We start from the raw sequence: 71,593 nt of genomic DNA on the forward strand, positions 1-71,593 counted from the left end.
GGTGGCGGCCTGTTTCTGAAATTCTTCCACTGAGGGAAGTGCCCACAAGGTGACCAAGGTGGGCAGAAGGTCCTCATAGAGGGAGGAAAGAGGGAACAGGTGGGAGATGTGGTGGGGAGTGTTGACTCTGACTGACATTATAGCCGGGGGCCCAACAGTCCCCCCCACAGTAAACAAGGTTACCATGTGTGACCATGGGTGGCTTTGGGAGAGAAAGGAAGGGGACAGAAACTTGCCACTTGTGAGCAGCTGGAGAAAGAGGACATGAGGGGCAAGGACCACCCCCCCAGGTCTAGCACCCTCTACGACTCTGTTCAGAGCTGGAGGTCCCAGCCCCTTCTCCTTCCCCTAAAGAAGGAAAGAACAGCCAGAGTCTTCTGCGGTGTGAAAGGGCACATTGGGTAGTAGGTCTTGGCAATTTACCCCCAAACAGTGACCCACAGACGAGAAAAAAAGGGCTTCAACCTTGCAGATCTAGGGGGACAGAAGGAACAACAGCCCAGCAGCATTGCAGAGATCTTCCCAATTTGGTCCTGCCTTCTCCAGCGCAGGCGTGGAGATGAGGACTACTGTCCAAGGCATTTATCCAAAAAGGAGCACGGGGAAGCTGGCTGGGGAAGGGGAGGAAGCCTTCCCTGGCTCTGTCACCAGACAGCTTTGTGATCTTGAGCACGTCGAACAAGTCGGGGCCTCTGTTCCCATACCTAGAAAATGAACAGTTACCATTTTCCAAAGTGTGGTAAGCCCATCTCCGGGGCCACACGAGGTGGTGTTAGGTAGGGTGAAAACTTGCTCCTGCGGCCCATGTAATTTTGAAGGCAGTCTGCAAAGCAGAGGAATAGGGTTGGGGGGGCCTCTGGGACCAACCAGAGACCCCGAGAGGGATGCCGCTCACCTTCGGAGCCCAGGGCACCAAGAACCTCACATCACGAATTTGCTTTTTATCATTGTCTTGTGTTGATGCGAAGTGATACTCATTTTTCAGTTGCAGCACTGGTATAAATATCCCTTTCAAAATAAGTAGATGGTGACAAAACTCCAAAACTTGCAAGAAGTTATTATGGAAATAGTGGTTGTGGTTGCTGGTGGCTGGGACGGGGACACGGAGGGTGGGAGCCCCAAGGGTTTTCAAGAGGCTGAGCAACGTAAGGGCTCATTCCTCATAGACTCAAGTCCTATGGAGCCTTCTCAGACATTCCTCCTACGTGGTGTAGGAACTGGCAGGTGTTTGCCAGAGTAAAAGAGAAAATTAAAAAGGAAAAAGAAAGTGAGTAAGAAAAAAAAAAAAAAGTTTGGTGAGGAAAACAACTCCACCAACCAAAATAAACCAGGCCAGTGATTTTTGTACCACACTCTTCATGAGAGCAGAGAGGTGGTGTTTATTCTAAATGAACCCTTTTCTTCAAGTTGCTGCTAATCCACGCTTTTACGTGATCCAGGAAAATCGGTCCTCATGGGCCAATGAACATCTTAGCACGTATGAGTATTTGGAAAAAGAGTCACCTATTACCACAGGGTTTGGATTTAGATGCTGGATACAAATAGAGAGCAAACAAAACTAACAATAACAACAACAAAAAAAAACCCTTGTGGTTTGGATCTAAAAAAAAAAAGTCTCAGAAATGACAACTGTGTGGTAAGTCTGATGTCAAACCGAGTTAGCTGGGAAGGTGTCTGGGATGCTGTGGAACTGTGAGGGTATTTGGAATCTAGGGCTAACAGATGTCTCACTCTGCTTGAAAGATGTCAAGATGCTGTTCCTAAGGGCCTATGAGTTCCCTTGGGACAAAGCCACTGATAGTTTTACAGAAAAAATGCCTAAGCTGACGACCATATATCCAACACAAGGAGTCAAGAAAAGAATTGGGGGGTGGAGGGGGTAGCGAGGAGAAACAGTCAAGCTAAGACATGCAAAAAGGAATGGAGGGAGGGAGGAGGGCGGAAGGAGGAAGGGGATAGGGAGGGAAGGAAGGAAAGAATTCAAAAATAAATACATGAAAGATCCATGATTCAGGGTCTTGAGTCCTATTCAAATCTTTGTTTGATAGGAGGTGCTCTGTGAACCTAGGGGTAAAGGAACATTGATTTTTGTTTGCATTATGTAGGATAACGGCGTGCGGCGGGCAGACAGTCACTTCCAACAGGAGAAAATGAGCAAATCTTTTCAGCTAGCGATGATTTACAGAAGAAAACCCTCCTTGGCAGGGGCAGCAGGCTCAGACCCTCCTTGCTGTCGAGTGTCTGGGAGAGATGGCCCATTCCTAGCTTTGCCCTCATCTGCACTTCACACGAGGAGTCCTGAAGAAGCAGCAGTCCTCCAGCAGCAGGAGGAGGGCTAAGATGTTTCCGGGCCCAGCCTAAAAATATCTCCCTTGACAGCCTGTCACCGTGTCTGAGATTCCACCATTATAAATTCATTCCTCTCTGTTAAGGCATTTTGTTTCCAGCTCTCTCTTAAAATACGGATATCCCAGAGAACACAGCTCGGGCGAGGCACAGGCAGAACACAGACGAGGAGTGAGACCTGGATTTCTGGCTCCGTTCTGCCTGGGAACGCACTGTGTGAGCTTGGGCGAGTCATTTTCACTTTCTGGACCTCAGTGTCTCCACTGATTAAAAAAAAAAAAAGAAAGAAAGAAAGAAAGAAAAAAAAAACACAGGAGTAAAAGGGTAGACGTGGTGGTCAGAGAGCTCGAAGATGTCTGGTTTCAAGAGGGAAAACATTGTGCTCATTTTAGGGTTTGTCCCTGGATGCCCTGTGTCCACTGGAACAGCTCTTCTGGGCCAAAGGGCATGGAGGTCAGGTCAAATAGTGTCTACTTTCTCCCTCTTAAAAAATAAAATAAAATAAAATAAAATAGGGGCACCTCGGTGGCTCAGTGGGTTAAAGTCTCTGCCTTCGGCTCAGGTCATGATCCCAGGGTCCTGGGATCCAGCCCCGCATCGGGCTCTCTGCTCAGCAGGGAGCGTGCTTCCTCCTCTCTCTCTCTGCCTGCCTCTCTGCCTAGTTGTGATCTCTGTCAAATAAATAAATAAAATCTTTAAAAAAAATAAAATAAATAATATAATAAAATCCCTGTGCCTCTCTTATATTTGACATCTCAACGGATGGCATCTCCCAAGTCCCTTAATGCCCAAACCCTTGGGGGCATCCAGAATTCCCCTCGGCCCACCTCCCACATTCAATCTATCAGCAAAGCCTGTTGACTCTACTTTCAAAATATGGCCTAAACCTGATCACTGGGAGCCACCACTACTTCTCTGGAGACCTCCGTGGCCCAAGACAGCATTACCTCCCCTTGGATTCTACCATTAGCCTCCTAACTGGGCCCTGCTCAGATCTTGCCCACCCAGAGCTTCAGCTCTTCATGCCCAGCTCGTCTGGGGATGCCTCGAAGACATAAATTAGATCCTATCATTCCCCCAGACCATCCCTCTCTTCCTTTCTCTCTCTCATCGTTAAACCCAAAGATCTCACCAAGACCAACAAAACCCCCTATAGCCCAAACCTGGGTTTGCCTTGGCCTCATCACCTCCTGGAAAGATCCCCTTGCTGTTGCTCAAATTTGTTCCGACCTCAGGATCTTTGCACTTGCCATCCCTCTGCCCAGAAATCGCCCCTTCCAATATCTTCATGGCCTACTCCCCAACTGCTTTCTGGTATCTCCTCAAGGGCCCCTCCTAAGGGATGCTTCCCAGACTACCCTGGCTAAAGGAGCAAAATCCCTTCCACATCCTCACCCTACTTAATTTTTCTGCCAATACTCATCATCCGGACATTGTGAGAAGCCATCATCACACTCATTTGCTCACTTTCTGTCTCCCCCTCCACAGTATAAGGTCCAGGAAGGCAAGCTTTGTTTTGTTAACTGCTGCAAAATCATACCTGGAATGGCGCATCTGGGATATCTTAGGTGCTCAGGTTAAGCAGAACTGCACTAACCTGGAGGCCAATCTAAGCATTCCATGGGATGGGATCAATGCCAAGGTCTTTCCTGCACTATTTCAGCAGGACAGGATGTCCTGGGGAGTCAAAGGTAGAGCAGACTGTTGAGAGATCAAGGTGGGGCAGTGTGGAGGATACAAGGTCTGCAGGGGAGATGAAGAATCTCAGCAGAATTTACAAGTTCATGGGCTGCAAGTTCTTGATTGAGACCAGAGGAAGCCAAAAGGCCCTTGTGGACAGATTCCAAAAGGCGGACAAAGGGTAGGTTGTGAGTGGGAGGAGTTCTGAACCACCACCACCAGGGAGAACTGATCTGAAATTTATTCTATCCCAAGGCTGGTCCAGACAGCTTCCCAAAGCTGAGCTCTGATCATCAGGTCACTCCCCTGTCTAACTGCCTTCTCAGGCTCCCAGTGTTCCCCCATCAAGCCCCAGGGAGTGCTGCGAAGCTAGAGAAGGTGGGAGGAGGGGGAGTGCTAAGAAACATCAGTCATTCTTGCAGGATCCTCCCCAAAGCCTCAGTCTGCCTCCCTTCCCTTTTAACCCCAGGCCTTGGCTAGTGTCTCTCATGAAGTAGTCTTAAGAGAGTGTGACCCCAGTAACTGTACTGAAGGACAACTGTATGCCACTCACTAGAATCCTCACAAAACCAGGGGTGGTATAAGGCCTCATTTTACAGATGATAGGACTTAGCCACCAAGGCCCAAGCACCCAACCAGTAAGCCATAAGGTCTCTCACCGACAGCCCATGCCTCCATTCCCGCGCAGCCTGGGGGTTCCCTGGTCACACTCTGTCCCAGCTATTACAAGGCTGAGGCTGGAGAGGCTGCCACCTATCTGGGCCTGCACCACGGGAGCCCAGTCTCCCCCTAGGCCTGAGCAGCCCGCCCGCAGGGGGCGATGGTGGCACGGCTGGCTGCAGTCGCCCTGAATGCGGGGTTGGCCAGCAGGAAGCAGCTAAGGTTAACGAAAGCGCCAGGGCCAGGGCCAGGCGCTAGGGGAAACCCTGGCAGCACTAAGCACCCCGCTCCCCGCCCCCCAAGGCGGTACCCCGGCTGTGATGAGCGATGCCGCCAGGCCGCCAGTGCTGACCAGAGCTCTCTAGCCCTTGTTTGATGAGCAGCGGCCAATAAATTCATTAATCATCATTTTATGCCTCATCAAACCCCCTCCAAGCCCCTCCATGGGAGTTACACAAATTAGCCCCTGAAAAGACAGTAATTTCAGTATAGCGAGGTAAGTGCTTTCTGATGGGCTCCGCGCACAGAGCTCTCCTGACAAGCCAATCCATCAGCGCCTTGGGGATGGGGCGCGGCCTTGCCGCCCAGCCTAGCCGGGCCTCACCCGGCCCAGCCCTGGCCAGCCTCCCCTGCGCCAGCCCTCTCAAGTCCTGCCCAGCTTAGCTTCCGGGGGGCTACCTGGAGCGGGTCTCCGACGAGGGCTCCCCTTTCCCGGGCTCCTTTACCCCCAGGCACCGCTGGCTGCTGTGTCTGGCCTCCTGTCCTCACCCACCCCAACGTCGGCCCCAGCCCTTCCGAAAAGAAGAAAAATTTGGCAGTGGGGGGAGTCCCAGGCCCAGCTTGGGGAACGGACTAAGGATGGCGGAGGAGGACGAGCCAGCTTTGAAGTTCTGAACTCCAGACCCGGGGAAGGAAGAGCCAAGCAGACCTTTCTCCTCCTAATGCCTAGATGTCCGGTTCCGTGACCCCTTGAAATTATTGAAGGGCTGTGTATATCGCGTGCGCACGTTATGGGGTGGGCTGGAGGGTAGGTAATCCATGGCGTCCCGACGATTCTGAAAGAAACCCCAGGCTCCAAAAGACAGCCATCTGGGAACAGAGAAGGGGGTCCTTCTGTCTAAAGGGCGGCTCCACGGGACCCTGGTGGCGGGGGTGGAGGTGGGGCGCGCCTAGCCCTTTTCGTGGCCCTGGTTTCTTTCTCTCTGAGACAGCCACCTGGGGTGAAAGACGACGCCTGGGGAGGAAAACAAGAAGGGATTTTCTATCAAATGGACCGGGGCCGGTTGGACTCCAGCATGGGGAGCTGAGTAAGAGACGGGAAGGGAAAGAGCCAGAGAAAATTCTGGCGAGGAGTGGGATATTTGCAAAAGCGAAGACCACGCCGCGCCTTCTCTTTCTGGTCCTGGAGCGCAGAAGGTCCCATGGGCACCCTACCCGGCGGCAAGGGGCCATGCAAAGGAGGTCGAGGAGGAGCCGCCGGCCGAGGGGAACCTACCGACCGGCCAGCGCACTATAACCGTGGAGGGCTGGAGCGCTGAGCGACGCGCGGCTCCTTCATTAGCGTCCCCTCCGCGGCGCTGCATGCCTCAGAAAATAAGTTAGCAAACGGGGAGCCGTTTATCTCTTTTATCTTGGGGCCTGATCCAATTAAATAAGTGCACATTTACATTTGCATCCATCAGGCGAGAGCGCTGAGAGCCCGGGGTTTGCTCGGAGCAAATAAAAGCAGATTTCACTGGGAAAATGTGGCGTCTCGGCGCGCCGGGCTCGTCCCGGCGCCGGAAACGAGCGCAGCGAGGAGGGCCGCTTTGGGGACTGAGAGCTGGGGCCTAGAGCCGACAGGAGGCCAGAGACCCCCCGCAAGGGCCGGCAGGACCGACCTGGGCAGGAGGTGCGGCCAGAGCTGCATCCCCGCCCCAGAGGCGATCCTCCCTTAGGCCACAACCTGGGCCCCCTCTTGTGTCCTGGACCCAAGTCGCATTTAAACGAAAACGAAAAGGAGAGCAACTCTGGCCAGGTCACCGAGGGAGACCCGTGGGGTGGGTCTAGGGACAGTCCTGCAGTTTTGGCCAGTTTGGAAGGAGGGCATATGGCAAGGTCTCAGTCAGGCCCGATTTTCCTAGTCGGTGGCCGAGTGGAAAGGGACGCCAAGATCCAGGCCGAGGACGCGCCTCCGCTTTCCCCCAGTATCTCTGCACCCGGGGAGATCAGTCGACACTATGGGTTAGCTGCTTCTGTGGGAGTAAAAACGGACGCTCAGGTGTGCACCTCTTGGTTTGCTGCGCCAACCTCATCAAAATGCTTTCGAAATAGGAGGGTTTCAAGAATGGGAAGGTAGTTTTGTTTTTCCTTTTTCTATGGATGTGCAACGCATAGGCCAAAAGACAGAAACGGTTTTACGGGGTGCGGTTGCGTGGTAGACCCCGGATAGGCCAGCCCGCAGACTAAAAACAAAACTGTGCGGGTTCCATAACCCTGGCCCGGAAAGGCCAGCAGAAGGTAAGCGCACACCTGAAGCCTAGCGGGAGCCGGGGCGCGCTGCCTGGTCCACGCACCGCGGCGGTCTCCCACCCGCACACTGTTTCAACCGTGGGTGTATTTCCTCAATTGCCTGCCGCCTAGTTTCTGACTAGTTTCTGCCCAAACCGTGGCGGGAATCGGTGGGGTTAAAACTGTTCTAATCGCGAGCCCTGCTCTCCAAATCTCCAATGCTAACTGGGTCCTGGGACCCGAGCCGCGGCGAGTGCGGTAGCTGGGCAATTTCAGTTTGACCCGCTTGGGGTTCAGAGCTAAGACCCCGCTGGGGGTGGGGGACAGAGCCAGGTCTTGCCTTAACTCCTCCTCTCTGCCAACAGCGTGGCGCCAGGGGACCAGTAGGCGGCGCCCTTCCTAAACTGCATCCGCGTTGGGCTCCCTCCTGGGAGCGCAATCACATTCCTTTCACTTTGGGCGCTTTGCGAAGCGCTATTGCTTGCGTCTGCCCGAGCAGGCAGCTAGTCGTGGGGGACAGGTGGGTCATTTCTGAAACTGCACGTACGACCCTCCCCCGCAACCTTCCAGGCTCCAAGGGCTTCGCACCTCTAACAAAACGAGAGGCCCCGAAGGGTTTGCAAACCAGAAGGCCTCGATGCAGGCCCCGCACCCAGGCCGGGGAACAACATTTCGAGCTAAAGCACTCCGAGCCGAGGAGCGGGAAGAGAAGCAGCAATCTGCCCTTTCTGTAGCTTCTCCTCAGTGTCCGCTCATGCGCCCTCGAGGATTGACTGGGCTGTTGGCTCTTCACCCCCAAATCCCATGAACTGATTCGGACCCACACAGAGAAGTAAGGGAAGGGATCCAGTCAGTCCTGGTTTGGCGCTGCCTCAGGGCGGGTGACTGCATAGACCCCACGCAGTGATCCCTCTGCCCCCTGCTGCCTGGGATTCGGCCCTCCTGAGTGCCAAGCTAAAGGCTCCTGGAGGGGTCCAGAACCAGCGCAGTCAAGTGCAGGTGGCAAAGGCCCGCGCTGCCCCCGCACCCGGGTGTCTTAAGCACTGCCTCGCGCAACTCCCGCACCCCAGTCTAAGCCTGCGAACAAACCTCGACTCCACTGCACCCCGGAAGTTTGCCCTCAGCGCCTCCAAGACGCTCTGCCTTTGAGACGGCCCAAGACGCAGCCAAGCGGGCTCGAGGAGGCACTTGGGAGCGTAAAGACGCTTAACTACTTCTAGGATTAAACGCGGGTGACATCTAATTATCCGAACCCCGAACTGCGGGGCAGGCTTCCCCCAAACTGGAAAGTCTCTAGACACCAGAAAAATCACTGGCCAAGAAACCCAGCTCTGCAAAGAGCAATCCCCAAACTTAATTGGAGGCTTGCATTCAAGACGAAGTACGCAGAGAAACCCGTAGACCCTGCAGAGGCCAAGGGCAGGAGGGATGCGGACAGGGGGCAGCGACTCGGGTTCCAGCCTTCCGGCCCCTGGTGGTTTCGCTCCCTGGCCGGGAGGCTCCTCGCACCGCCCCTCGTTGGGGAGAAACGCCGCGAGCTCCCCGGTGCGCGATTCCCGTTCCCAGGGAGCCCCGCGGGCATTCGGCTCCCAGCCCCGAGCCTCGGATCTCAGACTTGGAGGCCCGCGCCGCGCTATTTGCATATTCCCGAGAACACAAGGAGGCCTGTAATTTTCTTTTTTAAAATCGTTGGGCAGGGTTTAGGGCCAGCGCTTCCAAAACCCCGCAGAGCTGATGTGGTCCTTAAACTCTCTCTTAAGAGAAGGGGACTGGCCTATTCTTCTGACTTTTTTAGAAGAGAAGGTGACTCCTGGGGCTGCATATTCAACGGGGGGGGGGGGGGGTGGGGGGGGGGGGGGAGGCGGAGGGGGAAGTGGGCGGTGGGGGGGGGGGGGGGGGGGGGGGGCGGGGGCTCGGGGGGGGGGGGGTGGTAGGGCTAGTCATCTCTGGAATGCAATTGTTTAAAAAAATCATTTATAATTAAAGGGACAAAATAAAATACGATCATCTCATGCATATTTAATCACTCACACTTCCAGCTTTGAAACCATTTTCCCTGCGTGAATTTTCTCACTATTTTAAACTCTTAAATCGACTGCTGTTCGCAAAAACATCTGGACAATGCAGGTTGCAAACTTGTTTAAATTCGAATAAGCGAATGGAGTCCCGTCGCAGGTTTAAAAAAAAAAAAAAGCAAAAGTTAAAACTTCGATGAAAGTTTGGGGTGTGTCTGAAAAAACAAGTAGGGTTAAAGTAATCTTGAGTAGAAATGCAAATATGTGCATTCTGATTTAGGCTAATTAAACTGGTGTTATGTGCAAACACATTCACTCTGCACTCAAGCTTGGGTTTAATAGAGCAAATTAATTCCCCTGGCTGGAGTATGTTTTTGCGGTAAACCCTCCCCTCCCCCGACCACCGAAAATTTCCCACGAAGTAAAACACGTCCTCGGTTCCACCTCTCCGACGCAAAATGGAGACACGAACACCGACACTGTTGGCGGGCCTCCGGCACAGGGCGGTGTCTTTTCCCCATTTGGGATTGAGACTCATCCTGATTTTTCATTTTGAGATGAAACATGCGGGATTAAAACTAGAAAATAAACCCCCTCCAATACTTTTGTTACTACTTAGACTTTCGAATCAGAGACAGGAAAAGTGCTAACGCGACGACAAGCCTGATCGAGTCCACAACAGCCTCATTATCTAGGCAAATGTCTTCGAACTTTTGAAGGCCACTTGTCCAAAAAGGGGAGCGTGCGGGTGCGGGGGCTGGGGGCACCCTCCAGTTCGTTCGGGGCTCCCCTCACTGCCCCCAAGCGACTCTGGCTCTCCATCCCCCACTTCCGCCCACTCTCTCCAATCTCCGACTCTGCAAAGTGCAGGCTTGTATTTCAGGACAAGTGTGACACCTACCTGTGAAAGGGGGGAACCGTCCCCTAGCCAGTCCCGCGGCCCCAGTCTCGCGGCTGCGCGGGGATCTACGGGGCTGCCTACCACCCGCACTGTCGCGGCTGGAACATTTACTAATTTAATCAAATCCAACGAAGAGATCAATGCCCAATTTTAAAGGGGTAGGGAAAACAGTGACTTGGGAAAGCCTTCTCCTTGGCATCCCCTAACGCTCCCCGCCCGCATTAGCCCACAGCACCTTTGAAATAGTAATAAGGGCTAAATCCGGCATAAAATCGAACTCATTAGCAAAGTTCACCAGCTGATTGCTTTGCATAAAACACGACACTGATTGGAAGTAATTAGGTTAAGCGATGGTGCTCGGGTGGTGCGTGTCTCTAGCAGGCTTTACCATCTCTTCTCCCTTCTGGGCACACACTTGGGTCTCTCTGCTCCTTCCTCCAGGGTCCAATCTCCCCCAAGCAGCCTGCATCAGGGATCCAAATCTGCATTCCCAGCAGGGCCAGGGTCCCCGGGGCCTGCCGCCTAATTATGGCTTCCCCCTGGCACACTGAGGTTCTGTGGAACCTTTCATTCCCACTTCGGAAAAAAAAAAAAAAAGAAAAAAAGAAAAAAAGAAAAAGAAAAAAGAAAGAAAGAAAGAAAGAAAGAAAGAAAGAAAGAAAGAAAAAAAAGAAAGAAAGAAAGTTGCAGTTTCCACCTTTTGTCCAAGGGGATGGACAGTTTATTGAGGCTTCTAAAAAGTAATGAGTGGCTCTGATTATGTTAAAATCTCTTTTAATTAAATATTTTGCATTTTACAAAGGCGGCTGCAGTTTCTTTTACTTTTTAAATCTAAGAGTATAACCTGTTTCCTTTCTGTAATAATACTTTAGCTCATACCCAGAAAAATCAATAGGTGTAAAAAATTAAATTAAACTTGTATTTTTAAACTATGAAACAGTTTCGGGGGAAACACAAATGTATATATTTATATTACAAAAAAAACATTAAATGCCTGTACAGGTGTCTTAATTTCATAATTTACTTCAAAGATATTGAATTATCAATTTAAATACAAAAATGCTACATTAAATATACAGAATAAGATTTAATACAAATCCTTTTTTAAATTTTTTTTCTTTTCGGTTGGTTAAGACATTTTTGTGTGGGGAGATGTTTACATGGGTATGTCATCCATCTCCATGAACTATAAACTTTTTAATAGGAGGGGTAGTTTTGTTTTTCTCTCTTGTTGATGGAAAAATAACTGCCAAGGCCATGTTTTTTTAATAAATTAGGAAAGTCCGGGACCGACGCAGCCCGCGTTAAATGTCGGACATACCTTTCTTCAATTCATAGGGAGAGTCTTTGCACAGGTCTAGCTGAGACTGGCTCCGCAACATTTTCGGGTCTTTAGCCAAAGCGTCCGCTCGGTTCAACACGGTCTGGTTTAATCCATTGAAATGCGAGCCCGGACCGGTTGTGGGGCCTGGCCCTGGCCCTGGGTGGCCGTGAAGGTGTCCGAAGGAGCCATAGTTCGTATAGCCGGGATAGAAGGGCGCCGTGTAGTAGAGAGGCCGGGACAGCACCGTCCCGCCGGGAAAGGGGCACTGCGCCGAGGGCGAGCGCGATGGCGCCGGGGCCGGCGATGCGCGGCTGCCTCCTAAGGCTTGCCCCGCTACCGGCCCGGGGCACGGTGGGCATGGAGAGCCTTCGCTCCCGCTGCCCCCGTCCTTGACTTTGTCCGAGGATGTGGCGATCTCTGCCAGAGACCACAGTTTGGGCTTGGCGAGCACCGCCTGTGGCGGCGGCGGTGGCGGAGAGTGTATGACCGAGGGCCCGCCGGGACCGGGGGGCAGCTCTCCCGCGGCTGGATGCGGGCCCGGAGCCGGAGCGCCGGAGGGGTAGTGAGGGGCCGGGTCCTCGGCCAACCGCGTTGCCGCTGGCCCCGCCGGGGAAGGCCCGCCGGCGCGGGGGGGCCCGGGCAGCGCGTCCAGACGGCCCTCGGATGGCGGCTCCTTAAAATCCGAGTCGCTGAGGCTGCCCTCCGTCTCCTTGCCGGCGGGGGTGGGCGGCCCCTGCAGCCGTTCGCAGCCCGAAGCCGCCTTCTGCTCCGCTCCTCCTGCGGGTGAAACCCCAGGCCGTTAGGGACGCGGAGGCCGCGCGGTGGGGCCCAGGTCCCCGCCGGCAAAGGCAGTGACCCTAGCCCCCAACCTCCAGGCCCCCCCTTTTCCTTCTTACTCCCGCTCCAACACACCCTTTCCCGCGTCCACCAACCTGCTTCAGGGCCCTCGGAGTCGCCCTTGTCCTCTGGCTTCTGGGGCTCATCCTCGTCGTTTTTCTCCAGATCAATGTTCTCCTCCTCCTCCTCGTCCTCGCTGCGGTTCCGCGGCGTCCACGTCATCTTGTTCTCCTTCTTGAGGCGCCGGCGCGCGTTGGCGAACCAGGTGGACACCTGGGTGAGGGTCATCTTGGTGATGATGGCCAGCATGATCTTCTCGCCCTTGGTGGGGTAGGGGTTCTTGCGGTGCTCGTTGAGCCAGGCCTTGAGCGTGGCGGTGGCGTCTCGTGTGGCATTCTTCCGGTACGCGGGGTCCCCGTAGGGGTACGAGCCCAGGGGCGCCGCGTAGGGGTGGTACCCTAGGGAACCTGCCATCCCTGGCGTATGATCGTAGGGAGAGCCCTGCAAGGAACAGGCAAAGAGAGGGTGAGAGCGGGCCGTGGTCCCCAGGACCACCTAGACGACCGAAGCACGTTTTCCCTGCGCCCAGGGGTCCTCGAGCTGCGAGGCCCAAACTCCGACTTCCCCTGGGGTAGGGCTGGCGGGCTCAGACCCAGGGGCAACTCTTCCTCCTCCTCCTCCTCCTCCCCCGTAGGGAGAGGGGGGGGCACCAACTCCTGACTCCCATCTTTTGGGGACGCTTGAAGCCGTCCTGGCCTCAGCGGCACCCAGTAGGCCGGCGTCTGCCGGGGCAAGTCCGTCCCCCACGCGCAGATCGGGCCACCTTGGCCAGGCCCTCCACCCACATGGAGGCCTGGGCAGCGGCGGCGACTCGGCACTTCGTGCCCGGATGGCTGCACGTTAGGCGCAAGGGGAGAGAGCAAGGGAAGTCAAGGCATTCCCCCCCCCCCATAGAGAAAGGCAAAGGAAAAGCTAAGCCTTGCCCGGGCACTCTCACCCCCCCAAAAATGTTACCCCAAACCGAAGCCACGGCGTTTTTCCAGAAAGTACACCCGGCCGAAAAATCCCGGATGCACCGCAGCTCGGCCGACTTTTCAGAAATCTAATACCTCCAAATCGGATTGCGAAGATAGGATTACGGATTTGCAACATTTTGGAGGACTAATTAAAGGCGAGGCCAAACACATTTACATTGACTTAGCGCGCTTCTGCTCTGATTTCTGGTCCGTTTCTTTTGAACTACTTTTCCAAAATGGCAAAACCAATAAAGTAAAATAAAATAAAATCTGCAGGGCGGCCTGGAGCTCATGTTTGAGCCAGACGCTGCTCTTTAATTGCAGCGACCTCTCCCCCAAAAAACCCTCTCCGCCCGCTCAGCGACCCAAGCAGGACTCGGCTCTGCTCTCCGAGCAATTCCTGAGCCCGAGGCCCGGGAGAAGCCGAGCGAGACAGTCGCCCAAGTTTGCAGGGGCCGCGAAGCTTGGCGGGGGCGGTCGCGGTGGCGCCAGGGCCCGTGTCCTCCGCAGCCCCCGCCCGCCCCGCGCGGCCCCAGCTGCCCTTGCCCGCCGCGGCACCCGCTCACTCACCACGTACGAAGAGAAGGCGGCGGCGGCGGCAGCCGCGGGGTCGGCACCGTACTGGAGGTGCGAGTTGTAGCCCGGCGAGGGCGCGGTGAAGGCGGTGGAGCCGGCGTAGGGCGAGAATGCCGAGCCCGACGACGAGCGGCCGAGCTCATCCGTGCGGGGCCCCGAGATGACGCTGGTGCTGTACGCCGGGCACGAGTAGAGCGCCAGAGAGGCGGACGGCTGGTACAAGTAGCCCTGCGGGTAGGACATGGCCACACACGGGCATGGGGCGCGCCGCGCCGCGGCCGCCAACGAGCCGGGCGGCGCCCTGCTAGGGCGAGCGGGCGGGCACCTGGCCTCCGGCTGCCCCCGGCTGCCGCTTCTCGGGCCCCGGCTCCCGGGCTCCGGCCCGCGGCGCCTCCTCGCTGGCTTCCCGCGCGCCTCCGGCTGCGACTGCCGAGCCCTCTCCTCTGCGCGCCTTGCTCGCCCCGGCTGGGTTTCTCCCCCCTCCCTTGCAGCTTTCTCTTTTTCCCCCTCGCTCTTTGCACTGGGGGGCTCTGCTTTTGGCTTCGCAAAGGTCCTGCCAAGATGCTAAGTTGGAAATTGAGGATTCTGACGCCTTGTGCGCGCCTGAAGCTCCTCCTTCCCGGGGTGTAGTCGGTGGGAGGACTGGCAGGATCCTCTGGGCGGCCGCAGCCAACCCGGCCGCCAGGCGCGCCTCGCCCTCTCCCTCTTCCTCCCCGGCTCCCTCTCCCGCTCGCTGGCGCTCCCCTCGCCCCTCCCTCGCGCCCGCCTCTCCTCCGCGGCCCTCCTCTCCACCCTCCTCTTTTTCTCCCCCCACCCCCCCCTCTCTCCCGGGTCTCTCTCCCTCTCTCTCTTTCTCAGACTCTCGAGCGCCGGCCCCAGGATGACAATCACATCCCAGGCGCGCCTATCTCTTCCAACTTTCCTTCCCTGCTAAGTCGGGGTAGAGTGGCGGTTCCGACACAAGGCAGGCCCTGGTGGCGGGTCCGGTCGCTCCGAAGCACAAAGGCAGCGAGGCGGCGGGCTGGGCGCGGGCGAACGTTCTGCTCTGTGCTTGCCACAGTAAACAGCGGAGTTAGCGGATTTCTTGTTCCGCAAGAGGCTGGGCTCCCAAGCGGACCGTCACCTACCCGCCCCTGGCTTCTCCCCCAAGCCACGGAGCCGGAGAGCGAGTTGGAGACCTGGAATGAAGGTCCCTAGAAGAGACGGAGGGATGCCCTCGTACGGGGCGCGGGGAGGCCGAGATGACTGTCCCTCTCCGCCAGCAGCAGCAGGTGGGCGAGAGACAGGCCTTGGACATCTGCACGTCTCCGGCCTCCTTCCACCAACTCCCCGCCAAACGGCAAGGAAGGGGGAGGGCCGGGATTACGGGGAGAGCCTTTCTCTAGAGGAGAGGTAATGGGCAAGAGCTGCCACATGAAGAAGCAGCTGTACCAGAGTAGGTCCACGGACCCCACTACACCCCCTCTGGCCCCCACCATGCCTCGCCGCCTCTTCCTCGGGCTTTCCATCCGCAGCTCCCTCTACCAGGCCGGTGGTGGTGGAGGGTGCGGGTCCCCTTCCCCTTAGCGCGCACTTTAGCACCCGCCCACGCTCCATTGCAAACACTCAGCTTTGCCCAACCCAACCACTGTTTGTTCAGCGAGGCGCTGGCAAGGCAAACACACACAACTGAGTCACAGGCAGATCCCTTGCCCACGACGGCCACACAGTTAGAATACAAAACAGACCCCCTGCCTGTCTCTCCATCCCGCGCAGCCACAAGCCAGACGCACTCGAACTCTGGGACAGACAGGGGCGCTGGTGAACCAAAACAGGGCTGGCACAGTGTTGGGCACTCCACTGGAGCTCGGTATATCACGGACTTCGTGACCTTTCATAAAACTGCGGCACACGCAGGCCGAAAGACAACTACACAGTTCCCCGCAAAGACTTTGACAAGCAAGATACACTTTATTTACAGAGCTCCAGGCCCCTCACACTGACCCACTGAAGTAAACTCGGACGCGCTCCGGTGCAGGACTTCACGCAGGCGCGCTAACTCCTCCCCCAGCGTCAGCTTCGCCCCCCCCCCCCACGCCCCGCCCCTCAAGCAGACATTCGGCAATGTCTCTGTCAGCCCCGCCCTGTCCCTCCTTGCCTCCATCTCTAATTGGACGCTGGCCTCCACTGGCCCCGCCCCTCAGCGACGTGAGCCCACTTCCCTCCGAGTCACGGCGCCGAGGGGGTGGGACAGGGCGGGGCGACGGCGCGCTATTGTCATGGAGACGAGAAGCTGGCCGCCACGGAGGCGGGCACTGCCCGGCCCAGGTGGCTGCCAGCGGGCCGGGACTGAGGCGAGGCCGGGCGCCCGGGACGGCCGGAGCGGGAGGGAGCGCCTAGCTGGCCGGTGATGGCTTTTCGGGCGGCCAAGGGGAGCTCGGTGTAGTCCGAGTGGTCGCGGGGAGCTACCCCCTCCTCGTTCCCTTTGCTCCCGCCTCTCGCGGCCCTTGTGCTCCTCAGCGCCCGCCCCCGGCTCCGCCCGCCGCCGCCGCCGCAGTCGCCGCCGCCGCCGCCGCCGCCGCCGCCCCTGCCGCCGCCGCCGCCCCTGCCGCCGCGGCAGCCCCTCGCGCTAACGGTCGGTAGCTGCCCGCGCGCGCCGCCCGCCGGGGGCTCGCGCCAGCCACGAGGGAGCGTCCGCGGTCCGCGCGCCCGCGCGGCGGAGGAGAGGTGGGTCCCGGGTACCCTGTCCCGCCGCGTTCCCGCCGGGTCGCGCCCGGGCTCACTGCCCCTAGCGCCGCGTCCGAGTCCCTTCGTGGACCGGATGGCCGCGGCGGTGCCCCGGGAGCCGCAGGGTGGGCGTGGGCCGCGTGAGTGTTGGGCAGGCCTTTCCTGATGTCAAGGTGCCCGGGCGGGCGCGCGTGGGCGTGTCCCCTCCATCCACGCGCGGCCGCAGCACCCTCTCGGCTCTCGTCCAGGATGCTGTTTTCTGACATGGAGCCATGGAGGTTTGTGCCACCGAGAATCTGAGTCTGTCACACAGACATCCTCATTACATCATCCTGCCACTCTGGGCCGCTAGGCTATCCCCCCTTGCCCTCCCCTTTCCTTTTACTGTCTTCTTTTTGGTGTCAAGGTCTGGAGAGAATCCCGAAAGATATTGAAGCATTTCGAATTTATAGTTCTGTTGCCGTGGTTGTCACCTCCGCTCGACGTCAAATTTAAGACTCATTTCTTAAGGATGTCTCTATTTTCTGCTTTATTTGCACATTGATGGCTCTGCTGCTCGGCTGGCCACGGCCGCCTGGCGTCTCAGACTTGTGTTAATATGTGAAATGGAAGAACTGATCATTAGCAGGCAGATGGGATTCAAATAGCATCTGGCGGGGTTTCTCAGTGTTCCTTTGAAAGTTTTTACGTTTTGGCTGGTAAACACGAGGTTTTTACCTTTTGATCTTGGTAGTGGCTACGGTTAAGGTTCCCTCTCCCCTGCCTTCTCCTTTATTCATCAGCTTTCCCGTTTGGGAACCTGCTTACTTTTTAAGCTGTAGTTTCACTGGTCTCTGGTCACTGAAGCTTCCCCCCCCCCCCCCCCCCCCCCCCCGCAGAGGTGGGAACACTCTCCCTCTCCTTCTAAGTTACCAAGATGACTCCTTTGGGAGGGGGAGAGTCTTGCATTTATATCCTTCTGAACATTTTAACTTACACTGGGGATAGGCATGCCCTGATTGCTTTTAATGTAGGACCTTTAGAAAATTGTAATTTTAAGAGTTCCTAAAGGTTTATTGGTTTGTCATGTCTGCACGGATCCAGTTATGCATAACTCTTAAAATTTCAAGCTTTAAAATAAGATCCACAATTGCATTGCCAAGACATGGCTGCAAAGCTTGCTGTTCGAGTTTTGGCCGAACAGTTGTCATTGTGTAAATCAAGTGCAAAAGAGGTTATTCCTGTTTATTTAGTGTAATAACTGTTTACAGTTAAAACTTTAAAGACTCATAAAAGTAGGTCTGCTGTATTTTAAAGATCTCATCATTCTTGTGGGTGAGACACAACACCGGCGCTAGGAAAGGCAACAGATTGCTTCTGTCATATCGCTTTGCTGTTTTGGAGTGTACTTAAAGGATTATGATTGATAAGGCTGTCTTGCCAGAGAATGTTGACACAGGTGTGCATCGTTATCTTAATTAAGATCCTGAGAAAATGTTGTCTATAAAATGGTGACATAAGAAGGGCGGCATATTTTTGTACAGTTTTGCTTTTGGAGAATTTAATTGCACTTGAAACCCGTCTTTGAGCTTCCAGATTTTGCGAGCAGTCTGGCAACAGAAGTTTTAGAGAGAAATGGTAGTTTAATGTTAAGTGCTCTGGCATGTAGTAATACTACTTGTGGCTTTTTGGCCATGCCTTTGTCAGCTTTCTTTGTGCTCTTTGTGGAGTCATGGTTACTAATTTAGAAAGAAAAGCATAAATGGGACAGTCTGTTATTAAGCAAACATTTATTAATGTTGAGAATAATTCTGTAGAGGAAGTCTCGCTTAATGTGCAGAAGCAGGAATATAATAAAAAATGTAAATATATGAGAAATTCATGCCACTTTATATTTTGGAAAACAGTCTCCTAGAATGTTTTAATGCTCGAAAGTAGTTTCTCTATTCACATCATCAAGTATTTAGCTTAGTTGTTTATGGAATGCCTTGTTTTTATTTCCAGAAATAGAAGAAAACTGTTTTATTTCTTCCAAAGTATTGTCTATAAATTCAAATTATGAGCAAGTGAAGGTAGTGCCTTTAGCCTCTTATTAGTTTAAGGATCTGAATCATAACCTGGGCGACCACTAAAATAATATCACAGTCCTTTACTTCAAATTTCTGAATGCAAAAACAATAGCAAGAGGGATGCTGCTGATTATATTACCCTTGGCTCACCCAGCACCTAATACCCTTTAACATAAGTATTGCATTAAGATTTCCCCCTCTCTTTGTAGCTCATGATTTCCTGGAAGCTGGCTGTCCATCAGTGGTGTATATAAGATGTGTGAGTGTTTTTCTTTAATATTATAAGTCACTGTAGAAAGAGGAAATGAAAGTGGAGGAGGCCATAGGCATATGATCGGAGAAGCCAGGTGTAGAGTCACAGCTCATTCGTGACTCCAAGGATAATTAGCTAGCTAGAATTACATGGTAAACTAAAATCAAAGAAAGACTTATTTAGATTTGTTTGGTGAAACTAAAACAAGAGCATTAATTTTGAGATAATTGCTTTCCTTATCCCTCAAAGCCCCCCCCCCCCATCAACATTTTTGTTCTGGCAGCTAAGATCAGCATCCCTCTGCTGTTACCCATGTGTTGTTTTCAGATTTTATATGCTGTGTTAAAAGAAATGAAATAAGAATGGGAACTAATTACCTATTGTGTGTCTTAATGAATAGCAAGCACCCCATAATTGTTAATATACTTTTACATATAGAAATCTTAGGAAAAATTTAAATGTTCTTCAGTTGATAATGTGCAAGTAAGTGCAATCATGTAGTCCTAAGTGAATTAAATGTGTTCTTTAGAATATGAAAACAGTGCCATATTTTGGAATCATGTTTTAACTCTGAGGTAGCACAGCCTTTTTTGCCTGTTAATAGCTGAATATCTGTGTGTTTTTCCCTTCAATTTCTACATTTTATCGGCTCCTTTAATTTTAACATCTTTTTGGTATATTGTTAGCTGTTTTATAGAGAATAATTGTTCTTAAAAGATGGAACTGATGCGACTCTAAGATGATGTAAAATCCTGGAATTGTTTTTTCCTTCTGCAGTAATGACTGGGCTTTGATCTCACAGCACCACTGTGAAGTGTGATACTTATAACTTATTTCTGCATACATTTGCAGTATTTTTATAGCTAGAGTATACCTAAGCACCGACTTAGCTTGGCAAATTAACTTAGATGCTTCAAAATTGAAAACCAGTATATTCTAATGTAGTTCAAGTTTAAATCTTTATTAGTAAGGATGCACTTAACATTTGTTCAGGAGAAGGAAATATAATTTTCTCCGGCAGTTGTCATTTATGTAATTCATTTTTCTAGTCTTTTCTCAGGCTAATGCTATTCCACACCTCGATACAGCCTTTATTTGTTTATTTGGCATAATATGGAGTGATACCTTGGAGGAAATTAGATTAGATATTCATATCTAATATCCCAAAAGTATTTAACTAGTCTTCTGTGTTTCTTTAAACAGAATCATTTTCTTTTCTTTTCTTTTCTTTTCTTTTCTTTTCTTTTCTTTTCTTTTTTTTTTTTTGTGCAGGTTGTAAGTACGATGCTTCCATAATACATTTGGATGTTTTCAGCTAAGTTCACTTCTGAACTATGGAGTTCCTCCAAAAGTTGGCTGAAATTTGTCCTTGTATATCCCTAAGCTCATCTGCAAGTGAGTGTCTGCGACACAGTGTGTTTGTGTGTGGAGTAAACCCAAAATAGCGTCAGTATTGGTTTTACCAAAGTATTTATATTAGTAATAGGAACTAAGTACAGAATGTAAAGAATGTCACTTGAGGCCTTTGATTATTAAAATTTTACTAAATGCATTAAACAAAAGTTCAGTGAATAGAAAAAATTCTGATTCATGGAAATTTACTTAACAATTAATTTTTAATGATAGCATTGGATGGTGAAATTGTAAACTCAGTGCTTTCCATAAAAGTCAAGACTGAGGTTATATTTTATAGAAATGGAGTTACTACTTAAAGGAAATAATCTGCTTATGCCAAATCACAGGTTTTGATTATTTTCATTACCCAGTTCTTTCAAAAGTTAATTTAATGGGAGAATCAGCTCCAGGCAGGGGTACCAAACTCTTTTAATGATAAAGGGTATACAGGTGTGTGTAAAGCTTGTCATTTCTCATCAGAATAGGAACTTCTGAATATAAGCAGATGAGAAAAAATTATTTTGCGGTGTATTCGTGTTGTCTATTGGGGAGAGCAAGGAACTGGGTTTAGTGATAGAGAATATTTTGAGGTAAAGAAGATGGTTGTATGACCAAAGGAAAAAAGGCTAGCTGAAACAGAAGGTAGCTCTAGTTAGTATAGCCTGCAGTAGAGGAAATGCTTCTCTGTAAACTTTCAAAGGGCTGAAAGTGATTTTTAACATAAAGATGAAATTATATGTAATTGTTTTTAAATAACACACTTGTGTTTCCCTGTCACTGATTGGGTCTTATGGAGACAGGGTTTCCTGTGTGACTTGAAGCTGGTGCCTTACAGCTAGTTAGAAAATATACGACAGAAATCTAAGGAAAATGTGACGCAGTGAGCAGTCTGATTCCTCCCCGCATGCCTTTAAGCTTCATCTTTGTTGTTGTTGTTGTTGTTGTTGTTGTTGTTGTTGTTTTTAACCACGTGTAAAGTTGTTGAATTTAAAAGACAGAGGATTGGGTGCTCCCCCCAAGGAAAAATATAGGAAAAATCTAAACATATGTGCAAATTGGTTTTGTTTTATATCTGTTGTCAACCAAAATTTATTATTAAGGTTTATAATTGATGTATATTAATGATACTCAAATGTATTAAAACTAGTGCTCCTTTTATATAAAATAGGTGGGAGGGTCCCCTATTTAAAAAAATATATGAAGAAAACATGTCCTTTCAACAGTAATGGGTTATGGTTGATTAATTGAGAAGGTTGTACTAAATGTTCTCTAGTGGAAGTAGCTAGAGTGTGCTTTTTGAGAAACGTGTCATTCACGAATAAGATCAATTGAAGTATTGATAATTAAATTGTAATTCCATGAAGGAAGGAAGTGCAGGGGAAGATGAAGCTAACTATTGCTGTTTTTCTTTTTAAGAATCTACAGTTCATAATGGAGCTACTGTACTGGCTATCGGAAGGAGGAGATTCAGAAGATAGGGAGGTAATACTATCTCTTTTAAAAGAATACTTTCCTCTGTAATCCTGAGCCTTTATTACATATAAGAACTTTATCTACCAGCCAGCAATTTCTTTAAATGTGGGGTATGAAACGATCTGACTTTCCCGTGCTGAGTTTTGAGCTGCTTCTCCTAGGGCTGTGGGCTGTGCTGGGAGAGCGGAGAGACCTCATCTAGGCCTACTCAGCACCCTTAAAATAGCTTCTTTCTGAGAAGTAGACCTGTGACAGTGGCCTCCCCGGGCCTAGTAGACGTCATTTTAGTTGGTGGCTCATGTGCATGCATTCAGCATGTTGCTTGCCTGTCCTTGTTCACCTCCCAGTCTTTGTTGTCTTCTCTGGGAGCAGACTCTGCGCGGGGCGATCTCCTGCCAGCCTCAGCCAGACTCTGGGTGGGAACCTCGGTGCTTGACAAGGGGCTCCAGAGCTCTGCCGGGGAGTGAGCTGGGCCCAGCCGGGGCTGCTGCGACGCCGGGCCTCCCACACGTGGGGGTCCTTTTCCTTGTTCACCCCTTGAGCTCCGTTGCCATTTTCCTGGCAGTCCTGGGCCAGGGGTAGTGCTTTCCTTTTCCTCTCGCTCGGGCTGGCTTGCTGCTGCCTCTGCAGCTGTTGCAAGAACTCCCATGGAATGGAGGACTCTGTTTTCCTCTGGACGATGTCTTTGATCATTTACCCGGGTGCTTTTGCATTTTCAAAAATCTAATGTTAGTGTTAAAGAAGGACTCTGAGAGTCTCGAAGGACCAAATTCATGCCCCGTTGGTATCCGTACGAAAAGCTGCTGTCTCCTCATTGCCACATTGAATATACAGGTGAAATTAAAAACACAGTAAAACCCTTTTATGAAGGACCAATGCCTGAGAATGTGTATATAGGCTTAAGTTGTGGAATGGTATTTATAGCTATTTTTTTTTCCTTTTTAAGAAAAATGATATACTTTTCTAGTCACCCAAAATATCTGCGTCCTGAACTATACCTATGGAGGGGTATATTTATGTATTTATGGTGGTATATATTTAATAGGATAATAAAAGGTTTCATGGTGTCCAGTGATACAATTCAGAAATCAGTAAGCAGGGTGGTAGCTAAAAGCAAGTTCTTCCAATTAAAAGGACTAATGTACATTTAAAAAACAAAAACCTGCAGAAAGAAGACTCTTTGATCTTTAAATAAAATGATTTTTTTGGTGAACAGAACAAGAAGGCGAAGTACACCGATCTCAGATTCTCGTATTGATGGCGAGGTAGAGATTGTAAGCCGAGGGAGCAATGTAAATGTAGCCTGGAAAAAATGGTGGTATCGGCGACTACTTAGAAAGCAGTTTACATTCACAAAACAATTCCATATCATGACCTTGACCAACTTTTACACTTCAGATACTTGGGTTATTACTTCAGTTTTTAAAGTATCAGTCTGTAGCCTGGGTGTAGAATGCAAGGGTATTTTTGAATTGACTGGGTCTTGCTGGTCATCTTAAAATAGGCTACAATATTACAAAGTTGAAATGTAATATGTATTAATAGAAGGAAAATATAAAATCTAATATCCGGGCAACTGAGACCTTTAAACCTACTTTAAAAGTATAATCGTGACATCTACGACACTATTTTTTGTCTTTGCTGTATGGGCAGAATTATGGGTATTCTACAATCCAGATGTCTTATTTATTAATTCCAAATTTCATTCTCAATAACGGACATTGAAAATAAAAGATGTATGTAGGAGAGTCAAGTTTTGAGTCAGAGGCTAATTTATTAAGCATTCGTATACATACATAGACCAGCAGCCTTGATTAATGTAGCACTGTGAAAGGGGACAGGTAAAACAGTTTTCAGTTGAAATTTACTAAGGCAGCAGCCATTAAAATTAAATGTTTGTTAACATAATAGCGATGGCGTTTTCTCCTCCTCCTCCTTGTGGTTTTGTCCAACTAGATGTTACAGTGGCAGTTGCACTGACTGTTGAGTGTTTAAATGATGACACCATTATGTGAAGTGATTTTGAAATGAGAGATTTCAGCCAAGAATTACATCTGCTCCCATCTACCTCAAATCATACTCTCTGGCAGTACGGATTATGATTGATTTGTTTGTGACAGATTGCAGGAAACAGTCATTGATTTTTCAATATTTTACCTTAAAATTATTTACAGTTGTAACCATGGGGAGGTATTTCCATGGGCTGTCAGCCCCTGAAAGACTAGGATAATATTCCCTGCTCTCTGACAAGACAAATTACCTGTAATGAGTGCAGTAGCTGAAGGGTATACTTTTATTTTAAAATATGTCAATAACCCCAGTGACTAAACGAATATTGATTTAGCATAATGAAGCCTGAGTAATGTGAAAATGAGCTTTTTCAAGGAGCCTGGTAAAGACTTTCTTTTTAGCTGGTTGTGAGAAGCTTTTCATTCTTTTCAACTAGCTAGTGGAGATAAGGAATTTTATATGCAAACCATCAGGAGTGATAGTGTTGTTTATGATAACAACCAGGGTCCAAATATTTTGCCTTTACTTTTATCGATTCTTTTTTCAGATCTTATTTTGAGTCTTACTTTCAGTTACAGAATTTGGTTTGCTTGATCTTATCTTTAACCGACTGAGGATTTTCACAATTTCAACATATTTTGCATTAGAACCTCCAGTAATGAATATTAAAATATAACTATGTGTACCATCATTTGTAGATGACATAATCATTATCTTAGGACATTTCAAATGGGCTATTGTAGTATTTAATGTGCTGTATTTTATGGTAGAATAATTCCCAGTCCCTGGACATCAGATTACTTTCAGTGGGAATGAAGATTAATTTACTTAGGCATCAGTGCATGTTTTCATTTTCGTCCGACGTCCCTTCCCTTTTTTGAATGTAATTCTCAACTTTTGATAGATTAAGATCCCAATACATAAGGGCCTTCAAATAAGAATAATAGTAGAGAAGTATATAGCTGTATTTTACAATCCATCAAGGAGCCTGAAGACTTTGTGCCTGAATATGTATCTTCATATCTTACTTGGTTAGGAGAAAGCAAGGTAAACATGGCTGGTAGTAGATAGAAGAAAAGTAAGTATTTAAACAAGATGTCAAACTGATACTTCATGGGAATCCAGCGTATTTTATGATAACTAACAGTAATGGCATCTAATTAAAAAAGTAGTAGGTGAAGTTCCTTTAAAAATTCACAATGAGTTCCGATTGAAAGAAATTCAGATGGCTTTTTGTGAGTGCTAGTTCTCTTGTAGGACGGCATTGGAAATGTTGCAATAAAATGAAAAATATAAACCTGTCTTTTAATGGAAAAAGGATAGACTCTAGAACAAAATATTACCATTTTTTTCTTCCTCAGGATTTTGCCTGAGGGTGTGACACAGATGATCTCTGTCACTCGTCTTAGTTGTGTTCTGCAGTAGATTGGATGCTTTATAAAATATTGGTCCCATGGTTTCAAATGCTGTAAGGTTTCATTTCTCCATCACCCCCTCCCCCAGATTCTTTCCCTTTCTCTATAAATGGATCTTTGAAAATAGAACTGTGACGAATACACCATCATCATATATAAAACTGGTAGCCCACAAATTCTTCTTAAAGCATTGATTTGCTTTATAGTTTTTTTGTTGTTGTTAAGTTGATGTAGTATCTGTACAACTTATCCATGGATAAGGCGATATCTGGAGATATGCTTTTCTGAAAAAGAAATGAATATAGGTTCTTTTTCCTCAATAGTTTTTTAAATAAAACTTTTTTTTTCCCAGATAAATCTGGGCTAATGAAAAATCTATATTGTTGTTTAGTTTATTTTGGAGTTAAATAATACATGTATTATACTCAGCATCTCTTGACCCCATCATATAGTTTAAACCTATGTGTTCATTTTTTTTACAGTGCATGGGTACAACTACTTAGGTGAAGCAAGTTTTAATAAATATGTAGTTAAAGGAAAGCTTTTTCTGGGGAAATTATTCTCTTTTGGATACGATGCCCTTCTCCATTTTCTCCCCCCTTGGGGGGAAAAATACTCTGCCCTTGTTCTTCTTTAGGGAAAAATTATTTATATAGAGTGTTTTCAGATCATGCATTCATTGCCTGGGGTTAGTTAAAACATTTATTTTTTGAAAAGGAGAAAATGCCTGCATTTAAAAAAATCTTTCTTGTATTTGTATCTATTAAGATAAACAGTTTACTTTGATACGGTACATACCAATCTACTTAGTTAATTTTTTTTCCAGAATTCATTTTGCTGTGTTTGGTCTGACCTTCTATGATAACTTAATATAGGAACAAATTAGCATATAATTCTATTTTCCATGTGACCTCAACCAGTTGCAGAATCATACCACTACTTTCGGAGGGCAATTCGATAGTGTACATAGACTGTAGCATTAAGTGTTTGCAAATGTTCGGTGCATCCTGGCTAACGTGACGTCAAAAAGGTTTCAAAGTCAGTGGCAAGAGGAAATACTCACCCCATTACTAAGGTATGAAAACACCTCCTAAAGGTAGCGTTTTTAATTAGTGTACATAATTGATTAGTGATTTGTCTTCCTCCAAGCTGAAAGCAGCATGGGGAAATTGAGTGCGGTCAGGAAAGTCTGAGATATTAGGGATTGATGGTGACAATGATCATGACAACTAAATGGATTTTTTTTTTTTCCTTTTAGATTCAGCTGTCGGGGTTTGAAACTTCCTGTGGTCTGTTCAATCTAGACGCAAAGGACCTGGAACAGTGAAGTGCTCAAGAGGTTTAAATTGTTTTGGATACTGCTATTTATAGATAAAAATATTTTTCCAATTCAGATCCTCAGTTGTTTTGCAGAAGAAGGTCATACTCTTCTTGATCATCCATTTTATTTGAAATGATTAGTATTGTAGAGTATTACCAAACACTTTCTGTTTGAATCAAAGTATAGAAAAAATAAAATCATTTCTATATGTTGACTTTTTTCCTAAAATGTCTTTATTGGATCGAATGAATGTTTATACTTGAAAAAGAGGGGTCCCCAAAAAATCCCTCCCTCTGTCATAACGATTCTTCTAGCAGTCCAGCGTCACTGATACAACTATTAACATTTATGGGAGAAGAAGGACTTGAAAGGAATCCAGACATATATTTTACTTCTCTATATTAGTCCCCCTGGAATAGAACATTTCTGCTCACAAAATCTGTTTGCTCAACTCCGTTACAAGAAAATGTTGCCTTACTGGGCAGATCATTTGTTATGTGTTTGAATATTTGATTTATGTAAAGGAGGTGACATCCAGTTCTCTCACAGAGTTTTTTTATTTGTGTAGACCGACTAATAATGGGTTGCCTTGCCATTGGGAAATGCCTTGTTGTGGCCCGTGGCAGCTGTAGGAAAACAGAAGGATGCCTCTGGCCTCTGCAGTGTGAACACTGCTAAGGGGCCTATCCGATCAGAGACAGTCCTCTGTGAGGGAACTGGGGAGATTCACAGATGCTGGTGACACCTGGAGAAATGGCTGTGGGTCCCTATTTTGTTCTTGATCCAGTTTGTACTCTAGCCACTTCTGTAGTTTCTACAAAGCATCAAAGAGGCTGTGATGTATTCTCAAGCTCGGGTCTCAAGATGGCCAAGTAAATTTATTAGACTAGAATATTGCTTCTTCTGAAATTTTTAACTAAACTTTGTATTTCGAGATAAGTAGGTTTCACATGCAGTTGTATTAACTAATGGAGGGACCCCTTGTACTTTTTACCCAGTTTTGCCTAATCGTGACACTTGTAATATGTAGTGTAATAGTATCACAGCCTGGGCGTTAACACTGATACGCTCAAGGTTCAGAACATTCCCTTCACCACAGGGATTCTTCCTGCTACCTTTTCATATCCATACTCGCTTCTCCCCTGCCCTTCTCCTTAATCCCAGCAGCCACTTGCCTGTTCTCCATCTCTATCTAATTTGGTCTTTGCCAGAGTGTTCTATAAGTGGGATTCTATTGTGTGTTACCGTGCGGGGATTGGCTTTTCTCGCTCAGCCTATTTTTTCTGGAGATTCGACTTGCCCTTCTCAGGAATTTATTCTATTTTATCGTTGGGTAGTAGTCCAGGGTATGAAGGTCTGCAGATTGTCTAACCATCACCGGTCAGGACTAAAAGCTTGTTTCCGGTTCCTGACTGTTATGAACAAAACTGCTATAAACATTTGTGTACAGGTTTTTGTGTGAACATAAGTTTTCATTTTTCCTGGGAAAAATGCCCAGGAGTGCAATTGTGGGTCATATGATAATTACACGGAGTCTTTCTTTTTATGACTAGACTTGATTTTGTGTGTGTGGAAGGGGAGACAAGGCGGACATAGACATTTTTGCGGTGTCTTTGCTTTAACTGGATTTGTTTCTGATTTTAAAATATGCAAACTCTCTCGAATAACTTGTAGCCAGCTATCAAAAACAGTTCTCCACAATCTAGGTTTTGTTCTTATTTTTAGAGAAATACTTTTGAAAAAAATTGCTTTTTTTTTTTCCTTTTTTTTTTTTTTGATAAATAATTTGTTTGTAAAGGTAGACATATATGGTAGGGAGGATGGTGCAGAGCTGATGGGTTACTTGGATAAATATAGGGGGAATTTTCTAAGTGTTAGTTGAGACTTGGTATTCGAGGATACACTGTAGTAGCTTCCGAACGGATAGACTCATGCTTTTGTCACTAACCTCTTGCTGGCAGTTTTTATTTGTAGAATTAATTCATTATCTTAACAGTTGGTTTTCAGTAGTGTTGCATTTCATGCTTGGTTAATTCGACCACAGACTTATGTTTGTAAGAAAAAGAAGGAAATAAAAACCAAAAAGCGTCTTTTCCTAGTCCACGAGCCTTAAAAATGCAACGACTTTATATGATGCTTACCAGAAGAAACCACTCTGTTCCCAGCCCTAGTAGAAATCATACTGTTTTACTGTATTTACCTCAACACAATGAGACATGTACAAAACCATGTCTGCTATAGTTGGGGGGAGACCCACTGAAAAGATTTTTCAAGGACCATCTTTACTCTGATTTTCACCATTATATATTTTGACTTTAGAACTCTTACCAAAAACTGAGATCCATTTTGTTTTTAGAAGCATTCGATGTCATTTACTGGTTAAAATGGTCCTGCTAACAAAAGTCAATATTATAAATCTTTAACTTTTTCAAGTGAGGCACTAGGCTCAGGGGACCCCAATCTTTCAGTGCTTCTAAATAGAGTTTCTATCTCTAGCCTGTTATGTTTACGAGCACAGTGATAGAAATGACCTAAGACAATAAAATGGTCCTTGCCCTTAAAAAGGACCTGGATAAAAGATAGCATGTATGTATGCACATGGTATCTTTTCATACCACTAGGTCACTCATCATTAAGCAGCTCCCGAAGCACCCCACGTTCCAGGCACTTTTAGGTGCCGGGAACCGAACAGGAAAGAAGGCAATACAGCCCCCCACCCCCACCTCACCTTCTCTTAGCCTGGTCTTCATAGGGCATAGATTAGGGAGTGAGGACAGGGAAGAAAAAGAAACTGAGAGACCAACATGACTGCTCATGACTAGAAATCCAGAAGCTTCAGAACTCAGGAGAAAGCCCAGGCCAGATGGGACTGGCAGAGCAGGCCTCACGGAAGATGGCAGAGTGGAATTTTGAAGGAGAACATATGTAATATGGAGGATATCAGCAAAGAGACGGAAATAAGCTCGTGTGTGGTTTGTTAAAAGTGGAGTGGAATCTGGTCTGGCTAGAATTTCCTGGGGCATCGAAGGGGTACGACACTTGCCCAAAAATCTTCCTGTTTTAGGAGCTCACCACAAATGAGGCATGCTATTTAAAAGAGTAATACTTGATTTTAAATACATGGGTTTGAGTGAAAAAACAAATGAATACTCTTCCTCCTAAAACTAGGGCTTGGAAGTATGTTGCAGCTTTTAAGCCTCCATCTGTGTGTGTGTGTGTGTGTGTGTGTGTGTAAAACAAAATATTTTATTTTCCTCCCTTTATGTTTGATAAGGAATAAGAGGTTTTATACTATTATGGTGTCTTAAATGCGTAATCTATTAAGACGGTCATACTTCTTAAGATTTTTGTTTATTTTGGGCTTTAAAAAGCTCCAAAATGAAAAGTGCAAGATCACATATAGATAAAACTATATCAAGAGAAGATTTGTAACGCATAGAGAGAGCTGATGGTGTTTACTAAGGAACTATTTTGAGTAAGCTAAGAAAACACAAGCATTGCTGCTCATTTTTTTTTTAAGTGCATGAAGTGGTAAGACTGTTAAGGGCCTTTTCTAAATATGTGCCTAATTTTTCTAAATATGTGCCTAATTTTAGGAAAGTAAAGAAAGTTAATAAACTAGGAAGTTAATATCACCAAGGCCCCTTGAACTTGAGAACTTGGAAGAGACCTAAGGGTCTATTAGAGTTTCTTTACATTTGTAAAAATCATAGATTTGATCAAAGCGATTTTAAAATCAATCACCAAAATTACGGTACTTAGGGTTTTATATGTTGTAATATTGATGCCAATATACCTGACTTCATGGCATCGCCAACACAAATCATGTTTTGTGGAAGGGCTACACTAGGTCGGTGACCTAAAAGTTTTGAGTATATATGAAGGGGAAGCATTGCGGAATCATCTCGTAATATTGTTCAGCAGTTTAAAAAATAAAACAGTGCAATTTTAGTTTTTTAAAATTTTTTTACAAATACTGCAAATCATAGGTTGGTTACCACTAGACTTCCTGACTCTGCCATGATTGCTGTATTCTCTGTATATTCTTTTAAAATACCAGACACTTTATAATTTTGTCTATAATTGTTTATATGTATATTCTCCACAAAATGTTTTTAGAACAACTTATTGCTAAATTACCTTAACCCACTTGCCATCTTTAAACTTTTCTGTATGAACACTGAAGTGTGAGTTGCAAGATACATTGGTAGAGTATTTTAGTTTTTCCAGGAGCCTTCTTATTCAAAATAACTTTCAAACTCAATGTGTAAAAATAGCAGGCCACTTCCTCCTGCAGGCCTTTGAAGCTGGAAAAGACACATTCGCTATATGAAGAAATTGAGTCCCAGCAAGATGAAATGACTAGCTACTAAGTAATAAGGAGGATCTTTAGACTCAAAAGCAAAAAACAAATGCATGGAGATGGCCTGTCCCCAGTTCTGGGAATTCGCTTTAGGGATGCTTGTATCACACCCCTATCCTTGGTGTATCTTATCCTACATATGTCAGAAACAAATGTCTGCTTGCCATCTGTACATGTCATGCGGACATTTGGGCACCAAATAGGGGTCTAAGTACCAAGTTCAAGGGTGTTAATCTCAGAACTGAATTTCAGCCAAGAGAATATTGCATTCGTTCACTACTTTTTACGCCTCCCTGCTGTACCCAAGCGCTGTGATAAATCCAGAGAACCAAATATGAATCCGATATGTTCCCTGAGTTCAGTAAAGTGAGAACAGGGCTCAGGCCTAGAGGAGAAATGGTGAATAGCACAGTGCTTGCTTGTCGAGCGTAGGGCTGAACCTCTACTGCAGAGATGGGTGTCAACAGACCGTTTCACCTTTTCAACCCAGAACAGTAAGAGGGAAAGCCAGATGCTGTGGGACCACAGGGTCACAACTCCTAAAACCAAGCCTTACAGATGGCGGACAAGGTCAAGGAAGGCTTCCCAGAGGAGAGGGGCATTAGGATTGAGCCCTGAAGGAAGAGGGCTCCAGGCAGGGGGAAGCAAAGACCAAAGAGCAGGAGAGCCTGATGCATTTGGGAGTCTGAGAAGTGTGAGCAGAGCAGGAGGAGTGTGGGCAGAGATGGGGAAGTTTGAGGAGAGGCAACAGGGCCAGGCTGCAGAGGGCTTTCATCTGCCTGGCCAGGAGCTTGGACTTCATCTTAGGTCCACCTGATCAGGTGTGCATTTTACAGATACCTCTTTGGTGGTGACGGGGCAGGAAAACACTGGAGACCAGCAAGATCAGGTGGAGAGAGACTAGTTGGCTGATGGTTGCTGGTAAGTGTTCAAGAGGGAGGGAACACTTGTCTGAGCTAGGGGAGAGGCCAGGGAGGAGAGGTGTTGAAGGATTGATGGGAAACACCAAGATGCTAGAAATAAAAGGGCTTGGTGACTGGTTTCACATGAAGGTAAAGGAAAAAATATGACTACGAGGGTGTCCACAGGACTTAAGCAATCAGGTCATGGTGTCAATGTTCTGGGACCAAGATGAGAAGGTCTTATGGGAAGAAAAGACACCATGTGGGCCAAACAGTTGGGTTTGACATGGTAGTAGAATAGCCAAGGAGTTTGGAACACAGCATCTAGTAAGCAGGGAGGGACCAAATCTCTTCTTCCACAGTGATGCAATTTGTGTCTTCTCTTAACGGGAAAATTTCTCCAAAAATGTGTTTTCTCTCCTTACTAAGTGTTCTTTATCATGTGATACAGCTGTGAAAAGCAAGTCTGAGATGGAATGGTTCAATATTACTAGGCAATGTTTGTTTTGAAAAAGATGGGGTTCAAGAGTATGTAAAGGGAGTAAAGTGAGTGTTCCCAGCCATGGCTGTCCCCCAAACGTGAAGTGTACCAAGTTTCAATTGTGCATAAAAATTTTTTTTTAAAGATTTTGTTTATTTATTTGTCAGAGGGAAAGAGAGTCAGAGGCAGACAGAGGGAAAAGCAGGCTCCCTGCTGAGCAAGTAGCCTGATTCGGGACTCGATCCCAGGACCCTGGGACCATGAACCTGAGCTGAAGGCAGACACTTAACCCCCTGAGCCACAGAGACATCCCATGCATAGAAATTTTAAGATAGAGAGAGGCAAAACATTTCCAAGGCACAAGAGCACTGGAGAATATTTTTGTTTTGGGAAATTGATGACTTTGGATTACAGCATAAATTTAAGTGATTAAGTACGTAGTGTTATCTGGATCTTAATACCTCAGACATTCATTCCACAAGTACTTACCAAACACCTACTAGGTACAGGATACTGGACAGCGTTGGTCATCTAGTAAAGACGACAGTGGGCATGGTCCTTCCCTCACAGAGTTTATAGTCTAGCTGGTGGATTGTTAATCGTAAAGGTAGATTTTTATGATATTCCTGCCTGTATCTGCTTGATGTAACTAACATACAACATGAGGAAAACTTGGGACTCTCAAATCCATGATGTTGAACCAGCCTTGCTCACGTGACATAAATCCCATTTATACAGCTATGGTGAATAATCTGCAGCTGTGTTATATAATTCTTTTTATACATTGTTAGATTCAACTTACCAGTATTTTGTTGAGGTTTTTTGCATCTATGTTCATGAGAGATATTGGATTTTAGTTTCTTTTTTTTTTTTTTTATAATTTCTAAACACTTTTTTCTGGTTTGTTTATTTATTTATTTATTTATTTTTGGTACTATGGTGATTCTGACCTCATAGAATGAGTTAGGAAGTTTTCCCTCTTCTTCTGTCTTCCAAAAGAGACTGAAGAGAATTGGTAGAATTTATTTCTTAAATGTTTGATAGAATTCGCCAGTGAACCCATCTGGGCCTCGTGTTTTCTGTTTTGGGGAGATTATTAATTATCGAGATTCAGTTTCTTGAATAGTTAGAGGTAGACCTATTCAGATTGTTTGTTTTTTCTTGGGTAAGTTTTGGCAGATTGTGTCTTTTAAGGTATTGGTGTGCTTCGTCTAGATTGTTAAATTTGTGAGCATGGCATTCATAGTATTCCTTTACTATCCTTTTAGTGTCCATTGGATCTGTACTGATGTCCCCCTTTCACTTATATTAATAATTTGTTTTCTCTCTCCTTTTCTCTTAATTAGCTTGGCTAGAGGATTATCAGTTTCATTAGTCTCTTTCAAAGAAATAGTTTTGGTTTCATTGATTTTTCTCTATTGAGTTCTTGGTTTCTGCTATATAATTGGTTTCTGCTCCAATTTTTATTATTTTTCTTCTGATTATTTTGGATTTAACTTGCTTTTCTCTCTCTAATTTCCTAAGGTGGAAACTCAGATTATTGTTTATAGAACTTTCTTTTTTTCTAATATATGCATTCAAAAGCTATGAATTCTCTAAGTTCTGCTTTCCTTCCATCCCACAGATTTTGCTAAGTTGTGTTTTCATTTTCATTTAGTTCAAAATGTTTTGAAATTTCTCTTGAGATTTCTTCTTTGACCCATGTGTTATTAAATTTTCAAATACTTTGATTCTTTCAGCTATCTTAATTAGTTTCACTAAGTGTAATTCCAGTGTAGTTTGGGACCATATATGGTATGAGTCCTATTCTTTTAAATTTGTTAAGGTGTGTTTTATGGCCCAGAATATGGTCTGCCTTAGTGAATGTTCCATGTGAACTTGAGAAGAGTGTGTATTCTGCTGTCATTGGATGAAATAATCGACAGATGTCTATTATATATCTAGTTTATTGATGGTACTATTGAGTTCAACTATGTCCTGACTGATTTTCTAATTGCTGGGTCTGTTCATTTATGATAGAAGGGTGTTAAAGTCTTCAACTATAATAGTGGATTCATTTATTTCTCCTTGTAGTTCTATCTATGAATATCCATCCATCCATCAGTGAATTCTTAGGTTCTCTCCATGTTTTGGCTATTATAAATAATGCTGCTATGAACATGGGGGTGCAGTTATCTTTTTAAGTTAGTGTCTGGTTTCCTTTGGGTATATTCCCAGCAAGTGTATTGATGGATTATTGGTAGTGTTATTTTTAATTTTTTGAGGAAACTGTACTGTTTTCCGTAATGGCTATACTATGTTGTAATCCCACCAACAGGGCTCAAGGGTTCCTTTTTCCTCACATCCATGCCAGCATGTGTTATCTCTTGTCTTTTTGGTGATAGTCATTCTAACAGGTGTGATGTGATATCTCACTGTGGTTTTCATTTGCATTCCCTAATAGCTAGTGATGGTGAGCATCTTTTCATGTATCTGTTGGGCATTCCTATATCTTCTTTGGAAAAAGGTCTATTCTAGTTTTTGCCCATTTTATAATTGGATTATTTGTTCATTTTGGATTTTGCTTGTCTGTTTTGTTTTGCTATTGAGTTGTATGAAATCTTTATATATTTTATGTATATTAGATATTAACTTCTTATCAGATATATAGACATTTCAAATATATGAAAATACTTTTCCCCATTCCATAGGTCATCTTTTCATTTTGCTGATGGTTTCTTTTGCTGTGCAGAAGCTTTTTAGTTTGATATAGTCCACTTGTTTGTTTTTTATTTTGTTGCTTGTGCTTAGGTGTGATTTTTTAAAAATTTGTTACTAAGACCCAAGTCAAGGAGCTTTTATCCTGTGTTTTCCTCTAGGAATTTCATGGTTTATATTTAAGTTTTTAATCCATTTTGAAGTAATTTTTGTGAGTGGTGAAAGATAGGGGTCAAGTTTCACTCTTTTACATTGAATTTCCAACTTGCCCAGCACCATTTATTGAAGAGACTGCTTTTCTCCAGTAGTTTAATTGCCCATATATGTTTGGGTTTATTTCTGGGCTCTCAGTTCTGTTCCACTGGTCTATTTGTTTTTTAACAAATACCATATTGTTTAATTACTGTGGCTTTATAATATAGCTTGAAATCAGAAAGTGTGATGCCTCCTGCTTTGGTCTTTCTGAGGATTTCTTTTGCTATTCAGGAGATCTTTTGTAGTTTCATATAAATCTTAGGAATGTTTTTTGTATTTCTGCAAAAAATGCCATGAGAGTCTTGGTAGTGATTGCAATTGCATTTAATCTTTTGGTAGTATTGACGTTTTAACAATATTAATTTTTCCAATCCATGAACATAGGATACCTTTGCATTTATTTGTATCTTTTTCAGTTTTTTTCATCATTTTCTTATATTTTCATCAATGTCCTTCGCTAAATTTATTCATCAGTATTTTATTGTATTTGGCACTGTTTAAAATGGGATTGATTTTTTAAATTTCTTTTTCAGAAAATCTGTTGTTAGTTTATGGAAATACTACTGATTTTTGTATATTAATTTTGTATCCTGCAATTTACTGAATTCATTGACACAGATGTTTATTATCAGCTCGTGACAAGACAAATACTAAAGATTAAGAAAAAGACTGGAGACACTTATATAGCAATTTGACATTGCCCTGAAATCCAAGGGCATGATTTTGTATTTTACAAAAATTCCAATCTACAGAAGAGTAGAATTAGAAATAAAATCAAATAAAAACAAACTGTTGGTCCATCACTACAGATAGATGGAAAAGCATGGGACAAAGGAGCAGTTGAGAAAATGGTGATTTGGGGTGGAAACAATAGACTTTTTTGCAAGGTGTCTGTAAAGTGCCCTGAGTGCCCAGGGAAGAAGGTGAAATAACTGGAATACAGAGAGAAGGATGATTAGGGAATTTCAGAGCAGACATGGTGGGAAGGGTAGAGCAGCATATGGGAGAGCAGAGGCACCCCCCCATCTCCCTTCTACCTCCCCCCTGCTCTCAGAGTGATCTTCCTGAGACGGAGATCTGATTCTATCACACCCTTGTTTAAATCCTTCAGGTAGAAGGGCACCTGGGTGGCTCAGTGTGTTAAGCCTCTGCCTTCCGCTCAGGTCATGATCTCAGGGTCCTGGGATCGAGCCCCACATCGGGCTCTCTGCTTGACAGGGAGTCTGCTTCCCCCTCTCTCTCTGCCTACTTGTGATCTCTCTCTGTCAAATTAAAAAAAAAAAAAAAATCCTTCAGGTAGATACCCTCCTGCTTAACACTCCTCTGCCCCTCAGCGCTATTTGCAAGGCTGCTCAGCACCGGATCAGCAGACCCCGTTAGCATCATTGCCCCCCTCCCAGCCAAGCATCCTCCCCACAGAGCGGCTGCTTGCTGGGAACAGACCCTAGCAGGCACTGCTACCTCCTCACTAAATTTAAATAACTCTGAAACCAGCATCGGGAGAGCTCAGGGATAGGGCAGAGCAGGGAAGAAGCTCATTGAGGTTAGCCCACGGGCTGTAGTTTGTCAACCCCTGCTCAACGTTCTAGAGGCCTCGCTGGCTTTACCTTTAGAGTTTCTAAATCCCTGGATCTTCCCCCCCCCCCCCCCCCCCCCCCCCCCCCCCGCAAATAGCGCAAACTGCGTCATCTGCTTCTCCTTGCCTCTCAGTAGCAGAAGCTTGAAATGTCCTTTACCAATAAAGTAAAAGATGCATGACAGGCACTGAACACCGTGGGAGTGTTTGTAAATTTAATCCTTAACCCGGGTCTTCACGAGAGATGGCTGAGATTCCCGCTGTGGAACAGTTTGGGAAGGAAATGTTGCCATCAACCGATTCTGGAACAGCAGCCTCACCCTACCCGGGTTCGGCTGGGTTGTGTAAATGCTGGAGCTAGAGAGTCAAGTTAAACTTTTCCTAAACTGGGGTACCACTGGGACTTCGAGGACATGCATGGCCACGGTCTAGATAGACTGTCTAGAATTTGCAGCTGTGTGGAAAACGGCATGGTTTGCTAATGCCTTTTGAGTTAATAGAGCAGTAGACAGTAGAACAAGGCATACCTTAAGCCAGTAGACGTTGAAGGCAAGCACGCTCGTTTCCATGGTTATATATTCTAGAAAATGCTCAAATCAAAGAGTCATATCACTTAAAATCCAAAACGATGGGGTTACTAAAACTGTGACATAACTAACACCAGACAAGGGGGTGAAGGAAGATACAGCCTTCGTCACCTGCCTCGGCTCCCAAGAGGCCCTGTGGAGGTCACCCTGCCTCCCTATCTCCTCGACGTCACAAATCAGGATGTCTTCTGTCGTTGTGACCAAACAGGACCAGCCTGTAACGATGCTAGAGCCCAGGGAGGGGTGAGGCTGTAACCCTGACTTGGTCCTCATCATCTCCTCATGCTATTTGGAAACTGGCCACAATCCCCTACTCACAAAGCAAACCAGCATTTCCTGCTCTTAGATGCGGTCCTTGTCAGTGCATCCTTTGTAGCTGGCAGTGAAGCAATGTCCTTGAAGATCTCCCACTCTTTCTCTTTCATTGTGTGTTTGATATTTAAACACTCCCAGGAAGCACTGATGATATTCCTGATATTTCCCGCCTTTAATTTATAGGATCTTCAAACCACTTAGAAATTATATTTCTGGGCCACATCAATTTAATGAGCACCTACCAAGTCTCTATCATGTAGAATCAAATCAGAATACTGTAGAATATTATTTTGTTGTCACACAGATGTATAGGCTAGCTTTGTTTTCCTATAGGCTCTTCTCATGAGTGTGACATAGCTATTTAGACTTTACCAGAAGGATATAAGTTAGTGATTTTAATACCTCCTTTCTCACCATTTATCTTTGGACATTTCTTTTTACTGCCGAAGTCCATTTTGAATAAATGTATCCAGTCTGAAGAGGATCAGTTTTAGTTTATTCTGATGTTGTGTGCTTTAATGCTTGAATTATTTACTATGGGTTTGGTTATTGACCTATTTTATTTGTCATTTTATGACATACATATTTTCAGTGGAGACGCTTAGGCGAAGCTATATTTATTTATACCACAGTACATTAACCATAAAACTATCTAACTACAGTAAAACCACGGTAATCTGGAACCCTCTAGGGAGTGAGTTATACAAGATAGCCAAGTTTTAAGAATTAACTTTAACTATTTGTGATGGAAGCCTTTTAAAAATGGATTATGCCTTTCCCTCTTACCTTGGAAACTGAGTCTTATTGAACTTTGATAGTAACTCATGGTCATCGGTGAGAATTGTCCTGTGTAACTCAGCTCTCATTTAAGGAGTTTTGTTTTATTTTATTTTATTTTATTTTATTTTATTTTTTTCAGTTCTCTTTCTCATTTGTTAACATGGTCCTGTTTCTTCTGTTGCTGTCAGCTGTATTTCTTACCCGCCCAACCTATAGTCTTTCCTCTGCCCTTCACATTGTTGTTTTTATGCTTCTGTGCACTTGGGGACCAGCGATGGGCACTCGTTAGAATACAGGCAGCCCCGAGAAAGGACTTTGGGGGGCCCACTAGCGGTTCACATACTATAGTGGTGTATTAACTAGCAAGCTGCTCTTGTCCCTCCAGAAACCCCTGTTCTCTCACATGTCCGTGCTCTGTATATTTTAGCCAACAGGATATTTAATTGAGGGACAGCTGCTCTAACTCCTCCCCTCAACATCTTCTCCGCTTGGCAGGACTCTGCAGAAGTCCCCTACAGGAGAAGGGAGCTCTGGGCCTCATGTCTGTGGCCGAAGGCAGCTAGTTGAACACTCCTTAGAAAAGAAAATCAGGTTTAAAACGGACCTCATTTTAGTTCAGAGTTTATTAAGTGACGACTATATTGTGATAATATCCTGCTAGTTTCCTTTTCTTCTTTATCCTATTGTTTCTTCTTCCTTTTTTATAAAACGACTAAGCTAAAGCCTTAATTCTAAAAGAATCTCTAGTCAAAACTGTGGAGTCCTTAATTATTCTGATTTTTTAAAGTTTTATTGATTTATTTGAGAAAGAGTGAGAGCATGATTGGGGGAGGGGGAGAAGAAGAGAGAGAAGTAGACTCCCCACTCAATCCCAGGATCCCAGGGATCACGACCTGAGCCGAAGGCAGATGCTTAACAGACTAAGCCACCCTGGGGCCCCAATTATTCTAATTTTTTAAATGCACATGATTATGGATGCATTATATACATCTTTAACTTCACGTTCTTTGCACAATAGCAGAATGAAAAATGCATTGTTAAAGGTCCCAATACGTGAATGTTAGACCAGAAGTCTTGGTTTTTAACGTTTCCATGATGCTTTGCCGCTTCTCTAGTGTTTTCATCATGTTTTCTTATTGAGTCGTTGGAACAACACAAGGATTATATTGTCCCACATGTCAGTACCTGGAGATGAGAGGTGTGGGGGCACCTAGTGACCTGCCCAAGGTCATACCACAGTGAGTGCCATCAAAACTGGGCCCAGATCCTCTGCTTCCCCGGCCAGTGAGCTCCCTCCCACGTACCCCCAGCTTCCACATAATTGGTAATAGGTGCAACTTAGTTCCCAAGGTGCATACTGGAGCTACCAGCCTCTCTGAGTAGATCGAGCATGAGATCATCCAAAGCAAGAGGAGGGGAATTCGATGGGTATATGATCCTGAGGGGAAGAAGTCTGTTGTCCTGTTGTCTTCAACCAGCCCTGATCTGCTCCTGCCTTTCTGGGATCTGAAGGACCTGTTGGTCAATAATTTAAGGATCCTGGGACAAAATACAGCTGCTTTGGTTATTATGTGGATAACTGTCCAGTGTTTTAGGGAGCCTCGTATTGTTTTACTTAGTTGTGTTTGGACATAGATTAGTACTGTTAATGAAATCCTTATTTTTCAGAACTAAGTAATAAATGATTTTGGACTCATTTCCTACGCATTCCTTAATACAAACAATATCTTCACCCCTTGTGTCTTTATTTTTTGTGTGTCTTTATTTTTAGATCTTAAAATTTGAGCGCTTCTTTGGGCTGGAAATAAGATAATTGGCAATGCTGGATTTAATCTGTCATTTACAAATTCTGTGGCTTTTTGTTTTAAGAGTTGTTAATGATTAAAAAAAAAAAAGAATTGTTAATGATAAGCCATATTAAGCCTATGGCCAGTAGTTTTGAAGGTCCAATAAGATACTGTCTTTATTGAAATAAACCTTAAGCAGATGTATAGTTTTCTTTTCATTTTTATGTGTAGGTGTGTATTTGCGAGCAGACCGGAAATGCTTCCTGAGGAGTCTCCCCAACCTCCCAAATTCTAAAATACTCTCATTATCTACTTTAGTTCTCAAAAAATCAGAAGTTTAGGTTGATCTATTTATATTAACAGACGGGTACTATCAAGTTAATCCAGTAATAAAGTTCATTTCTCAAAGATGTTACTAAAATCTTCAAAATATTAAATACTTAAACCCTAAAAATTGGTATGGAAATGATTACATGTTCCCTATTATTTTTCCCCTCTCTCCCAGAGTGATTAATTTCACTTTCCGTGTCTTATTCCATGAGCTGTAATGCTTTTGCTGAGGTTCCTAATTCGGTGAAACCTGTTTAGGGGATCATCTCTGTTAGAAAGACAGCTGCCGAAAAGGCATTCACTTTCCGAGCATGGATTTTAGATTATGCCCAATCAAGACTCGGAACTGGCAGAACACCTGTCGGAGACGTTTTTCTACAAGGAGATGGTCTCTTTAATCAGATTTCATTGCACTTCAGAAAAAGGTTCATTTAAAAATATGGGTAAAACAGCATCTGCTTTTATGATTCATCCTCACCGTACTTTTAAAGCTGAGAAACCAATTTAGAACTTATTTATGACATTGTTCTGCAGTAGAAGGAGAAAGTACAACAGCGTGTTGAAAAGGAAGAACTTTCCCAGACGTTTGGTTTGGAATTTTCTCTCGTGACAGAAATGTCAGAATTTATTTTGGGGGCTTTGTGTGTGTGTGATTATAATTAATGACAGGAATTCTTACAGGCAAACTTTTTAAATGGCTAAGCTAAATTGTGAATACCCGGAATGAAATCCGGGGAGCCTTCCTCTGTTGAAATCTGTTGCATTTATCTGTGAACAATGCAAAGCATTATTGATACTGACTGGTGTTTAGAGAAGCTACGCTTGACTTTCAACTCTGCTCTAATTAGAGGCACCGTTAAGTACATAAAATGTAGGTACTTCCTCACATCTGCACACTCTACTGAGTGTAACTATTAGAAGACAAACTTCATTCTGCAGACCGGAGTTTAATGGTATAACTGTGCAGACCAGAATATCAGTTAATTTTCAAAACATTTTATTCTACACCAATTAGCTCAGGTCCTGGAGGGCAAAATGACAAGAGGTTACTCGTTCGCTATGTATTTAATTAATTGAAAAATGCTCAAATTGCTTTTACAGTTGTTATTAAAAAGTAGAATCAGTGTTGCCAGTGCTCAACCATAATTGGAACCCCAGGGAATTAAATATTTAGCATTAGTAATGTAACAGCACTTAGGACACAAATTTCTATTTTCGTAATGAAAGCTATACACTGTGAGTACGAGCGGCTAAGACGACAGCCGTGACAAGTGAACCGGCCTGGGATATTTCAATAAGACACCTCATTGGACAGCAAGTCTTACCACATTACTCGTTTGTAAGAGATCTGCAAGTTTAATTCCCAGTAGAAACCCGTTACCCAAGTATTTAGATTTCTAATTGCATGCAGAATGAACAGTTGGGCAAATGTCTTGCCATAAGTGGCTGAAATGTATAGTACTTTCTAAATAATCCTATATAAGTTCATGCCTTTGTTAATTTAAAAATAGCAGGACTGTCAGGGAATAAAGATCTTGTTTGTTTTAAGTTTAATTACATTTTAAGCGTAAATGCTTTCAATGTTACAATGAGAAAAGTTGGATACTGGGCTCTAATGAGCCGCGCTGGTAGACGGCTGAAGACCCTAAGGGATTCCTTCCGTAAATTAACTGGATAAAAGTACTTGGTTAGGATATAGTTGATGGCTGAGCCGTTCTTAAAACCCAGTTATAGAGCTGTCTCTCCCTCCTGTTTTCATTCTAAACAGGCCCTGTAGAGACTTTAACAGCTGCCTGTTACAACTGTTCAACTTGTCAAAATGTATTATATTACTCCACTAATAAATAGCATTAAAGGGTATTTGACTTCATTTCTCATTTTCAGAGGGGATCAGGTTGATAAACACAACTGGCTTAGGCTGGCCTTATTTTAATTTGTTTATGTCATCTAAGTAATATTGAAGGCCCGTGGTTTGAATTTCGCAAACATTTTCCAGGGGACGTGAAACTCACAAAATATTACAGACATTGGAAACAATTAATGGGGGCTATTTGTTGTAGTCTTTGTCCTTGAAAGATGTAGGACTTTGACATTTTTAGCCCACATTCAAAGTGTTTGCAAAACCATAACTAAACTGACACCCTTTGAAACACAACTAGACCAATTCCTTTGCCACTCATTCCATCTTTTCTTGGGGGGGTGGGGAAGTTGCAGGATGATTCGATCTCCTAATTTTCTCTCACTTGCCATTGTCTCTATATCAGTGTTTTGAGAATGTATCCAAACTGACCATGATTTTCTTCTATTTTATGTTTTGTAATTTTTAGAAAACTACATGCTTATTTTAAAACGAAAAGTTGGGGGGACACCTGGGTGGCTCAGTCGGTTAAGTGTCCAACTCCTGATTTCATGGTCTCAGGATTGGTTCCAGTTGGGCTCCACACTGAGAGGGGAGTCTGTTTCTCTCTTTCTCCCTCTCCCTCTCCCTCTGCCTCTCCCTCTGCTCACGCCCTCTCTCTCTCTCTCAAATGAATAAATCTTTAAAAAAATAAATAAAACAAAAAGAGAAAAGAAAAATGTAAGAGTTTATTGACTAAGTTCTCCCTTTCTCCTTCACCCCTGACCCAAGTTACCTCCGTGGTGGTCACTTTTGCGAACAGTTTGATAACATGTCAAGCATTCATGACAATTTCTGTGCATATATACATGCGCACATGCAGGTATGTATGCATGTGTATATATTATATATAATATATTTAAAGAACAGAATTTGTAGATGTCTGTGACTTGTTTTTTTCCCCACCTAATTTGTCATAGACATCATCCAATACTGGTGCATAGATCTTCCTTTTAATAGCTAATTGCCATTCCAAATTTTGGAGATATGAAATTTATTTATCTACTGCCTATTGATGTCATGTAAAATCATCTCCAGTTTTTTGTTAGGGCAAATAGTGCTGCAAACTTCTGAGTGTGCCTCGGTGTGTGTGTTTATGGTATGCATGTATTTGTGCACATGTTATAATAAAATATTGAACTAATATTTATTTTTTTAAAGATCTTATTTATTTATTTATTTATTTGTCAGAGAGAGAGAGAGAGAGAGAGCGAGCACAAGCAAGCAAAGTGGCAGGCAGAGGCAGAGAGAGAAGCAGTCTCCCCACCGAGCAAGGAGCCCGATGTGGGACTCAATCCCAGGACACTGGAATCATGGCCTGAGCTGAAGGCTAGGACTTAACCGACTGGGCCACCCAGGCGTCCCTGAACTAATATTTAGTGATTACTCTGCACCTGGCATTATTTTAAGCACTTTCCACATATTAACTCATTTCATCTTTATAATAAAGCATTAAGATGTATTATTACCCCCATCCCTCTTCTACATAGAGGAAAACTGAGGACAGAAAGGTTAAGGAACACCAGGGAGAAATCAGCAGAGCCAGGCTTCAAACCCTAGAGTTTTGGCACACCAGAGTCTGAGTTCTTACCCAATACAATGGGCCTGCAGAAATATCTTGTGCTTTTTCCTTGTAGTATGATTTTCCTTATTGGTAATTTGAATGTAGTTTTATGTATTTATTGCCCTTAGTTTTCTTCTTCAGAGAGGTGAACTGTTCACGTCCTTTGCTCATTTTCCTGTAACATTATCGTCCTATCAAATTACAGAAGATCTCTATTGAGAATGGCTACTGACTCCTTGTTAAACTTTTTTAAAAGATTTATTTATTTATTTTAGAGAAAGAGTGAGTGGCAGAAGGAGAGAGAGAGAATCTCAAGTGGACTCCCTGTGGAGCATGGAACCTGACATTGGACTGGATCTCAGGACCCTGAGAGTATATATGACCTGAGACAAAATCAAGGATCAGATGTTTGACCGAGGCACCCAGGCGCCCTTATTCCTTGTTATACTTTATTAAGTTATTTTCTAAGTCCATTGTTGTATATATACTTGGTTTTATTTTAATATTGCCAAATTTTATTATATGAATTGAGGTATGAGAAAGCCTTTCTCTATCTCAAGATTACAAGTGTGGTTTCCTACATTATCTACTACTTTTAATTTTTTTGAAGTTTTGATCTTTAACTCATGTGGGATTTACTTGGGTGTGTGGTGTGAGATAAAGATTAAACCTTTTATTTCTGGTAACAACCACAAGTTCCTTCTGTAAAGCATCTGTTCTTTTTTCTCCATGGTTTCATATATGACCTTTGGCTAATGCTATATTCCACCTACACCTGTCTCCAGATTGCCGGTTCTTTGGAATATTCCATTTGTCTAATCCTGCAACATCATACTTTTTTAAATCATTAGAGTGTAAAAGAAAGCTTAAATCTTTTAAATTTAAAAAAATAATCCTTATCAAGTACTCTTAATCTTAAATTATAAAAGCAATATGGACTTATATTAACCAATGCAAATAGTTTAGAAAGGTATAAAGTCGTGGTAAAGAGAGATGTCTATGTCCTAATTTTCAGAACCTGTGAATATGTTCCATACGTGGCAAGGGGGAATTAAGGTTGCAGGTGAAATTAAAGTCACTCATCAACTGACCTTAAACAGGGAGATTATCCTGCATTATCCAGGAGGACCAGTGTAATCACAAGGGGTTTTAAATGTGTAAGATAGAGGCTGCAAGGTCAGTGTCAGAGTGATGCAATGTGAGACAGATCAACTGATCATTGCCTATTGCTGGCTTTGCAGTTGAGGGAACAGGGCCATGAGCCAAGGATGATGCTATTTCTGCTTTTCTGTGTTGGACTCTGTTTTCTCAGTTCTATGTCCTCTTCTTTTTTGCTTCTCATTTTCATGGAGCACATCCATCCACTGCTTTCTAAAGAAGTCTACATGGAAATAAAATATTTTTGTCTGAAAATGTTTTTACTGTAGGTGTCACACTTTTCCAAAAGCTCTATTTTATACTCTGATGGCTCCTGTTTGGTAACAGCCTGTTCTTGTTTCATAGCTATAGCATCTTCTCTGATTTCTCTGAGGCTATTAATAATCTGATGGATCTTATTTTTTTGCTTTATTTTTAATTTGGTAACTTCTATGATAAATCCTGACAACAAATGTATATGAGTATTATTATCCACAATTTACATTTGACAAATTCTGGGAAAGCCCGAATTTGAACATAGGCCTGTCACAGAAGTGCCATATTGTTTTATCTGACTTCTAATAGATTTGGGGAGCCATTAGGAAGGATTTTTCTTTTTTACTAGCCAGTGGGAGAAGTTTGCAAAATTAACTCATGAATGATATTAGGGTTTTTTGTTTTTTGTTTTTTTAGAGATTTCCTAGACTTCACTTTTATAAGTTACAATTATACTCAATACCTAGGCCTGTAGTTAGTTTCCTAACAGTGGTATAACAAAGTACCACAAACTGAATGGCTTAAAACAGCAGCTATTTATTCACTTATAGTTCTGGAGGCCAGAAGTTCAAAATGAGTCTTATAGGACTAAAGATCTGGTCTTTGGCAGGGCTGGTCTCTTTTGCTAGTTGCAGGAGAGAATCTGTCCCTTGCTCCTTCAGCTTCTGGTTGCTGCTTTTGCTCCTTGGCTTGTGTTAATAATTTTATTTTAAACACTATTTTCTTTCATTCCCTGCATAGTCTCAGTTTCTTCCGGATCCCATTTTTTCTGTTTGCTTGGGTGTTTTTCTTCCATGTTGGAGGATCTCCTCCAATGTCTTGCAATCTGTAGCTATAATATTTAAGATGAAGTTCCTAAAAAGTTGATTGGAAGCCCTGTGTACATTTATGGAGCTTGCTGGTAGATGAGTTTCACTTTGGGATGATCAAGTGAAATCAAGAGTAGGACACTTAATTGACCGCATCCCCTAGGCTCCCTGGGGTGGAGGGGGGCATCCTCTTCTAATTTGTACAATGTATCCATTGACTTTAGGTATGGGAAATGGGTTATTATCATTTCTTTCTACCAGTAAAATACCTGCTGTTGTTTAGAACAATCACTGAGGAATGTCACTATGTCAGACTGGGGCCCGTCACATGAAGGACTTCTGTTGGGGATGTGCTGTTGTGAGAGATGGGAAGTTAGAAGAGTTTCAGTCAAGGGTTTAGGTCAAGCAGTCTAGCACTTGTTAGAGGGGATTTGAAAGATCATGAGTCAATCTAACGGTTACAGATGTAGAAAGTTTCTAGAAAAAAATAGTGAAGCAGAAGGAAATGAAAGGAGATGAGACCCCAGCTCCTAAAATTCTTCCAGCTGAAGACTCTCAGAAGAAGTGGTTTGGGGTGAGAAGTGGGAGAAGGAATGAACGTGTCCTGGGGAAAAGAGGACTAGTTCACAGAAAATCCAATTGGAGTCAAATCCTGGTGAAGTCTCGGTTGGGCTTAAGTTGAACAAGAGAGCTCAGGAAGCAAGGACAGCCCTGAGAAAATGCCTTGTTTCTGGAGTGCTCCTGGTGCTGAGAACACACAGTGTTTTCGGGAATCTACATCCATCTTTGTTGCCTCTGAGCATGGCCTCCTGGATGGTGAAAAGAACACCCGCAATCAAACACATCGTCTTTCCTCCAAGCATCCTCTGCCAGTTCTGTGCTCTCCCAGAGCTTACATCCTTGGGGAAGAGCAGCGGATGCACAAAGGGTCCTAGAGGAATGGGATAGTTTGAGAGAGAGATCAGTCTTAAGCCCCCCTTTAGCTAGATCCTGATCTTTCTGGCCCATGGCTGGCCTGATGGCTATTGCCAGTTGCAAAAATGATTTATGGGCACGTCCTGTCCTGCTAGTTGGTAAATGCCATAGGAGCAGGTGCTGCCCCTTTCAAGAGTACTGTTCTCACGGTGCCGTATATGCAGTGAGCAGGTGCTCCATTTATGCTGACTCGGGGAGAAGACAGGGCAGCCCAAAGCACAGACTCATGAATGGAGACTTGGACATGTACTGGCTGGCTCAGGAAGCAGAATAAACAGTAGTCTAGGGATGACATCATTTCTGGCTTTGGGCTTAACCCACGCCAAGTGAAAAGGACTGCTAGGACTAAGTGTCTGAGTTGTTTAACTGTGATTAGTGTACAACTTAGAATTTCTGCACCTGTTAATAAAGTGAATTCCAAGGAAAGAACCCTCATAGGAAATAGTTGGGGACAAGGCAAGTAAAAAAGTGTGTGAAACCCCACATCCGAGCCCCCACCCCCTTCTCATTTGCTGAACCGAGGCACAGAAAGGTCACCCTGGTGGTCATTTTCCAGTTGTTGTGAACTTCTGAGTCCTCATATCACTTGGGTCTGATCCACCTCAGTGTATTTACAGAGCTGAGAAGCTATAAGTGTTGCTGGCTGCTTGTAAAGGGTGAGGTAATGATCTCCAGGTGGAAGATTCTGGAAAGACCATGGATACCTGGTGAGCCACCCCCCAGGAGTTTTGCTGTTGCTGATGGACTTTTCCTGCTTCTCCCAGTGCCTTTTTCGGCACCTAGGTCTTGTGTTTGCTTTGCCTCAAGCTCTTGTCCTCTTCCTTCAGGGCCTTAGCTCAGCTATCCCCTCCTCAGAAAGCTCTTCCCGGGTCTCTGTTTTCTCGCTCCTGGATAGTCTCCTCCTCTGGAAGCTGAAAGCTGTGTCTTTTATTATTACACTACTCAGATTCTAGCCCCAGTTTCGTACATCTCGGTTGAAAGAATAAGTGAGACTAACCACAGCAGGGCTAGATTTTTCTAGACTGGAGAATGTGTGCAGTTTTCCTTGCGCCTGGCCTGGAGGAAGCTGCCACCAGAAGCACCTCTGTCACCTTGTAATGTTGCCAGATCTGGAACAGCATACCACTTTATGATGGAATGACACTGAGATCCGTGGGGAGAGGAAGAGTCTGTCTGCTTCTCCCACCCCCTTCATTCCTCCCCTCCTCACCCCACATCGGTGTTCCAGCTGTGACAAGTGAATCTCTGTTCTTCTGGGCCGGGGGGGGGGTAGTGTGTAGATCCATGCTCTGGGGTTGGAAGCTGACTCGCAGTGTCAAATGATAAGAACTCGCATTTACAGCACAAACACTGCGTGCCAAGCACCACGAAACACGTGTAACTTGCACGATCTCATTTAATTCCTGCAGGCGGGTAGAGTACCACCATTATTCCGATTTCACAAGTGAAAAAGGGAGGCTTAGAACCCAATTTCGTTGCATCCATGAACTCGAGGACCAGTACTCTGATGTTTTCCATGTCCCCATCGCAGAATCACTGCCTGGAGTCATGACATCTCCAAGGAAGGAAAGTGCGCAGAGGTCATCTATCCGATCCAGCTCCTCTTGGCACAGAAGAGCAATGACATTTCCAGCCACCAATCTTTCCTAGCGTGAACACCAGCGCTGTGTGGCTGATGCCTCACAGGACAGCAGGACTCGAACCTGTGGCTTCCTGAGGCGAAGAGGAGCACAAAAGCCAGCCCCAAATCATCTTCAGCAAATGCACAGATCTGGAATAACTCAAATAAGTATACCACGTAGCCTGAGAAAGACCCTGGAGGGACCTACCCTAGCAAATATTTCCTTTTGACTGCCCACTAATGCAACACACCGAAGATTCCAGCCGCTGGCTTTCTAGAGCCCCCAGGGCCCCTGGGCTTTGTGTTACACGCAGCCTTCCAGCAGCCGGAGATCGCAGACCCATGCGGCGACCAGCTGGGATAAAAGCAGCAGGGCCCTGTTCCAAGAGTGACTGTTCAGAACAAGTTCTGGACTGAAAGCACCTTTCCCCCCAAGTTCATCTACTCCTAGAGTTCCTTAAGCTTGAAAAGCTAGAGGGCAAGGGGAATACCGTTGAAGTAAGTAGGTTTCACAGCCTGGCGATGTTTTCCTAGCTGCCACGTGTGGCCCCGTGCTAAGGAGCTGAACATTTCTGCATGCTGGTAGTCCAAGTCAGCCCTCCCCTCCCACAGAGCTCCTCCTGACTTCACAAAGCATTCCACGGGGCTGCGGTGAAGAGGAAACGGACGACAGGGTTACCACTTACGCTGCCTGAATTCATTTTCCATCCTTGTGCTCTCGAGGCTTCTTAGAACCACAGAGGAGACGGAAGTGCAAAGGGACTTGAGGCGTTGTCTTCAGAGAACATGCTAGAAGCTCCAATATTTGAGTGAGAGACTGTGTTCTCTTAGAAACCACATTTTTAAAAGCATAACTAAATGCGATTTCAACTGGGAAGGGTCATGGGCCAGAAGCGCAAAGTATGCTGAATCAGTTAAGGAAATCCTTGTTACGTATACAAGCTTATCTCTTTGCCTCTCCCAGGAAGGAAGCAGCCACCCAGAGTGTTTGCCACAGGAGGACAATTCCACTGGTGGCGCGCAAAGCCAGACTGCCAAGGCGCTGCTTACGGAATGGTGTAGGAAATGGGCCGTTTGCAAACCCTCTCTGTGCGTAGCTAGTAAGAATGAATGAGTCTGGAATAAGCTGGACACCTCCTGATCTGAGCAGTCTTAATGGTGGCTAGACTGGTGAAGTTTTGATTTATTTTTTTTTCTTCTGCCTGTGAGTTTCTCCGAGCTCCAAGGGAGCAATACAGTCTTCTCCATACTTTTCCCTGTTGGATGTAAACCGGCGCCATGGTATTTTGTCCTACTTTATATTTTGCATGAACACGTGAAGTAGTAGAGTCACTGATTTTTTTTTAAAGATTTTATTTGTTTATTTGACAGACAGAGATCACAAGTAGGCAGAGAGGCAGGCAGAGAGAGAGAGGAGAAAGCAGGCTCCCCGCTGAGCAGAGAGCCCGATGTGGGGCTCGATCCCAGGACCCTGGGATCATGACCTGAGCCGAAGGCAGAGGCTTTAACCCACTGAGCCACCCAGGCACCCTGATATTTTTTTTAAATCTGCTATCTTGGGGCAGAATATCTAGCACAGTATGATTGGTTCCTAGAGGAGCTGCCTTAAGTCCAACCAATCGGAGGTTAGCAGACTTTGTTAGACCTAATGAACAGTGGTTGGCTAATGTTTATTTTAGAATGGAGTCAGGCAAGAACTGTTGGTCATACATCTCGGAGTGTGCGGAACCGTGTTAGATGCTGTGGGCATCATGTATGTAGGAGGGAATGACTTAGGTCGCATACTGGAGCCCTTCTGTTTTCCTACTAAAGTGGTATGTACTGAGTCTTGAATCTCACTGGGTTACCATTCTTTTGGGGAACAGAAGGGTGGGGCCCTCTGCGCAGCCCCTGCTCCTGGAGCTGTTCCACAGCAGTCTGAGCTTGACGTAAGTCAGTCCTTTTGGCCTTCCCCCTTCTAACCATGCGGTGGGGGGAAGGGGGACTGTGGCCGATGTTTCTCTGTGTGAAGCCAATTGGCCCATTTGGGGCTTATACTCAGGTTCTTAGTCTTCTTAGCACCTTTCCTTAGACAACTTGGCACTTGGGATGTCAGTGCTAATTGTGAATCATTAGCAGTGGCTTTCTCTAATGGGGTCACCGAGGGAAGGACTCACTGTTACCGTGTGAGCTTGGTTTTTAGAATAGAAGCAAACAGAGCCTGGGTGTTATGAGGCCAGTAGGTTCTCTCTCCCATTCCAGGGGACAGCTCAGTGGATAGTGCATCCCATGACCTAGCCTGCATCAAGATAATATGCAGGTCTCAGCAGCTAAATAGTCCCTAGAAATTTGGAAGCCACTGTGGCAAGCGTACGAGCTACAACACTATTTTTGGTGATGACCAAAAGGCCACCATGCTGACTTTTTGGGGAAAAACATGTGTCTTCTCTAAAAATGTGTGATTCTCTGGGCTAGTCAGCTCGAATTAGAGCAACCTGACAAGTGATTCAGCTGATGGACTTTGTTAGCTCAAGACTGAATGTTTTCCTTATGTTCTTCAATAACAAAGCTTGAATGTCACAAGACATATATGTTTAAAGAAAAACATTTACTTTTTAGTGCGTTTGGAATTGCTGAGTTATGGTACTCAACTACATGTAATACGCACAGCAGCCTGGATCTGATAGGCCTTAAGCCTGTAAGAGGAATGTCGGGAGGGGCCATTAACCAATCTCCAGATCCAATCAGTAACCATATTCAAGTGGCTCAGCTCACTTACCCTCGCACTCCTCCCCCCAGGTTCAAACAGTGTCCCTCATCCAGTGTGGCCCTCCTCTCTGAGCCCAGATATGTCATCAGAACATTTCTTAAACAAACAAACAAAAACAAAACAAAACAAAAACCACTTATTTGTTTATTTGAGGGGGAAGGAGCAAAAAGAGAGAGAGAACCCTGAAGCGGACTCCCCACTGAGCGAGGGGCCCCACTCAGGACCCCAAGATCATAACCTGAGCCTGAATCAAGAGTCAGCCACCTAACTGACCGAGCCACCCAGACGCCCCACATCAGAACCTTTCTTAACACAAGAGTCCAAGACAGGTGCCTGGAACTGGCCCCTGAGAAGGCATGTATATGCCAGCTCTGATCCAGCTTACATCAAGGAAATTTCAGCGCATTTCTGGTTTTGATCCATACTGGTTTGTGTTTAGATATTCCCATCCTCTTTGCCTCATGACTTTTGTGTATGACTGTCCCCGGTGTCCATTTCCACCCTACAATTACTGCACATGCCCTGGTAACTACCAAGAAGGAAAGGAGCTTTTCAAAGTCACATGCAATTTCACATCACAGTATGAAGCAAGGTAATAGTCACTGACACTTAACTGCACTCACTAGACCTTCTTAGTTTGAAAAGTGAACCATATTCAACCTTTTAATTAAAGTTTCATGAAGCCTATTGATTGGGAAAAAAAGTTTTTTGGATCGTGTTTGAATACCTCAGGGTACATGTTCTTTAAGCCCAAATAAAGGCTGTCTGCCTATGTGTTCGTGCGTCATCACAACTCAACTACTAGCAAAAACCATTTGAGCCCCCATTATTTGCCAGGTACTACGCTAATCATTTTAAGTGTGTTTGGATTCGTTTTCTAGGACTGCCATAACAAAATGCCACAAACCGGGTACTTCCACAATGGAAATTTAGTTTTTCATACTCCTAGAAGCTGGAAGCCCGGGATCAAGGTGTTGGCTGGCTTGGTGTCTGCTTTCTTCTTGGTTTGCAGATGGCCTCCTTCTCCTTGTGTCTTTCCTATGTGTGTGTTCATCCCTGGTGTCTCTGTGGACCCAAATTTCCATTCTTATTAGGACAGCAGTGGGATTGGATTAGGGCCCGCCTAATCATGTTCTCCTTTTTACTTTATCACCTCTTCAAAGCCCAGGTCTCCAAATACGGTCACGTTCTGAGGTCCTGGGGCTTATTGGGGCTTCAAGCCTCCTAATGTTTGTGCTAAGGATGCTGACATCGTCTCCACTTTAGAGTTAAAGAAACAGAGGTTCATAGAAACTGAGCTCTTTGCCTGATGACCTTCATGCAGCAAGACTAGCATACTATTTGCATGTTCCGTATTTCTTATTCTGTTGCATGTATCAGGGATACAATTTTGTTGATGGAGTGAATTTTTTTTTTTGAAGATTTATTTTTATTTATTTGGGAGAGAGAGCATGCATACAAGCAGAGGGAGGGGCAGAGGGAGAGAGAGAATCTTAAGCAGGCTCCATGCCCTGTGTCTTAAGCAGATACAGGGCTCCATCTCACCACGCTGAAATCATGACCTGAGCTGAAACCGTGAGTTGGGCACTTAACCCACTGTGCCACCCAAACACCCCAATGGAGCGAATTTTAAAAGGCCCATTGAAACTTCTAGATTTCTTTCAAAGGAGGTGTATGTAGCAAGGTTGTTAATGGAGCTTCTGCCCCTTATCAGCTGTCACTTCACCTTTCTGGCTCTTGGTTTTCTTCTCTGTAGAAGGGGGTGGTAAATGATAGTACCCTCCTTAGAGAGCTGTCACAAGGAGGACAAGAGATAATGTACGTGAAGTCCCTATAACAGTGTCTGTACATAACAGGCATTAAATATGTTGGTAGCCATTATTACTTAGGTGTTGTTCGTCTGAGGAAGATATATTTTCACAATGGGACAAAGTGATTATTATCACCACATTTGAACATTTGAAAGTGTTATTACATCCCAATTATTTGGCTCTGTATATTATCACGATTTCGAATATCATTTTGAGTATGTCATGTCCTTTCCACCAGCAGCGTGTCAGAGACTGGTGTAATGTGTCAAAAGTGATTGAATTCACTGGCCGTGTGTCATGAATGTGACACAGCACCAAGAAACAGACAGACAGTACCTGCTTGTAACACGTGCTGGGTGTACCAGTGGGTTTTTCTTGGGGTTAGGTGACGTGCCAGACTGTTGGAGCAGCTGAACACTTTTCTGGGGAATCCTAAAAGACTCTAAGAGATGATAATTATTCCCTAAAACAAAAAAAAAGTGTTTAAAAGGCCCCATACTCTATAGTCACTCTGTTAAGCTGAGGTCTAAACTGGGCCAATGGAATGTTGTAGAATAAGGTCTACCAGAGGCCACGTGGAGTGGTGGAAGTTGGCTTATCTTTCTCAACAAAGCTCTTTGTGCTTCTGGTCTTCCATGTTTAAGAACAAATTGAAATCAAATCGAATGAACTAAGGAATACTAGAAATACTTTAGGCTACTGGAGAATCTGTATATTTGATTATTATTTTGTGAGTATCATTTTTTTATTTAGAGAAAATAACTGAAATAAATGGTTTAAGGGACCGATGTGATTGGATGGTGAGCCCTGTGTTTAGGCCTCGTGCTTACAATGACACAGAGAGTGCGGTCAGGAAACTGGAAAACACAAATGTAATAGGATCAGATGACCTAGTTCCAGGGTTGCCTATAAAAGTCCCAATTTTTTATCTCTCCTCCCTTCTCCCAGTAGTAGATTTTAATCACATCATATTTAAAAGTATACCGCCTGCCCCTGAAATTTTATGTACATTGAACATATGTAACCAAAATAAGGTCAACTTTATCAAGCAATTGTTACACACGTGATAGCAAAACAAATTAGAGGGTTAGCAAAAGAGAATTAAAAGAGAAAGATAAACACATCACTATCAAAAGAGTTGAGTTTATTATTTGTGTGAAGTGTTGTTGGAATTTGCTGCTGTTGTTGGCTGCTGATACACACCTAAGAAAGTATTGTGTCCGTCTGTCTGGGTGTCTCACTGGAATGTGACCACATGGGAGTGATGACCACTCATCATTTTCCGGGCAGGAGGCCTTTCCGGGCAGGTTCCCACTGCCTCATGATCCCTGTGTGTCACACCCCAAGGCCATGGTTTCCGCCTCTAGTGAAGAGTCATACTGCTGGGCACGCTAGCTCACCCCATCACAGTGCTTCACTCCCAAGTCATGGTGACCCCACCACGTAACAAGCCTCTCTAATGGTCAAACATAGAGAGTTATTGGCCTTAATGAAAATAACCAACACCATTTCGTGTGTGTCTACTATGTGTCAGGCTCTTCACGTGAATTCTTATTTAATCCTTACAGACATGCTGTAAGGTGGATAGTATCCTCATTTTACAGATGAGGTCACTGAATGTAGCAGAGACGATTCTATGTATTGGGCAAGTCTCTTTTTTTTTTTTTTAAGATTTTTTATTTTATTTTGTCAGAGAGAGAGAGAGAGCACAGGCAGAGTGGCAGGCAGAGGCAGAGGGAGAAGCAGGCTCCCCGCCAAGCAAGGAACCTGATGTGGGACTCGATCCCAGGACCCTGAGATCATGACCTGAGCCGAAGGCAGAGGCTTAACCCACTGAGCCACCCAGGCGCCCCAAGTCTCATTTTTAAAGACTATATTCCCCAACTCCCATGCCTTTAGCCTGGGACCACATGACTAGTTCTGGTATGTGTCACTTCCAGAGGTAACATAAGTGAGTATAGGCATAAGCACGGATGCTCCACACTCTGCCTTCCCATCATGGCAACCTGTGTTGAGCTGGTAATGTCAACAATAATAGAGGCTGGGTTGCAGCGTCAGTACATGGTGGACGGCCACCCTAGTGAACTCACCCAACTCATGGAGGACTTTATGCAAGTGAAATAGACATGTATTATGTTTAACCACTTTTTGTTCTGTTTTTGAGGTTTATTTGTTACTGAAGCATAGCCCAGCCTATCCTGACTAATGCATTGAGTCTCATAGGGAATAACTTACTTGTCATGATTTCGTGGATGCTGATCTAGAACTCCTGCTCAGATCTATGGCTACATAGCACCCTTTATCCTTCTTAACATTATCTCTTTGGTTAGAACAGGGGAAAGAGCTGAATGATGTCTGGAATGAGACATTGAATGCCCCTAGAGTATGTAGACATTATACTCTGGTATAATGGGACATTATACTTGGATTCTGTCTTCTTCCTTCTCACCGCCCTATAAGTGATGATCAGAGGAAATCCAGCCAATAGTCAGTCTGAATGATATTTATTCTTCCAACCCCAGATGGTTTAACTTGAACGACCCATCCCTATCCATCCCTCTTATGACAAGGGAATTTACTAGAGGGCTGAGTGGGGTAAAGAAAGGAGTCAGAGCCCTGGATTAGAGAAATCACATGTAAAGTTCATGTGGGTCTGGGTTATAAAATTTTAATTCCTCTAGAGCCTCTAGATGATTTCAAAAGGAAGGGATGATAAAGATGGCTGTGTTGCCCAGGATGGATTAAACCAGATTTGTAGGTAGTTATTCACAAAGATTTGATGATTTATATTGGACCTTCATTCATGTATTCATTTACTGGGCATTTTTAAGGTCTCCAAGTATTAAAAAAAGAAAGATCAATAAAACCAGTGCCCTTGCCCAGCAGGAGCCAACCATCTTGATGTTAATTCTGACAAGTGAACAATTATAACACAGCATGATAGATATTACACTCTATAGAGACAAGCATGGAGTGCCATGTAATTGCCAAAGCAGGCCCCCTGATTCAGCTGGCCTGGGCCTAGAAGAGGTAGGAAGGTCTTCCCATAGGAGCAGCCCAGCAAGGTCTTGAAGGCCAAATGGTCTTGAAGGCAAAGAACTGTGTATAAAATTACAAAACCAGTGGCATCTTGTCCTTGAGATTCTCTAGGGCAGCTGATCCTTAACCTCAGGACCTCGAACCCACACAGTCCATGGATAGTTCTCAGGTGTTTTATAAATCTCTGAAATAGGACCCAGAATCTTATGTGCAGCTAAATTCTTCTGACTATGCTTTCCCTATATTCTCAAAGTTTTCTATACCCTCCAAAATTGCTCACTATTGCTCCAGAGGACACAACAGTTCTTTGGGAAATCTAGCTATTTCATGGTTGAGAAATCTGCTTGCCTGTGGTAATTTGATGGTGAAGATAAGCTTATGGAGAATAAAATCACTCCAAAGATTTTTCTGCAATATTCTGACATCTGGGACTTCATAAAACAAAATGGTTTATAATCTCAATGCCAAAGTGTTGGTTGCTCGCTCTCTCTCTCTCTCTCTCACACACACACACACACACATACCACACATCATTTTTAAAAATTCAAAAGATAAACATATAATTAAAATGAGAAGTCTTTCTCCCATCCCTCAACCTTACCATAAAGGTAAGTGGTCTTAGCTGCTTCTTATATTTCCAGGATAAAAAATATCGATTATAGACTAATATATACATATTTTTATTTAACCTAAAAATATCAAAGTGTACACTGCTCTGTCCCCTGCTTTTCTGTTCCCTGTCCCTTTGTGACTGGTACATCTCAGAGATCATTCTGTAGCAACATGTGCTGGACTAGATGATTCCCTGGATGGCCGCCAGCAGGTTCTCTTGCTGGGTTTCTCTGTCCCAGGTGCCCGGCCCTCTAGCATGATGCTCCTGGAGATTGCTTCCAGACATCCAATAACGCCAATACTGTTGCTCTGGTCTATCCTCATCCATCTAGTTTAAGGCACTTTCGCCGATATTTTCCTAGATTAAATTCCTTGCAGCAGAGTTGTTGGTTTAGGGTGTAAACACTTTCACAAATTTTGGTAGACAGTACCAAACTACCCTTCAAAACAGCTGAACCAATACATTCGAACACACGATGGACCAAAGTATCTTTGTCTGCTTGCTCCTGATATTACCAAACATTTTGATTTTTGGCAACATGATCGGGAAGAACCATTCTTTCACACTTGCTTTGATTTGTATGTCTTTAATTATGAATAAGATTGAGGACCATTTCATAGGTTTATTCAGTCTGTATTTTTTTACATCTCCATGTAAATTGCCCATGCATACCCTTCCCACTGGGTGTGCATTTTTTCCAACTGAATTATTAAAACCCTTTGTCAGTTAAGGAAATGAGCCCTTATGATGTAGGTCGCAAATAGCTTCCCCAACATATCTTTTAACTTTGGGCTTGTATTTGGAGTGGGGCCATGTTAAGTTTTTTAAATGTATACATATATAAATTTATCAATACCCAGAAAAGCTGTTGAGTGAACCGGGTCTCAGGATCCCTTTAAGTCTAAAGAAAACTATAAATAGCTAGTTACACTAATGACCACACAGCCTAAAGGAACGCACACCCAGAGGTGGGTCTTGGCTGACTTTGGTAGGCAGGTGTAGGGCAGCTCTGCCGTGTAGGGTTTAGCAATTGATTCTTCTCTCCTGTAAGATTTGTCTCTCCTCTATGTTACTCTGGATTCTAGCCACTAAATAGTTGCTACCACAGTCAAGACTTGATGTTTTAGGGGTGCCTGGGTGGCTCAGTCTGTTAAGTGTCTGCCTTTAGCTCAGGTCATGATCCTGGAGTCCCGGGAGGAGAGCTTTCTCACTCTCTCAAATAATAAATAAATAAGATCTTTAAAAACAAACATTAAAAGAAAGATACGATTTTTATTTTATTTTTTTTAATTTTTATTTTTTTTAAAGATTTTATTTATTTATTTGACAGAGATCACAAGTAGGCAGAGAGGCAGGCAGAGAGAGAGAGAGGAGGAAGTAGGCTCCCCGCTGAGCAGAGAGCCCTATGCAGGGCTTAATCCCGGGACCCTGGGATCATGACCTGAGCCAAAGGCAGAGGCTTTAACCCACTGAGCCACCCAGGCACCCCGAAAGATACGATTTTTAAAAATCTCTTTATTGTTGCCAGAGTAGTTATATAGCTCATTGCAGTGACTGGATTTTTAAAATCCAGGCTGTTAATGTCATGCCGATCCCTCAAAAACGTGGCGAGGAGTCCATGAATGTCTGTGGTGGAAGGAAAGTGATTCACAGAGGGCTGAACCTCTCTCAAGGACACTCTGAGACTTCTTGGGGGAACTGGGAGAAGAAAATAAGAAATTAGAAGGAAGACATTAAGTTACTTTGAGGTAGCTTTATTTTTCTTTTTAGAGGTTTTATTTATTTATTTGAGGGAGAGAGACAGAGAGCATGAGCAGGGCAGAGGGAGAGGGAGAAGCAGACTCCCCACTGAGCAGAGAGCCCAAGGCGGGGCTCCATTCCAGGACCCCCAGATCATGACCTGAGCCGAAGGCAGACACTTAACCAACTGAGCCACCCAGGCACCCCAGAAATAGCTTTGAATAATTTATGATCTTGTTTTCAACTTCGGGTGAAACATGGATCATCCTCGTAAATTTTTACAGCTATAAAGCTTACATTATTAAGGAAAATTCAGTCATCTAAATTATGGAGCTTCTCAAAACCTCGATATGCATTTGAATCACCTGATGATCTTGTTAGAATGCAGGTTCTGATTTGGTTGGGATCTAGGGTGAGACCTAGATTTCTGCATTTCCAGCTAGCTCCTTGTCCCCAGACCTCAAGGCAGCCAGGGTCTAAAATGCACAGAACCTGGGGCTCCTGGATGGCATCATCAGCTGAGCATCTGACTCTTGATTTCAGTTCAGGTCCTGATCTCAGGCTCATGAGATCAAGCCATGGGTCCGGCTCCACGGTCGGCCACAATCTGCCTCAGATTTTCTTTCCCTCTGCTTCTCCCACTTGTGTGCTCTCTCAAATAAACATTTAAAAATAAATAAATAAAGTACACAGAAACTGAATTTTCCTCCTAGGCTTTCTGGCCTCTGCTTCCTTCTTTCTTTCTCTGGGTACAGATCTGATAGGATTTATGTGCACGCAAACACATGCTTCATATATGTCTTCATCTTTCTCTTTTCTAAAACATTAATTGAGAAATAGGCCATCCATTGTTACAGAAACCACAGTGTACTTCACAACAAACCATTGGGTCCAAAGGCAAAACATTGACAAATTGATACTTTTTGGCTTGGTCATGCCTGATTTAAAAGAATGAACCCCAAAGAGGCTATGAGCATTGGAAACTAACTTGGACCACGTTTAAATTGTCCTCCTTTAAAATATTAGCAGCTGTATGCATAAACCAACATTTATGTTCTAATCAAAGGTTTGCGGCAAACGGTTGACGAACGAAAGAGATGAGGGAAGAATGCTTCGAGATGTGTCTAGTAACAAAAACGGAAATAGGATGTTTTATGTCTTTAAAACAGCAGACATGAGTCTCAACTAAAAAAATTCCATCCTGCTCTGGTTTTTGGAGGAGAAATTGACCACTGTTTGAAAGGCCAAGGTCCGGGCTCCTATGCCACCGGTCATAATAAATACTATTGGGTGGGGGAAAAAAAAAAAGTTGAAGATCCAGCCACATTAAGGGAGAATCTATTCACAGAATAATTGTATGGCAAGGACTCCTGAAGAAAAGCTTCCAAAATTCCATTATCTTAACTGTCACTCGCCACTTTGAGTTGTCTCGGTGCTGTGTGTTTTCATGAATTACCCGAGCTGTTTGTTTTTGCTTTATCAGTCATCACCCTGTCAGCTGGGCCATTCATCAGGGGAGTTCAGAGCTTGAATAGGCCCCTATCCACTCTCACACCTCATTGTGTGAAACTGTTTACCAGCATTGCCTTTTTCTGTAAATATTACAAGCAGAGCCCTGAAGGAGAGACGTGTGAAAACAAAATGGCCTAACCTTGTCGCGGTCGCCGAGCGAAGCAGATCTGGGCTGGCTGAGACTTAGCAAGTCCTTGCGTTTCCCATATTCGGCTGGATAATAACCTAGTCACTGGTCTGGAAGTCTTGTGGATGCTAGTTAATTAGACGATCTTTAATTTGACTTAACATTTGTGTCAGTTGGGTGGAAGTGAGACTTTGTAATTAGGGAGTACAGAGCGGCTTCCTGTCACCGATCTGCGCCCATATTCTAATTTAAGGCACACTTTTGCAGTGTATTGTCACACTTGATGTGCCGAGTTTCAACCCTCCCCACTCCGCAACTGTCTTTCATGCTTGACTAGTAACAGGGTGGCCCATATTCTACAATCAACAGCAAATGGACCCCGTCTCCTGGACTCAAGGGCCAAAAGTTTCTGCGTGATTCACCCACTGGAAACAATTTCCTAGCTGAAATGAATGTCAGCAATTTTCTGTGGAAGCTAATATCCCCAGCCTGCAAATGGGTATGATTATTTATTTATTTATTTATTTATTTTTGGTCTCTATATGTACCAACGTTACAGATGCACAGATTTTTAAAGCGCCAAATGATTCTAAGTTTTGCGAAGAAAAACAGCCGTCTCCCCAGCTCCCCTTCCCCGGAGGCGACCACTTTGGGCTCTGGCGGTAGATTGTTTAGAAATTAATTTCACAGTGTGAAATAGGCTGTTTCGCTTTGCCTATTTTTGAATGTTCTATAAATGGAATCAGATTGTTGTGACTTGCTCCTTTCACTTACCATTAAGGTTTGTTTTTGTTTTTTTTTTAAATTACTCCTTTTTATTTTTAAGTCAAGGTGTAATTAGATACAATGAAATGCACAGATTTGAAAGGTACAGCTCAGTGAGTTTTAACAAATGAATACACCCACATAGCTGTACACCAGTCCAACTGTGGAATATTTCTGTCACCCCAGAGAGTTCTCTGGAATACTTCCACAGTCAGTACCCCTCCAAGAAGCAATCGCTTTATTTTATCATCATAGACTACAATTATCTTCTCTAGAACTCCCTATATGGCATCCTATGGTAGGTACTTTTTTGCAAATGGCTTTTGCTCAAAATGATGTTTTTAAGACTCCCGCAGAAATCTATGCCTTCTAACTACCAAATGATATTTCCACTGTGGTATGGACTTGCTGATGGTTGTTCTGTTGTTTCCAGGTTTTTGCTATCGGCTGTCTCTTTATTACCGAGGGGTAGAAGTCCTTGTATTCCTAGATAACACGGCCTTTGTCAGAAATAGGCTTTGCAAATATTTCTCCCCATCTGTATTTCGTCTGTTCTTAATGGTGTTGTTGGATGAGCACAGATTTAAAATCTGGAGTACATCCCATTCATGATTTTCTTATGATGAGTACTTTTCGTATCCTGTCGAAGAAATCTTTGGCAACCACTAGATCATATAGATATTCTCCTGTTTTCTTTCAGAAAACATTGAAGCTTTATGGTTTCAGATTTTTACAGTAAAGCCTTCTCTCACCACCTATGTTTTGCACATGGCGTGGGGTAGAGAGCAGGTTCTTTTTTCTTTTCTTGCAATTTTTTAATGGCTAAACAATTATTCTAGTGTTATATGTTGCAAAAATTTTCCTTTCCCCATTGGATGTGTGTGTGCATGTGTGTATGCCCATGCCTTTGTTAAAAATCGGCTGACCATGCATGTGTGGATCTCTTTCAGGCCTTTATTCAGCCTCATTGACTTGTTTCTCTAGCTTGATGCAAACAGCACAGTGTCTTAATTATTGTGGTTTTAAAGCAAGTCTGGAAAGCACGTGGTGTAAGCCTTCCAAATGTGTTCTTCTATGTAAGGTTCTTTTTCCTATTCTTATTCTTTTGCCTTTTAAGAGACATTTGCAATCAGTTTGTTAACTTCTACTAAAAGCCTCTTGAAACTTTGATTGGGATCGCACTGAATCTGTAGATTGATATGGGGAGAACTGACACTTTAGCAATATTAACTTTCCCAATCCCCAAGCATGTCACATGGCTTATGTTTTTATTCATGGAGTAGGTTTTGGAATATGAGTCTTGCATATATGTCCTTAAATTTATTTTTGAGTAGTGTATGTTCATCCTGTGATGGTAAATAAATAGCTTTCAGAAATCATCTTCTAATTGCTGGTAAAAAACTGAAGTATAATTACATTTTATATATTGACCTTGATTCCTAGGACTTTGCCAAATTCACTTTACAGTTCTAAAAGCTTTTTGAGGTAGGTTTCTTAGAATGTGTTATATATACAATCATGTCAACTGTGAAAAAGACATTTTGCTTCTTTTTAATTTGTATCCCTTTACATTTTTCTCACATCGTTGGGCTAGCTAGCACCTTCAGTATATTACTGAAATGGGAAATGACAGTGATTATATTGTTCCTGAACTAAGAAGCATTCAATATTTCACTACTGAATATGAGATTAACTGTCGCTCTTTTGTATATGCCCATTATCAAGCTGATGAAATTCCCTACTTTTCCTAATTTTTTGAGAGTTTTATTTTTGAACTTGTGTGGAATTTTGCCAAAATTTTTACATCAAAATACTTTTTTTCCTGTGATTCTATTAATGTGGTGAGCTACAACTATTGATTTTAGAACGTAATACCAACCTTAGTATCCTAGCCTAAGTTCCACTTATTAGTAACATTTATCCCCGCCATTTAATACTGAATTTGACTTTTTAAATATATTTCTCAAGGACTTTGTCTGTATTTACTCATGCATCATTTTGGTCTCCGATTTCCTTTTCTTATAATGTCTTTGTCAGGTTTCGGTAACAGGGTCTTGCTGGCCTCGTCAACCAACTTGAAAAGCAACTCCTATTATCCCAGTTTGGGGTAAAACTGGTATTGGTGTTTTTTTTAAAACTTTGATAGAATTTGTGAGTAGAGCCACCTGGGCCTGGGGTTTGCCTTGTTGAAATGTTTTTAATTATGAATTCAATTTGAGAAAATAGATTGAAGGTTATTTGCATTTTTCTGTTTCTTTTTGTGCTAATATTGGTAAGATGTGTTCTCCAGGCATTTAACCACTTGCCCTAAACTTTGAATTTATAGGCATAAAATCATGGATGTTTTTTTCTTTTTGCAGACTTGAAGTCATTTTCATTATGCAATAAGATCCCTTTATTACTGGTAATATTTCTCATCTGAAATCAACTTTTATAAAATATTTTATTATTTATTTGAGAGAGAAAGAGCCCGAGTGGGAGAAGGGTCAGAGGGAGAGTGAGAAGCAGGCTCCCCACTGCACAGAGAGCCTGATATGGGGCTCAGTCCCAGGACCCTGAGATCATGATCAGAGCCTAAGTCAGACACTTAACCAACTGAACCACCCAGGTGCCCCTGAAGCCAACTTTGATATTAACAAAGCTACTTTAGCTTTCTTCTGAGTAGTGTCTCCCTGGCATGTCTTTTTCATCCCAACCTGTCTCTTTATATTTAAGGTGGTAATTCCAGAGGCAGCAGAAAGTGGGCTCTTGATTTTTTATCTAATCTAATGATCTAATTTTTAATTAGTGTGGCTTACATCAAATGGAACTACTGAATTAAAAACTGTCATCTAACCAGCTATTTTCTATTTGTTCCACTTGTTGTTTCTGTCTTTTTTCCTTTCTGTTTGTCTCCTTTGTGCTTAAAAGAGCCCTGTTTATGATTCAGCATTATCTCTACCATTGGGTTATCATGGATACCTCTTCTGAAAAAAAAAAAAAAAAAGAAAAAAAGAAAAATCAGTAGTTACCTTAGAGTTTACCATATACATCTTATGGAATAAAAGTCCACTTTCAAATAATCTTGTTTTACGACTAGTGTAAGGACACCAGTACATCCCCAATGTCTTGCTCACATTCTTGTTCTAATACTGCCATAGATTTACTCTTACACACGTCATAAAAACACAAGAGGACTATTTTTGTTGTAGATAGTCATCTTTCAGAGCAGTTAAAAACCATACAAAATGAATGTTGAACTTGGTTTACCTTTAGATATGTCATTTCCAGTGTTCTCAGTTTCTTTGTGTAGATTCCAGTTTCTGACAGCTATTAGATTCCTTCTGCCTGAAGCACTTTCTCTAACCTTCCTTACAGCGTGGGTCTGTGGCCAATGAGTTCACTCAGATTGGGTTTGGGTTTCAGATTAGCAGAGTCTTTATTTCTCCTTTTTTTGGAAGACATTTTTGCTGGGTATAGGATTCTGAATTGACAGATTGTTGTTGCTGTTGCTCACACACAGAGACGTCATCCATGATCTTCTGGGTTACATAGTTTCTGAGGAAAGGTCTGTGGTAATTCATATCTTTCATCTGAATTCTGATATATGGAATGTTCTTTTTGCCCTGCCTGTCTTCCTATTCTTCCCATTGTCCTTGCTTTGCAGCAGTTTGAATACAGTATGCCCTTGGTGTGGTGATTCTTTTGGAAGGGGAGGATTTATTCTGCTTGGTGTTCTTTCAGGGTCTTGGAATGGTCGTTTGGTATCTGTCATTCATTTTAGAAGATTCTTGCATATTATTTCTTCTTATTGTTTCTTCCTGGCATGCCAAACATACTTGGTTAGATCTTTTATCTACATATCCCTTGGATGTTCTGTTGTATTTTCCCTCCACGCTCCATCCTTCCCCACAGTTCTGCAAATCAGTTCCAGAACTGTTATGAATCTAGTTTCCGTATGTGTGAGGCTGACTAAAGGAATTTGGTTGTTGTCTCCTCTCATCTTCTCCAAATCCTTGTGGGTTCATCCCTTTAAAGGATTGTTTTCTGCCATTTTAGGAAGCTGAGAGTGGAAGTAGATGCATGTGTGCAGCCTGCCATTTTTACCAGGAAGTTGACTTTGAATTTCATTATTTAAATTAAGCTTAAGTGGTATTAAGGACTATATTTTCTATTATCTTCGGAATGAACTAAAAAGTGTTATAGCTTATCTTCTCATTTGGAAAGAATTTTGCATTCTCAGAAATAGAGAAAAGAATCACAAATAACTATTGCTAACATTTATCACAATTCTCTGTGCCAGTCTTGTAAATGTCATTCTTGTACTAACTAATTTAATCCTCACAGTGACTTTACAGTATAGACAATCTTATTATCCTCAGTTTTATGGTTGATAATAAACTGAGGTACAATTAGATTAAGTAATTTGCCCAAAGATGCAGAAATAGAAAATGGCAGAATTTGGTTCCTTCACCAGTCTGTGCTGAGTGCCTTTAGCAAATGGGAAGATAAATGCTTTTAGATATTATCTTTGCTTCTAGTCTCTGGAATTCTTCATGTACTACCATTACCTCTCCAAGAATCTTAACCTATTAATCAGCAAGTACTTATTTAATGCTTATTATGTGCCCCAAATTGTTTTGTTCACTGTGGGGGTATAAAGAATATAACAGGGCTATTTCTTTTGGGGAGTTTACATTTCTCCAAAGAAAAGGCTCCCCAAAATGTGAAAATAAGTTTTATGGTCCAGAGTGGTATCACCATTCAAAAAAAAAAAAAAGAAAAAAGAAAAAAGAAAAAAGAAAGCAACCTTGATTTGATCCAGATGCTCAGAAACCATGGAAAACACATTAAAAACAATGATGATTATTCAAAAGTTTGCTCAGCCTCTGGATTACCCATGGAGGTTTTCACTTTTCCTTTTACCTCTTTTTGCCCCTAATTCTTAGCTGTTGAACTGTTTATAAATCCTTCTTCCACAGAACAAAATAAGAGGATTGTTTACAAACTCAAAAGTTCTTTATAAAAGCTTGAAGTGTAAAGAGTCTCAAATTTTGGTCACACTCAAATTCTTGGTCCAGATATATATCACCTAGGAGAGATATATACATACACACTTTTATTCCAACTATCTTCCTTCCCCCATCAAGATGGTTAACTGAGAATTAACATGTATTAGGGGTGTCCCCTAGTATTTCTGGAATAACTGTGAGTAAATAAAGGGTGTAATTGATACAACATTATCTTTAGATTGTCTCACACAGTATCTGACTCTTTTTTTTTTTAAGATTTATTTATTTATTTATTTGACAGACAGACAGAAATCACAAGTAGGCAGAGAGGCAGGCAGAGAGAGAGAGAGAAGGAAGCAGGCTCCCTGCCTTGCAGAGAGTCCAATGCGGGGCTTGATCCCAGAACCCTGGGATGATGACCTGAGCCGAAGGCAGAGGCTTAACCCACTGAACCACCCAGGCACCCCACAGTATCTGACTCTTAAGGGACACCTAACTAATATTTATTGTTTCACTGATTGAGTGAATGAAATGAAAGGAATCCTAAGGTGAACCTTCTTCTAAAGAATAGTCCCCATGAGTTTGTCTTTTGATTTGAAGAGATTTTCCTAATACAATGTGCATCAACATATCTCAGGGAGAAAGGACGCACTCTAGGATCAAAGGGCTATATTTGTTTAGAGTCGTGTCTACCCTTTGCAGTGCTGTAACTGGCAAACAGCAGGTACTCAATAAACATTTGTTGGATGCAAAAATGAATTATTTGACAGTATATAGTTTGATGCTGGAGAAAGTCCCTAGGCCACAGAACAACCTATTCAAGGGGAAATTCTGGACAAAACTAACAGTAGCAATAGAACAGTTTTTGAGAAAAGACTTGACAATGTAGTGGTCAGACCATCCACTCTGGAACCATGCAGACCAGGGATCTAGTACCGACTCTGTCACTTACTAGCTAGCTATGTAACCTTAGGAAAATTGCCCAGCCTCTTCAAGTCTTCATCTCCCAGTTATTCAGTGTGGGGTAGTTTCAGTATGTTGTGTTTGTTGTAATGATTAAGTAAGATATTTCACATCAAGAGCTTCTTTTGTGACCAACCACCTTAAGTGCTCAATGAGTGGTATATACCGAGTTCTTGTTACCCAGAGATTACAGGAGTTGAGGCCATGGCCATTTGGATCTCTAGAGAATCTAACAAAAATAGGGAAACCTAAAACAGAGGTGTCAACAACCTTCCTATGTTCCTCTTTTCTTGCTTTAGGGATTTTGAGTGACCTTTATTTGGCCGTATGGGTGTGTGGAAAGGTACAGGATGGGAGGGGAGCTAGAAATCCTTTCCACTTCTAGAGAAATGCCCTCTATCAAGGATTTATGCTGACAAGGCAAAATAGGCACACCCTATCAGCTGAGGATGAAAACAGCCACAGACAATGGGATATGACACAGTAATGAGTTCTCATTTGTCAGGTGTCAGCTTGCTGATATGGTCTAAGGATACGGTGTTCAATAATTCTTAAAAATTGGTAATAACAATACCATTTACACAGCAGTTCATCCTACAGTTTTACACACACACTATCTGTTTTAATTTCCACACAATGCTATGAGGAACCTGACATAACTATCACCACTCCCATTTTATAGATGAGTCAATACATTCTGAGAAGTAAAGTGACCAGGTACAAGGCCACTCCGCTGCTCCATAATTGACCTCAGACTTGAACCCAAGTCCTCACTCTGGGTTCATTCCTTTTTTCCATGAAATTCAGCAGGCTCTTTGTCCTATAGAATCCATCTATTTTGATTGTGAAGTATGCTTGCAAACATGCTAGATCCTTAAGCATTTTCATTTAGTAATTGGTAGTATCAGCCTGTTTTTTAAACCTTATTCTCTTTTTGTTCTAATGGGAAATGAAGGTTTTCTTCTGGATACCCCAGATCTTTGACGATACCAGTAAGGAAACATCCATACGCTTTGGTTAAACCATGAAGCATGAGGCCATGGTTATTTTAATCAGTTAAACTGTGGAAGGTCAAAAGCTACTAAGCAGAATGAACCTCAGGACAGAGAGCTGTGAAACTCCGCAAGACATAAACTTACCAGCAGATGAGGTCTTGGTGGACCTCCCTGATTGTATTATCCTTTTCATCCTCAACTTATATTCCAAGTTGTTACCTAGAATAAATCACACTATTTCTAATTAATGCATTAACTATCTTTGCTTTGAATGGAAAAGAGGGAAAATATGTTGATACCCCTGTAATAGCACAAGAAATATGCCTAAAATGGAATATCTTTTGTCATCATGACTAGCATTCATCTTTACAGTCCTCCAAAGTAAATAATTACCGTATAGTTGGCTTCCTATCTACTTGGATTGGCGGCATCCTTTGAGTCTCCAGGTGACAGGAATTCTCTCCAGAAACCATTCTTAAAATTATTGTCAAATTCCTTAATGAGGAATTCAAAGCTAAAGTGTCCAGGCTCTATGTTCAACCAGTTGGCAACAGGCTGGTCTTCTCCCTTCTGGATTCTTCAGAGAGGGTTGTCTGATAAAGCTCTGAAGAGCTGTTGACCATGCCAAGTCTTCTGGTGTGAGGGCAGCTGCCATGCCACAGTCTATCCTGAGCCTGTCTTGTGTATTTCCAAGTACTCAAGCATGTGATCTTTGCACACACCCATACCCTCTGATGAGATAATGTAGTAATCAGGAGCATGAGGAGGTCACAGGCACCGTACTACATTCATTCTCTAAATAATCTCACTTTCTTCCAACAACAGTAATTGGAATTGGGAAGAAATGTTAACACCTGGCACGTTTCAAAACAAGAGTGTGGATAGGTGACCTATTTTGTCCAAGGTCACATAGCTATTAAATGGCAAAGTAGGGACATGAACCTAGTGCTGTCTACTCCCGACTCAATGTTTTCAACGTTCACCCTCATTGTCTCTACCAAGATAACGAGCTTCCCTGTGGTAACTGCTAGAGGCTGAAAAACATAAGGCCTGAGAGAACTTCAAAATATGAAATGATAACTCTTTGCCCACTGAGATTCTTATTTTAAAAAAACCAGAGGGAGATTATATTAATATATTTATTTAATATTTATGTACAATATTTACATTTACAAAACGCTTTAGAGCGTTTTTTATCATGGAATGGGCAGAAATTTTTATTTGGGCATATAATTGTCTTTTCTTTCATATTCATTTATTCCTTTGATTTGTATAATATGTTCTCCACTTGGTCTTCTGAGATCATGTACAATAGTAACAAATTTTAAATAAGATTAATAAAAGATTACTTTGTATCACTCACAGGGAAAACTGACTAGGGCCATGCCGGGCTCCGTTCTTCATAAACGTTATGCAAAAGAGTATAATACCATCCCCCAGAACACTGTCTATAACACCAGCTGTGCTTATTCATGGTGCTTTAAAAATATATTGAGTTCCTATTCCTCATTTATTTTGTGGTATTCACTTCCTGCCCTTCAGGTGGTTGGGGAGCTCACCATTTCAGATGAGGAAATGACTTTGGTGAGCATCCTCTCAAGCAGCCACACTACACCCTTCTTTCACTACCAGGCAAGAAGCCTCTGCACAGCTTTCTTGCTGGCAATTCCTTCCACCTGGAAATCTTTTCCCCAGATGGTCACATAACTGCCGGCTTCAGTTTCTTCAGGCCTGAAATCAAGAGGCGCCTTCTCCAAGAGGCCTGCCTCAATCCCAGATCCCAGAGAACCCCCTGTTCGGCGTGCAGCCTGGCATGTCTTCTATTTTCTCTTTAGCACATGGTCCTTTGCTAAGAACCCTAGAGTTCCAGGGTTTGGCGAGAATAGATTTTAAAAGTATACTGATAAACCCCTATCGTGTCATTTTTAAATGGCCACGAGCTGCTTTAAAATTCATCTTTTAAGGAATCTCTTTAGTGTAAAGTATTCAGAGGGTTTGCAATACATTCCCTGTCTTTTTAAGGACCCTTATCATTACAGAGGAGGGCATGCAAATGTGTGCCTGGGGCAAATGCCTATATTTAGGTCAACCTACAGGTTCTAAATAACTTGTACATGTCATCAGTGGGTTAAAAGTTGTTCTCAAAACAATAATTTCTCATTCTTGTGTGCATGTGTGTGAATATTAATTTTTTTCTTTAAAACTTGTAGGCAGGAGTGCTTTACTCAAGTGTGGTTAGAAAGATCAGGGCAGGGGTGCCCGGGTGGCTCAGTCGGTTAAGTGTCTGACTCTAGGTTTCAGCTCAGGTGGTGATCTCAGAGTCATGAGATCGAGCTCCACGTCAGGCTTCACACTTGACACAGAGTCTGTCTGAGTTTCTCTCTCCCTCTTCCTCTGTTCCTGCCCCCTCCCTAAATAAATAAATCTCCAAAAAACCACAAAAACAAAAAACAGAGAGAACGAGAAAGATCAGGGCAGTGGCCTGTATTGAGGCAGGGGGTTGGGGGTAAAGCAGGCTGGTCAAGGGTTTCTCAACTCAGGCTGGTCGTTATTAGTAATGTTATATCCTACCAACCAGGACCAATCTAACCCGGATCTTGGGGGGCGGGGCATAAGCTCAGGCATCACTATGTTCTCCTGATTTACAGCAAGGGATGAGAACCACTGTGGGTCAACGAGCGGTTAGCATCTGATCTTGAGGGAAGTGAGCGACAGTTGTCCACCTGTGCTTCCCCCAGGCCGCCACGTAGAGGTGCCTGATTCCTGTTCAGCTCAGGATCCCTCTCTCCACCTGTCCGTGGTTTCTGGAACTAGCCTCGCTCTCTTCAACACAGTGTCCAGGGATCCTAGCGGTGCTTCCCGCATCCCAAGCCACGAGCTGGGGCCCTGCTACGATCCGATTGGGTCACCCAAATTACAGCGGAGCCCCTCTTGGCTTATCACAGCCTGGTGAGGCCTGCTGCTGCTGAATCTCCTGACAGGTCCAGCTAATCGAACACGGGCCCCTGAACAGGACCTTTGAATTCATGAAGCAATGAGTTCACTTCTTTAGCAAAGTCGCACAACAAGGAGAAGGGGTGTGAAGAATGGGGACCATTAGTGCCATTGGTCAACCCCAGGTGGGAGGCCAACAGGGGAGGTACTGATGGAGTGTTTCTGGAAAGAAGCAGACCTCGTAGGAACATCAGCTACACAAGGAGTTTCCTTTGATCTGAGGTGAGAATAAGATGTGACAAAATCACAGTGATGATGACGTTGCCGTGAAGTGTCCAAAATGTGGCAGCTCAGCATGGCACGAGAAAGGTGTACAAACTATTTAGATCAGTCACTAGTGGAAACCTCGCAATGCCACTAGCAGGCATGAGCCAGAGGAGAGAAGGGGCTTGGCCGAGATCCTGCCCGGGATGTGTAGGTCTACACGGCAAAGCTGCCTTCTCCCACGGAAGCAGGGGCTACTGCAACCACAGCTG

General features: G+C 43.9%; 1 protein-coding gene and 1 long non-coding RNA gene across 5 annotated transcripts; one reads left to right on the plus strand and one right to left on the minus strand.

Moving 5' to 3' along the window:
• Positions 1-10,849: 10,849 nt before the first annotated feature.
• On the minus strand, positions 10,850-14,574 carry IRX5 (iroquois homeobox 5). The gene is made up of 3 exons (XM_032854452.1): positions 13,840-14,574; positions 12,349-12,754; positions 10,850-12,193 (listed from the first exon to the last, which is right to left on the minus strand). The coding sequence occupies exons 1-3, from the start codon at positions 14,086-14,088 to the stop codon at positions 11,397-11,399; spliced, it is 1,452 nt and encodes a 483-aa protein (XP_032710343.1). The 5' UTR covers positions 14,089-14,574; the 3' UTR covers positions 10,850-11,396.
• Positions 14,575-16,396: 1,822 nt separating this feature from the next.
• LOC116865867 lies at positions 16,397-26,680 on the plus strand. Of its 4 annotated transcripts, none has more exons than XR_004382270.1 (4): positions 16,397-16,551; positions 20,125-20,247; positions 21,664-21,729; positions 26,404-26,680. It is a non-coding gene; the product is annotated as an uncharacterized LOC116865867 (long non-coding RNA). The 4 variants fall into 4 exon arrangements; XR_004382271.1 differs by lacking the exon at positions 16,397-16,551 and adding an exon at positions 16,602-16,829; XR_004382272.1 differs by lacking the exon at positions 16,397-16,551 and adding an exon at positions 18,826-18,858.
• The last annotated feature ends 44,913 nt before the right edge of the window (positions 26,681-71,593 follow it).

This window comes from Lontra canadensis, unplaced genomic scaffold (assembly GCF_010015895.1).
Source record: "Lontra canadensis isolate GAN:19392208 unplaced genomic scaffold, GSC_riverotter_1.0 scaffold8, whole genome shotgun sequence".
NCBI lineage: Eukaryota > Metazoa > Chordata > Mammalia > Carnivora > Mustelidae > Lontra > Lontra canadensis.

What these genes read in the sequence shown, in the direction of transcription:
- IRX5 (XM_032854452.1), bottom strand. Translation starts at nt 14,088, where the DNA reads ATGTCCTACCCGCAGGGCTACTTGTACCAGCCGTCCGCCTCTCTGGCG. An exon ending in CCGCCTTCTCTTCGTACGTG is followed by an intron (nt 12,755 to 13,839) that starts GTGAGTGAGCGG and finishes TGTTCCTTGCAG; the next exon opens with GGCTCTCCCTACGATCATAC. An exon ending in CTCCGAGGGCCCTGAAGCAG is followed by an intron (nt 12,194 to 12,348) that starts GTTGGTGGACGC and finishes TTTCACCCGCAG; the next exon opens with GAGGAGCGGAGCAGAAGGCG.